The sequence below is a fragment of the Solanum dulcamara genome, chromosome 9 (genome assembly GCF_947179165.1).
Source record: "Solanum dulcamara chromosome 9, daSolDulc1.2, whole genome shotgun sequence".
In the NCBI taxonomy this organism is placed as follows: domain Eukaryota; kingdom Viridiplantae; phylum Streptophyta; class Magnoliopsida; order Solanales; family Solanaceae; genus Solanum; species Solanum dulcamara.
Window position 1 is genome coordinate 24,150,333 of NC_077245.1, and position 72,089 is coordinate 24,222,421.

The following is a 72,089-nucleotide window of genomic DNA, read 5'->3' on the forward strand; positions in this document are numbered from 1 at the left end:
CCTGATGTGTACTTTTTGGATGATTGTTCTACTACACTTGTTCGGGGCTAAATATAAATAAAAGTTCTTTGTATGTGCTTGGAGTATTTTCTCAGATGTCCTGAGATCCATTGCTAAGTGAACGACATTTCTCTCTAGGAACCATGCCATTCAAATATTTGGGAGTTCTAGTATCGTCTAAAAAGATGAACATCAATCGATCTATGTCATTGGTGGAAAAGATTGCAACAAGAGTGAGATGTTGAATTTTAAAACTTCTGTCCTACAATGGTAGAGTGAAACTTATCAAAGAGTGTGCTATTTGAAATGCAAATTTATTGACCTTGGTTTTTCTCTCTTGCCTAAGAAAATCACTAATATGATAACCAACATATGAAGGAATCTTTTATGGACTAACAAGTCCAGTAATGAAGAACTCTAGTGGCCTAGGAGAAATTGTTGCATCCTAAGTCCACATGAGGTTTAAACATCCTCTTCTTCTCTTATTTATCCAAGGTTGTTATCTACAAGGAATTGGATCCAATGAATTCAAAAATTTTACATCAAAAGTAAACCCTTTGAATTAGTAACATCCCTTAAAGAAGGCTAGTTGGTTGGTGAGAAAGATCTTTGATGCTAGAGATTGACTATTTATGACACCAAATGACACCCTCAATTAGGTATAAAGTTGTCGTTATTCAAATATAGTAACCTAACTAGGTTGAGATCAAATCTCAATTACAATTTGCTAAGATAATTCGATCAAATGATTACTATTTCAATTGGGGATTTAAGTGTGGATTTTATTAAATTAATTTATACTACTATTTTTGTATCAAGAATGAAAGACAAAGTAGAGCTATGATTACTAGATATAAAAATTCAAACAGATTGTTTACTATCAACTCATTCAGGTGTGTTCATTGAGCAAAATTGATGAATCGATATGTCCTCTGAATTAAAGCCTCTCGACCAAATTAGAAGAATTCCATCCTAAGTCCATCCGACACTTGGGTGTGGATTTAATTTGATCATCATCATAGGTCTCAAGTTAGCTATGAAGTCACTAGCTACCTCAATCTATTAGACGGGGGTTTGTAGCCCCAAATTCCTTTAATTGATTTTTTCTCCTACTCTTAACTTCTTTTGTCAAGCAAGTTAGAATATATGTGAGTTCTTAAGGTTTGCAACCATTAAAAAGATAATCTTTACGAAAGAACGTTAACGCACAATAATCACACCTTCATCCAAAGATTTTACCGTGAGCAATCCATTATCATTATCCCTACTTTAGATTTCATAACCCTAGTTATGAGATTTAACTACACATAACTAGTTGCAACAAATAAAAGTAATTAAAATAAGCAATAAACATTCCGATGGAAAAAATAAGATAAACCTTGAATTCATTACAGTGCTTCAAAAGAGAAGTACAAAAGAATAGTAAACGGAGTACACCGCAGAAAGATTGTAAATATGAGAAGTCCCCTTGAATTTGAGGAAAACGGAAACACAATTTTTTTGTTCATGCAGAAGTAATTGCTACGAAAACAGTAAACTAATGTTAACAATGTCTTCTCTAAAGAATAGTATCTTGGAGTAATTTGTAACAATGCACGACACCCCTTATTCTCTATTGGCAGTGTGTAATCCTAAAAAAGTCGTCCATTTGGTCTATTTATAGTGGTAGGAAATATCCACTAATTCCAATTGAACTCGGCCTTGACTTTGTTAACATAATCCCACAAAACTACTAGTGCGACACGGACCCATCGCAGTGCAAGAGGTCCGAGTCGTGAGGTCCATCACAGAGCTCTTCATGCTTTCCAGGTGCGGAGAAGATCCATCACACCATTTTTCATTCTCAGAATCGAGTTCACCAACAGGTGCGGGCAGGAGGGGCAATACGAGGTGCATGGCCCACGCTGTGGACCACCCTGTTTAGCATGTCTTGGCTTTGAGTTTTGTTCCTTTTTTTGGGTCAATTCTTGTTGCTTTTTAGCCTGAAATCAGTCTAATCACATATATTAGGTCATCATAGCAATTATACTCACAACACATAAATGTACGTGAGTTTGTGCTTGAAACTCGGCTAAAACATAAATAAAATGTAGTGTTTGAATGCGTAGATACACCATAGATCAGCTATCTATGGGAGCAAAGTGTTGCATTGAACTGAACAAATTAACAAATAGCTCTGCATTCAGCATAAATAAACCCTATAAATTCTTCCTTCCACAATTTCAGAATTACTACAGTAATGTATCTAATACTAAAACATCATTTCATCCTGTGGCTAGCACTTCAAAACAGGCTCGCCACAGTATATAGGTTGAATAAATCAAATGGGGTATCCAAGTAGACACAAAATGTGTTTGGGTAACACTACAGCAGAGGAACATTATCACATCTGGTTTCTTTTCTTTTTTTTTAATTGCGCTAACTCTGCACAGATCTGGCAGAAATTACTAAAGTTAATTGGGTGTGAGAAGATAGTTTTTCTATTCCTTTTATAGTTGAGAAGATAGGCGAGGAAGTAGAAGGAAGCGGTTACGTGGTTATTCAAGGTTGTACACAACAGAAGCCCAAAGAATACTATCCTAGGATTTCTTTTTGCGGCTACCATTAATCATATATGGATGGAATGAAATTGTCACAAATTCCAGCCCAAATGAGATGGCTTTGCAACTGCATATTGTAGGCCGAAAACAGTGTAAATGAAAGTATGTATTTGATACCATGAATTTGTTAACCATGATATTTATTAGTTATCTGATAGTGGTATGGAATGTTGTGTAGACCTTAGTGTTTCAGTGTTGGTTATTTTTATTTTGTCTACCTCTTGAGTCAAAAGGGCTATTATGTGTAATGCTTATTTGGTTAAATGGAAATGTTTCATTGATGCAAAATCAATCAATTTTGGTTTGATAGAAAAATGGGTAGAAACCGTCAGGGGTAGGTGCTTTGAAAGAATTTACAATAAGTCTAAATTATTTGCTAGAAAGTGTTGCTAATTGAAGCACATAAATTTGTATACGAGACATTCCTGTTAAGGTGTAGATTCATGTTAATCTAAACACTTAGAGAAGTTAGGGGTAGTTTGGTAGCCCGTAAAGAAGATGTATTAATTTGTGTATAAGTTAAACAATATTTGGTAGCTAGTAAGGAAATAGTTTTTTCATGTATAAAATTAAAACGATGTTTGAGAAAATAGTGAATTATCTTATGCAAGATAGAAGATGGAATAACTAATACCTGCATTATTGATACCTACATTACTAATACTCAATGATCACCTATCAAAATAACTCATAAGTGAAGAAGAAATTAATTTCCATTTCATTGGAGTGAAACTCCTGTTTTTGAGTACCGCTACTTGTACCCAATATGAGTTACAACAAGGAATGCTGGCCTTACGCCAGTTTTAGGTGCAAGTGAATAACAACATCTCTCAGGACTTTTCCCTCTTATAATACACTTCGATTTTTCCCAGCTTTGTCAGTCACAATACTCAACAAGTATATATACTATTCCCACAAAGCTAGCTAACACATTTCATGTTTTTTCCTTAAATCATCATCTAATAAAGTCAGAAACTTTCCCCACTCCCATTATCTCTCTGTTTATGCTCAAATTCGCCTCAATGCAAGGTAAGCAATTAATCGATATCCCACAAACATTATCAGGAGGATTCCAAGGCTTGTGGATGGATGAATTTGGCCTATGATATCTTGTTCAATGAATTTACAGTTAGCTCTGTCACTTCCCTGATGTGAGCAGCCTAGCAAGTCTGAAATTTCCTTGCCTTCGCCAAATTGGACATCAATAAGTAGTCGATAACTGTAAAATGTGGTCGAAATGTACTTAATCCAAGCTAGACAAGCTGGAACTTTGTGTACGTAGAACCCTCCCATTAGAACGAATGCTAGCATCGTGACAGTGATCACGGTTGAAGCCTGTTTAGCATCCATGATTATGGCACCAAGGGCTAGGCCGAGTCCTTGTGACACTATCACGTAGCTCAGCAGGACTAGTAGTGTCAAAAGGAATGCCAAGAGTTGTGGTTTTAGCCCGGCCATCCAATACGTTATGGTCAGAAACAATGTAGGCAAGATAAGGTCCATAGGTAGATCTCCAACAATTCGCGCCATGAAATAGGAGGAGAGTGTGTACATACCCGAAGCCCTTTCCTTCATGAATATGGCACGTTCTTGAGGGAACGCGAAAACAGCATTAAACGATGGGAAAACACCCCAAAAGATGGAAATGAAGAAGAGGAGGCCAAGCCTGTCCTGTATATCCCTATAGTCAGAATGCCACCACATTGAACCAGCTAAGAGGGAGGCTGCAATTACTTGAAAGACTCTCAAATAATTGAACGTCTCGTGCCTTCTTTCCTTTAGCCCTCTTTGAAGGAGAATGCTGAATTGATTGAACCAATTGGAGATGCAAGTTGTGCAACTTCTTTTGGAACTGGAACAAGTATAGCTTCCCTTGTTCATGATTTCTTTAGGAACTGTGTTGGTTGTTTCCAAACAAGCTGCTTTCACCTTAGGAGCTAACACATTGTTGTAAGTGGATATCAAAGTTTGTTTTACATTAGGTTTTTCTTTTTCACTTACTCCATCAAACTGGCAAACCCCTGCATTGTTACAAGTTAAGCTTGAGTCAGAATTCCATTGTAAAAAAGAACTTTAAGTGCTTGGTCGTAGAGTTTAACTTCTATACAATGACAAAGTTTTAACACTTTCAAGTCACTAAAAACATTATTACAAGTAATAGTACATAACAAATTAAGATCAGTAATATTGAAAGTGGGACAAGTTACTTGCTACAATAGATTAAAAGATACTGATAGGATAAAAATTTTCTACACTATTTGTGTATATAAGTTAAGTCATTTTTATTAAAAAATAAAAAGCATAGTTTTTTAAGTCTTAAATTTGCTTTTCCACCACAGTTGATCACTATTAAGAAGCCAAATTAGTTTACAATGGCTAGGTTCTAGACAATGTCAATGCTCTAAAAACATAAGAAATAATGTACATGCTTTAGCCACAATTCATTCTTAAGCAAGTCGAATGAGGCCCCTAGAGAATTTTTCTTTTAAAGAAAAACCAGGGGTAAAATCATAAACTATTTTTCTACTTGAGCTAACTTACAAGAACTTGTTTTAGAATTGTTAATGGCATCTTACTTATCTTCACAAAAAATAAGCTAAAAAAACTTAGTTATTCAAAGGAATATCACATCATAAAAATAAAGAAATTGCTATTTGCAAGATGGTCATAAAGCCATATAAAGGCAAGGTACATCAACAAAGAAAACTACTACTCTAGTACTAATTATTGTGGGGGCACCCTAATAAAGACATCATACTATTCAAACATTTGATAATAAATTTATCAAATCAAGTTGATCCTGTCAAACACAGTCATCTTTCCACAAGGTAAATTATCTTTCACCACTCAAATACTTCCCCAAATTATAAGCTAAAGTAGCTGGCTAAAATCTTAGTTTCTTTAATGTTACAAATGGAAAAGGTAGATATGTATCTTTAAAGTTAGGACTATTAAAAAGCAATAACGTCATGTTAGCACTCAAAATTAAAAAAAGAAAAAGGATTTGTATCACATAATACAAAGAGTATTTTTAAAAGTAAAAAAGAGACAATTAATTAATTAGTTGTACTAGCAAGTAATAATAAGTAGTATTGAGGAAGTAATTAAAGCTGTCCAATGTTGGTGGCAAAGGGTGGAAGTCCACTAAAATAACATAATGCTCTATTGCTACTGCTGATGAAAGGGGACTTGGGGCCACCATCATCTCCACTACTTATTTTCTTCTTTCACAAATCACTATTCTCAGAACACACAAAAAAGTTCAATTTGGTGGGATGAATCTGAATGCCTATTGATTTCCAAAGGACCCTAACACGTGTTGCTCTATGATGAACTTGTTAATATCAAAAGAGTGCCATAAATAAAAGTAGAACAAGAAAAGAATTGTTCTTTGTTGAATAAAGGAAAGGAGGTAGATAAAAGAAGAAAAAAAGACTTCTTTATAGATAAGATGCCTAACAATTATTTTTTTTTGGATTAAAAGTGAGGCCAGGTTCGAGTGTGACAAGTGTATTTCATCATTGTAGCTTAAAGTATATTTAGACACATTATAAATTAAAAAGTTGTCAATTCTTTTTTGCGTGTTTCGTGATATAATTGGTAAGTGATATTTATCGGCTTCATACTATTCATGGATTTCCAAGAAGCTATATTCATTGGATTATTCAAATATGTTGTTGTGTGAGTCAGATTATTCAAAAATTATTCTAATATCTTAAAAGAATCCAAATAACATAGGCAAGAAGAATCCTAATAAGAGGGATTAATTGGTTTGGGGTAATGATCTATAATTGAACTAACTTTAAACCATTTCAATTGCTTCACTTAAATCATAGTGGACTTCTCTATTACTACTATTGTATAACATCTATATTGAGAAAGAAGTCATCAACTAAGATGCTAACTTTGACCATGTACCACTGCACTTCCAAAGGTTAGTCAAATAATCATAAAACATTGAACATTGAGCTTATAAGTGAACATCATTAGCAAACTCTAGATACAATGAATTAAGTTAGCTAAGGTTTATAAAGCAAGAAGAATCAATTCACATTAGCCGCTTGATATTTTGGACCAAGAATAACATCAACTTTTAATTTTATTTTACGTAGTTGACAAAAATATTATACATTATGAATTAATGGTGCTAAAAGTAGAGAAGGATTGAAACTATCTCAGCCAATAAATATAAAAATCCTTGCAGATCTTGATGCTAACTTTATTTTCCTCAAATATTTTGATCCATCAGATAAAACATTAAATACACATCCAAGATTTCCAAGAATCTTACTATAAATGCATACTCCCCTTAGCCTATCTAGTAAACAAACAAGACAGCAAACCATGCGCCATTCTATTACTATCCCATGAGTATGACACCCAACAACACATGGGGGATCCAACAAATTACTCCATTTATTTCAATTTGAATGTCTTATTTTCGTTTTGTTCTATTTCAAAAATAGTGTCTCTTTTTATATTTAATAAGTTTTTCAATTCTGATATTCTGCAAGTTTAAGATCACAAGATTTAAAGAACTATACACATTTTAAATCTAAAACAAAGTCTTCCTTTGTTTCTTTAATTTCATGCTCAGTCAAACTAAAATACTTAAACTGGAATGAAGGGAGTAAAATTTATATGTTTTTTTTTTTCATTTCTCAAATATATCTATGTCTATATTTAAAAGATAGAAAGGGTGCTGGTGGAGTCATTAACAAAAAACATATGATTAAATTAAGGAAAGATCCATGTGGAGCCCTATCTAATCCTTTTTGGGGTGGGGTTAAGTGCTCGTGTGTAATGAATGGATGCTAATCTACGCAAGCAATGTTGTCACACTTCTATTTGATCCATGTTATCAACATGTTGTCCAATGAAAAATCAAAGAAAAGAAGCAAAGCTCATTTTATGTTTTGTTTAATATTCTAAATTAAAGTTGCATATGCGTTATGACCCCAAACTAATATGAACAGAAGAAATAAAAAACAGGTCAAAGTGGTGTCCAACAATAGTTTGTATGCTATATTACTTAGAACTATAACCTTTTAGCCCAGTGACATGTCCCCACACTAAACTATTCTTGAGAATATTATAGAAATCAAGAATCATGGAAACACCCTGCAGTGACAAAGCCTCAAAATCCATAACCAGATTTGCAAGTACTTTGAACACAGATTTTCTATCAAGAAATAGTGTATCAATAGTCTTAGTGGAGTATGACCCAAGGTTGATAGAACCCCTGACCCAATACCAGAAACAAAATTATTTGATATTGAGACAAATTGTGTTGCACTTTTTTTTTTAATGAGTGATGTCTGAGGTCAATTTTCTTATTTGCATCTTGATTATTTCAACCGGTGCTAGTTGTTATCTTCCATCAGTATACATATCAAGTAATTTTATTCACCAAAACTTAGACGGATGAAGAAATCACCTATAAACTAGTATTATTTAATTAGTCTCTGATCAATATTTAAACTCTAGTTTCTTGCACATATTCTCTATATGTGAAATCTCCTAGACTTCTTCGTATGTAACTTTTTATATTCTGAATTCTCATAATGAAAACTCTAACTCTGAGTATTTTTGAAGGTCATTCATAGCAAGAAATCTTTTGCCATCATGTTTCCCATAATCTTTCAATACTCCATGATGATAAAGTGATGGCAATCTAAGAATTTACTCATCATGAATATGAGAAAGGGGTGCCACAACAAAGAGCAGAAATAGAGTTAGAGATTGAAGAACTCTTATCAAGATGAACCATAACATGTCACTATCACCCTCTTTCAAATATAGATAGTCAACTCTGAAATAACAAAGCTATTTGTTTTCTGCAACCTTTTCTGTTAAAGTCCCAATTTAAATAAAGGACATACTGAAGCATCCCTATCATAGTAAAGTCAGTTAAGGTATTTGTTCTTCAGCAATTAATTCATAATCAAGAATGGCATAACAGAACAACTACAGGATCCACTTTTTTTTCTTTTTCTTTCAATTAAAGAATTAGAATCAAGATCATTTGCAAGTATATAAATTAATTAAAAGGGGGTCCCATCTTTCCATCAATGGTTCCCCACATTTGAAATTTAGCAATTAGTCTCATCTACTTTTGGGAATGATTTATCATATTAAGAGTCCGTTTAGATTGGCTTAAAAAAATTATAAATCAAAAATGACTTTTTTAAGTCAAAAAGAAAAAAGTAAGGGACCAATTTTTAACTTTTGATTTTTTTTTTGTAAATTTTAATTTATTTTAAATACTTTCAAAAGTTAAAAAATAATTTAAAAGCTGACTTGATTAACTCTCAAGCCAATCCAAATAGACTCTAAAATGATTCCTAGATGTGTTTGATTAATTATAATACATCTAATCCAACGATGCCGTCTTTTTTTTCTTTTTATGCCAATTATAGAATTATACAAAAAGATAAAAGTTAATTCTCCCGGTTAAGATACATTATTCTAAGCTCGATATGCCTGTTATTATATATACATATAAATATAGGATACATTTATGCATGAACGATCAAAACCACTAGATCATGTAAGTAACAACACCATAACTTTAAAATTTTAATTTATGCTATTAGGAAGAGATTAATTATTGGTTCATATATAGCCAACGACATTAATTGTAGTAAATTACTCATGATCTGAGAAAAAAATAAGTGGGATGTGGAATAAGCTTTTGAGTTGGGAGAAACAGAAAAGAATAATAAAAGAAATAGCCTAGTAGCATAGGAGAAGGGACACGTGGAAGGTTGATATTTATTTTAACTTTCTTACGATACAAATTTTACTACGTACCTATGAATGTTATCCACTAATACAAAAAGTTACCAGCTTTTCATTAAAAAGGATTATGGCGGAACCAAATTCTGAATAAGAGGATTTAAAATCTAAATAGTAAACACACAAATTAATTGAAGGAGATTCGATATTTACTTTATATACATAAAAAATTATTTTAATTATATATAAATAATATATTTTTTTTTTATTAAAGAGAATTCGAATGAAACCATCCAAGGTGTCTCCGCCACTGACGGCCAGAATCCACCACTTAAATACTAGTTAATTCCCATTAATTAGATCAAGAAGAAAAAGGGATATTTCAAAAGATGATGAAAAAAATAATATAGAGGTCAAAAGGAGTAACTGCCCCACATCTACTTTAGGATCTCTGCCCCACATCTACTTTAGGACCTTTGGTCAGTTTTGCTACCCTAATATGCATACACATAATAAATTGGAACATTTAATGGTTTACTTCTTGTTGTTTTTTTCGTCGTATCGAAATACGATCTGTGTTCATTTTTAGTTGTCTATTTTAATTTTGCATAATTTTTAAAAAATTATAAATAAAAGGATAATTTTATATTATTACTATTTAAATATAATAAATATAATATTTTAAAAAATGTAATAGAAAATAACTATTAATTAATGATAAAAATAAATTAAGAACTAAATTAAAATTATTTCTTAATTTCATAAATTAAAAAAATATTATTAAAATATATTTTTAATATAGTGGATAAATAAAAAGTAATTAGTGCCAAGTACAGCGGGTGACATTTTATACTAACTTTTTGTAAAGTAACTTTCAACTTTCAATGTTTTTAACATTATCACAATTATACAACCAGCTAATAACCCTCGGAAGTTGACAGTTTCTATTTGTCACACCAAAAGAAATTTCAACTTCCCTAGTCATGCAAATGGACGCAATAAACCCTAATTAACTTGTCTACATTCTAAAAGCTTGATCATTGACCATTAATCACCTTAAATATCCTAATCAAAGCCACTAGATACAGTAACCCTAATTTAATTATCCTAATCACCAAAATATTGTTCTTTAACAGCATTTTTTAAGGATTGAGAAATTGTTCTTGCTAGCTACCAGAGCAAGGTCGGAGGCATACTTCATGGACTTACCATTAATCAATCACTTGGGCTCTCATTTTCTTAAGAAATTAGCAATAAATACCACATCTTTTATGGAAATTATGAGTAGCAACCCTAAATGGAATTCAGACAACATGTACATGACACAACATCTAGTTAAATCGAATTCAAACTACAAGTGCGTGAATACAATAAAATACTATTCCCACTAATTTAATTTGTGTTTTTACTTTTTTTTAGATCATTTAAAAAATAATATATCTTCAATGTAATTACACAAAGTATGAAAACCTTAACCTCATACTAACGTAGAGGTAGAAAATAGTAAACTATTTTCGGTGAAACAAAAATAGTCCAAAGTAAAATAGGGAGAAAAACATGTCATGACCACATGACATTTATAAAAAACACAAGATTAAAGATATTGACACATTTTACGTATTTTTAATTTATCATTAAAGCAATTTAATTTTTTCCCCTTAAATTCTGTGTAAATATAAAACAACATGAAAATGAGGGCGACACATGTTTTGTCAAAGAAAAAAAAAGTAATTGAAAAACGTGCATCTACCATGTAGGAGTAGATATAGACAAAGGGAATACGTACCATTAGCGAGATCAAGGAGGAAATCAGCTGGATTCATGGGAAAAGATGGACTAAATCCAACCGACTCAACATAATTCATCGCTTCATTTCCTTTTCCAAAATACAAACACCTCCCTTCCGACAAAACCAGAACCGAGTTAAACATTTGATAAACCCGGCTCGACGGTTGGTGAACCGACGTAATTATCGTTTTCCCCTTCTGTGCTAGTGACCCCAGTGTTGAAACCAACCGGTAAGCCGCTGTAGCGTCTAGACCGGACGTCGGTTCATCAAGTATAAGTAAACTCGGGTTTATTAACATTTCATGAGCTATACTGACTCGTTTTCTTTCACCACCTGAGACCCCACGTATAAAGCTGTTTCCAATTATCGTATCACAACATTTATTGAGTCCTAACTCGGTGATTACCGAGTCAGTGACGGCTATTTTTTCCTTCCGGTTCAGCGAGTTAGGTATGCGGAGGAGGGCGCAGAAGATTAAAGTTTCTCGAACCGTTAAGTGTGGGTAAAGGACGTCGTCTTGTGTAACGAACCCGGTTCGTTTCAAGATTTGTTTGGTGAGTTTCCGGTTATTCGCGAGGATTGTTCCGGTGTAACTGTGTCCTTGGAGTCTTCCTGCAAGTGAATTTAGGAGCGTTGATTTCCCACTACCTGATGGTCCAAGAACGGCTAGGATTTCACCTGGTGAAACCATTCCTGTAATACCATTCAAGATTGTACGTTCTTGATGAATCACAGCCGTCTGATTCTCGATATCAGGCGATGATGATGATGTGGGGCCACTTGAAAACATATTTATTATGTTGTTGCTCCCCCCACTGTTTGATTTGTTGTCAAGTTTGATCCTATAACTTATGTCCATGAACTGCAAAAATTATTAAACACCATTATTAATAAGAGGTCAATTTTTCTTCATAGTCAAATCAAGTAACTATCCTTTCCACATCAGTCTCCTACAACTTGACTTTGACACTATATTTTTATCCTTTTCAACGTAATTTACCCTTTGATTCAATTTTTTTTTACTTGATACGGAGTTAAAAAAAACAAAAAAAAAACATATAAAACAATTTTGATTTATTTACCTTAAGGGTGATGGGATAAGTAGAGGAAGACATGACAAAAGGAAAGTATTTGTTTGTATCTTCTTCCATTAGTGTTGTTGCATTCATTGTTGTTGTTGTTGTTTCTTTGCTTGTAACAGACATTTCTTTAGGTTTCTTCTTTTCTACTTTGTTTTTAAGAGAAAAAAAAAAGGTGGTAAGGAATCTAGAAAGAAAATGGAGAGTAAATTAGAATGGATGAAGAGGAACTAAGAGCTTAAGGAAGAGCCCCTATTTATTTGCTTCTAAGCAGTGAATACTTGCCACGGCATACTAGGCAACCCCTAGGGGGGTATGCTACGTGGCACTTAACTCTTATAACCACCTGTACTTTCTTCTTTTTCTTTGTTTTATATTTACTTTTTTTAATGAAGATGTGGGGGGTGCGTGGGTGGAGGTATGCTTCTTCTGTCTCAGATGTCGTTTTAACTTCTTTTATATTTATTTTTAAAAATAACTAATATAAAGTATAATTTTTTAAGTTACTTTATTATTATTAATAGATATATTTGTTAATTGAGCAGTTTTTAAAAAATAATTTATTTAGTATTACAAATATAGCTGAAAATAGTTATATTAACTTTAATTTAAAATTTGAAAGTGATAATTATTTTGAAACAATAGTTTAAATTATAGTGATAGTATAAATGAAATGAAGGAGTATATATAAGTGGAAGTAAAAAAAAGGCCTTCTTTTAAGGGTTTCTGGAAAGTAATTGTCAAAATATTACTCTTCATTTCATTTTTGTTTGTATTTTACTCTCACCATTTAAAAATAATTATCTTGTTCTGCTTTTCGACAATAATTTGATTATTTTTAAAATCAATTAAATTTAAATATTTAAAATTTATAAGAAAAATATTATAAATTGTAATTTTTTTAATATTAATATAATGAAAATATATATTTTAAAAATATTAATAAAGTTCATATCATTTGATTCTAAAAAAATAATTTGACAAGTATTTTAAAATGGAAGGATATTTTCTTTTAGTATTAATTAATTTTAACTTTTCATAAAACCACAAAATTAAAAAGATATTTGATACACTTTACATATTTCTAAGTTATACAGTATTAATATCGCTAGACTCAAAATTTTTAAAATTCTGTATCAAATTCAAATCAAACGAATCAATTAAAATAGAGGTAATAACTCCGTGCCAAACTTCCAAAATCTCTCTTTTACTTTTGCTTTTTCTTTTTTACATCTTTCTCAAGTAAGAGAGAGAGGGAGAAAGATAAGTGCGTAATGGGTGATCTAAGGAAACACAATAAACAGGGGCTGTGGATGAGAAGATTTGAGTGTTAGTGGGGTAACTTAAAATAAACTAAAAGAGGAATTTTGAAAGAGAAACTAATTTATCAGTTTGGGGATTGGGGCAGGAGAAAAAAGAGAGGATAATTTACCAGTTTGAGGGAATGGGATAGTTCGATAAAGTGTATATGAATAGAATATGTTAGTAATGTTATATAAGTTATCTCACATGATTTATTATATATTGTTTGATTTGATATATTAAAAATAAAAAGTTTTACATAATTTTTATAAAAAATATTTGTTTATAGTTATTAATTAATCTAGTGCATGTATTGAAAGTTGAATCTTTTTGAATTACTAATACATAAAATTTATGATATTAATAATATATATTCTAATACATAATAAAGTGTATAACTAATACAAATATTATACATAAGCTAAGAACAAGATACTAATAATACACAAAATTAATGCAAGTATTGTTTTTTTAATACACTCTAATAAACGACCTCTAGTGTATTACTCCCTCTATCTTATATTAGTTGCTCAGTTTTTATTTTACGCGATACTTAAATAATCATAAATAAGATAGTCAATTTTACTAATTTATCCTTTATCTATATTGATGAATATCAAGATAATTTATTAAAAATAAGCTTAATAGCATAAGACATATGAATAGATATCATTATAATAAATATAGAGTAATTAATGAACTCTTGTAAAAAGAAATTTTGGAACTTCTAAATTTTTTTAGGCTTCCAAAGATTATTAATTATAGGAAAAAATATTTTTTTAAATTAATATTATCATGATTTAGTAAGTGGACAAGAAATTCGAGACATGTATTTTCAATAAGGTGACTAACTAATATGAAACGGAGGAAAAATTAATTAAATAAAATACATATTTTAGAGATAGGTTAAATTAATAAATTTCACTCTATTCATTCACTTTTACTTATCACATGTCCATTAAGAAAATAATGATTGACATAAATATTTTATTATATTATTTATATTAATTGATGTTGAGTGTTAGATTTTAAAATACGATTTAGAGAATAAGTAATTAATGTTAAAAATAATAAATAAGTAAAGTGAAGTGTAATATACTCCCTCCGTTTTTCTTTTTAATCTGTTTTAAAAAAACGATCCTTTTCCTTTTTGATAAAATTTTAATTTCAATGTTCTATGTGGCATGCTTAAGACCACAAAATTAAAAAATATTTTAATATATTTAACATAACTTTAATTTAGAACCACAAAATAAATTTTATTTTTATTTTCTTAAATTCCATATTAAATCAAGTTAAGTTATTCTTGAAATTGAGGGAGTATAATTTTTGATGATCAAATGAATTCTTAATTTGGATGAAGTTAAGGTAACAGAGGTAGCTAGCTGTTCAGCTACTGTGGGAATAGTGAGTGAAAACATCAATTACTGCCATTCAGAATAAGTGAATTCAATTGAAAATAAAGAGAATACTTTGTTGTTGGGATATTAATCACCCCTTTGACTAATTGGCATATAAAGTGGTCACTCATTACCTTCGGTTTGACTTTTACTTTATTTATTTACTAGTAAATTATCAAAAATATATTTTCTTTCTCCATATTAGATGAATATCTTATTAAAAATATTTATTTTATATTATTTGATCACCTATTAAATTAAAATAGAATTAATTAATTTTTTTCTATTTTATCCTACAATTAATATGTTTTAAAAGTTTAAACAAATTTTGAAGATCCAAAAATTTCTTTTTTTTCAATAGGCTAATTAATATGAATAAAGAGCGAAATAGTAAAGTTAAACAATATATTAATAATTTCTTAATTACCATGTAAAATATAAATTATCCATCTATATGGGACGGAGGAAGTATTTAAATTATTTCATTTTTTGAGTTTTATATTTAAATTATTAAATATCAATTTTTATCTAAACTATTACTCATTAATTTGAGAAACACATTTCAATAGTGTATGCAATACGCTTTCTTTTTTATTTAAAAAAGTCTTATCACATGACATTCCACATGAATAAAATATTTCATCTTGATAAAAAATAAATAAACTATTAATATTAGTTAAAAATTCAAGATTAAAGTATCACTATTTTAAAAAAAGAAATTAATTTATTAAAATAAAATTTAAAATATTTTTCTTACCCGCCTCCACCAACTTCTCCCCCGTACCCTCGACAACTCCCCCCCCCCCTATTCACACACTCATAACCGAATTATTTTCATTTTTGAAAAAAATTCTAACCCTTCACTCCCATTTTTTTCGTTTTGTGTAAAATATATACATATATTTTTAGAAAAATACTTTTTTTTTATTTGTGTATCGAATATAATAGAAATAAATTTTTTTGCAGCAAGAAGAATATACTTTCCTAAAAACACATATGTATATATCTAACACAAAATAGAAAATATGAAGAAAAAAAGGGAGCGAAGGATTAGGTGGGGTAGGGTAGGATTTTATGTTTTTTTTACAAAATATAATAATATCTAAAAAAAATTTGGGATGGGGAGGGTGGGTGGGTGGGAGGGGATGGAGTAAGTTTTTTTGTTTTAAAAAAAACTATTATAAAAGATATTTAATCAATTTTTTTTTGTGTGTAGGCTAGGGGTAATGGTGTGGGGGTGGGGGTGCGGAGGAGGGGGGTAAGTGTAGTTTACACGCTATTAAGAAAGTGAAATAAAAGAGAGACGACGTTTTCAAACTAATGAATGATCATTTATGTATGAAATTCACATTCCTAATAACTTATGTATAAAACTAAAAAAAGAGATAATTTAGATATGTTTTTGACATTTCACTCTTTATTGTTTGTGACTACTTTCATCCTGCCTTTCTAATTGACTCGTGTTGATTTTATATTTTCCCTAAAAAGTTGCTTTCGTCTATCTACACATTTTATTATGATTTTTAGCTTTCACAGTTAGATCAATATAATTTTTTTCATCGATAAAAGAATATCAATTATTTCTTTTCAAATATATTTTTATTTAAATAAATGAATGTTTACATAACCAAAAAAATAATACTAAATTGGTCTTATGTAATTAAGGGTAATTTAGTGAAAATACTTTTTGCTTTATAGGAGTGTGATCTTTTAAAGGATGTGTCCAAACTAAAAACACCAATAATATGAATTGAAGGGGGTATTTATCTTTGTTTAACTAAATTATCCTTTGAAAATCTAAGTTTGACTAATAGTACTTTATGTATGTAACACCTCGACACTTTGAGCTAAGGTACGACTAATTCGACGTCAACGAATCCATTCAAACTCGAGAGAATGAAGTAGAATCTAAGCCTAAAGACAGAGAATTCAAGTGTACCAAAGTTTAAGCAAAGGATAAGGAATTTAAAGTGTGATATCGATGTAACAAATAATATTTATTGTGCTAAAAGAGGCTACAGACTAGCATCATATCTTATGGTCATGCTAATGAGTATAAGAGGTGGATTGAGAGCAATTTAAGGGGAAAAAATTTCATTATGACTCAAGTTTGCGAATGAGCTTGCACAAGGTCCAATTTTAGATAAGTATATCTCCCAAAATAATGAATTAAGGATTGAATTATCCATCAAATTAAAGGTCTTTGAATTTGATTTTCAACACGACAAACCATTCGTCATTTCGAGCTGTGTATAAAATGTGGTGTACATTCACAATATTTTATTGAATTGCAGTTAAATGACTTGGTGTTACGCGGCTGGCTGACTCGTTAGGGTGAAAATTCCAGCATATTATGTCTGTCATTGTTTTAACTTATAAAGTTGAATTGAGAAATATTTAGAGTTGTTCAAAATCGTCCGCTACCGATAACCCAACCGCAAAATTGGCTTATTGGCTTATTGGCATTGAGTTATCGAATTAACGAATGGAGAATGGATTTAAATTTTATAATTAACGGCTTATCGGTGTGGGGGACGGATTACTCAATTTTGTTAATGGGTAAACCGTTAATCCGTTAAGAATTTATTATATTTTATTCCTAAACATATAAAATATGTATAATATTGATAATTTTTATTTGTAAACCTAAAATAAAATAAGGGCCAAACCCATTTAATTAAACAGGCCTAACCAATTTAATTAAATAGGCAGGCCCATAACCCATTTAAACTTAAACTGTAGAAGCCCTACTTACTAGTTACTAGTTACTACTTCAACTCTTCTACAAACTTCTTCCGCCTACTTTAGGTTTAGGAACTTCCGCCTAAACTTCTTCCGCCTAAATCTGCCTCAGAAATTCTAGTAGCATCCCAGAGTTGATTCTACATGCATGTCTGAAGTTGATTTTTGATGACCATATACAGATACTTTGAAGGTAGATGCTGCTTGTGGACTGCTGTTTTCTTATTATTGTTTCCTTAAGAAATATTTTTGTTAATGAGCAAATTTGATGAAGTGGGTACTAGCAGCTTTACTCCTTTTTTGGGGTGAAATAATGTTTTCTGGACCTGATCTCTTGCATTGTTCTATATTTGGGTTGTTTGACCTTTGATTTGGCAGCATCTAGTAGTCATAAAAATAAAGTCTTGAAATGGGTTGGTGAATAGAAATTAGTTTGCGGTTGTTTCCGACGGTTTGGGGGTGGGAGTGTTGTGTGGAAGGAAGGTGAAATTACTTTGCTGATTCACTTTGCATATGTTATAATGCTGTGATTTTAGTTTGTTTTTTTTGGGTACAATTTGTTCTCTGTTTATCTTAAGGTTTGTTGAGCAAATTGGCATATATGTATTTTAGAGGGATGATTCTTTTTGGATAAATTTTTTAGATGGATGATTACTGTTATAAGAACATATGCTTTTGAGCTCAAATTTAATGTGTTCATCACTTCAGCTAGTGAAAATAAGAAGGGAACTTTAGTTGAGTGTGCTCAGCAGGTAAGTCTATTAAGGTCACCACCAATACACCGCCCGATAACCATCCGATAAGTGCTAATCCAATACCAATCCAACCGATATCTTATAGGTTGGCTAGCGGATTAGTACTTTTAAAAGCCGATAACCGTTAAGTCAAACCGTTAAGAATAATAATCCGTCCAATCCGCCCGATAAGCACCCCTAGAAATATTCATTTAGGGATGTTCTTGATCTACTTGGGAATTGTTTTCTCTCAAATTCTTCTCTTCTCTCACCGTTAAATTTTAAGGTAAGAGATCTAATCCATGAAGGTCACTCAATCCACCTTTGAATTTTAGAAGTTCTTTTTGTGGTGAACTCACGTAGAAAAGTTGGAGTTCTTCATCAATTATGGTATGCTGAATGTGCTGTGATTTTACCATTTATTTAGGATCTTCTTATTTTAGTTTTATATCCTTTACTGCTATTATGAAAATATTATAAAATAATATTTCTCTTGTTTCAGGCATATTTAGTGTGGAAAAAGATTTGAGGTGGTAAGAAGTGAAATTGAGAGAAAAAAAAAGTAAAAAAGGCCGAAAGTGCCAGAAGAAACCAACCTCTACGACATTAGGCCTTGCAATTGCAAGGTTCTTTGAATAGCAAACAAGTCGATGTTCAGGAATGCGAACTAGGTGTCGCACCAGTGATTCTTGCATTTCAAAAATTTACAAATGTGAGTAACGCAGTCTAGATTCAAACATGATTAGTATTTTATGGATTTTCAACCCCACACCTGGCATGACCCAGACTAGGCCATAGACGTAACATGATAATTAGAATCCTGAAGGACTCCAACCAAACCTCTTAGCATAACATTCTTAAGATAAATTAGAAATACTAAAATGAAATCATTAATCGGAAAGTAAGTCTCAAAAGATAGAATCTTGATAGAAAGAGAATCAAAACATAATCTCTGAATAAACGGAAACTACATACTCATACTCTAGACATGCCTCTACTACTTTAGATGGGGTATAGGACAAGTTCCTAACTCACCAAAACATAAAAGAAAGAATATAGCTTGAACATGAAGAAAAATCATAACAGGCTCGCCCTTGAAATATGAGGACTCACCAAAAGCTAAGTGTGAATGGATCTCTGAGCTAGCCACGGGAAGGATGAGAGTTGGACCCTACATTATGAGAAAATATAGGCAAAAGTATGCGTTAGTACATGAAATGTACTAAGTATGCGAGAAATATGCATGAACCTGAATAAATGGACATAGTCAACGTGAACATGTGATGCATGACCAAGTATCTTGAAAAGCATGAATAAAACTTGAAAACCCCTTGAATATATTTAATAACGTCAATTCATCATAAAAACATCATTAAAGAGCTTATATGAATAACATAGTATTTTGTGGGATATTAATCTTAACCGACATTTAAGACCATGTGAGATATAACATGGAATCCGATGTAACTCCCACATCGAGAAGAGAGAGATACTTGCCACATTAGACTCCGTATTATAAATGTAACATGTGCTATATGTGAATCCACTAGCTACGCCAATTAAGGAAAACCTACGAAGGCACTTAGTTTGGGACTAGGGGTTGCTAAAAGATACTACCTTACCAAATCTCCAACACAAAGTTCTCTCAGTGCTTAGTTAATCCCAATGGAATAGATAAATCATTAACATTAGGAAAGACAAACATGTACCAAGCCACATTCATAAAATACATCATAAGAATAGCTCATTAAAAATCATGATAATAACGTACTCATATAGACACTCATCTTTCTAAGCATCTAAATCATAATTTCTTCATTTTGTGAGAAAACCTTTCACAATTCATTCATTCATACTTGAAAACATAGTTCATAGCTTTACATAAATCATTCATAGATCCTTGACCATAAATTCATAGTTCATAGTTGAAAATCATAAGATTATACATGGGTCCATGTAAAATCAATATAACATCATGCAGTAATGTAAAATCATGCATGATCAAGTGAAACAACACCAACTGAATCAATATTGAAAGGACCAATGAATAATTGACTCGAAATCCTTAGAATTGGGTGAAATCGAATTAGGAGAATTGAGTTCTTTTAGGACCCAATGAATGAATGGAATCCATTGGTGAATTCCCACATACCTAGAAAGAGAAGCTTTAACAACAATAAGGTTGAAGAAGTTGGATTCGGAAAACCTATATTGAACCTTGAAGAAGAACCTTTGAGATAATCCTTTTAGAGAGATGATTTGATTTGGGAGAGTATTTGAGATAATGAGAAATTAATGAGGGAATTTGGGTAGTTAATGGTTTAGGAATACCCTAAAATGTCCAAGTATAGGTATTAAATAAATGAAAAAAGACCTAAGTACCCTTAGCACAAAAATGATGGGTCAGCATCATGTGCCACTTATATGATCTGTATAAACTTCTATAGACCCTATAGGTATCCGTAGAAATGAAGGAGATCAAGGTCGAAGGGAGGAGACTTTAAAAGGACAAGTATGCGGGTTGTATACTTTTGACGAACCGTAAAGGTCCTCGTGAAGGGTCACTTAGTGACCAGTTTCCTTAGGTGTTCTACGGATGGGTTATACAGTTTGTATAACCTTGTACGGACCGTCTATCCTTCTGTAGAACCCTGGCCTAAGAAATTTTCCCAACTTTTGTTGGCTCTTTTACACAACACCTCTCTATGGCCCATGACCTTTTTCACGGGCCTTATACCTGCTTGTAAAACTCACTTTCTCAGACCCTATTCCCTGAACCCTTTCATGACCCCCCTTTGTACGGACCTTATAACTTTGTACGGTCCATATAGAGGCCAGTAGACTTGTTGCACTAGCAATTTTTCTGGAAATTTTTCTTTGTTTAACTTTTTGACTTTCAAGGTCTTACAATATCTCCTCTGAAAATATTTGTCCTCAAATGGGACTCCATCTAGAATGAATAGAGTAGGAAAATACATATAGAAATCCAATATGAATGCAACACTACATGATATAATTGAAAAGCAAAATAAGTCTGAAATAGGCTAATATACCATAATAAAGAATATGATCCAAAGACATAAGCGGAAATCTAAGCTGACTGTGTGAAAGCCTCTAACCATAATGAGTTGTTAGGATATGTCTCTAGCTAAGTCTAAAATCTGGAAACTAAAGTATAATACTGAAGAAAACATAAAAGGAATGTCCTCAAAGAATAACGACTCACCAACTTTATTACAGCAGACTGGAGACAGGTTTAACTGCGAGCCTGTGAGATTCGTCAGAACCTATGTTATGAAATAATATAGGCACAAAAGTATGCGGTCAGTACTTGAAATGTACTGAGTATGGAGAACATGCATAATCATAATATCTGAACATGAGAAGTCTATAAAAATATGCTAATGTAATGACCAAGTAAACATAACATGAGAATTGATGATCTGATCTGAAAACATAGTACAAGATAATACAATATCTGAAAATTATATCATATATGGGAGATACCATTAACCGACATAAACCATGTGAGCTACAATATGGAGTTCACTGTACTTCTTCCACACCTAAAAGAGAGTGTCCATACTTGCCAAGGTATGGACTATGATATCTGAGCTAAGGTGGATCCACTAGCTAATGTCTATCTGAGACAAATCCTATGGTAGCACGTAGTTCTCGGGATGAGGTATTTCTACTAAAGGTCCACGAACGCTAAATAGAAACTTTTATCCCAAAAGTCCACTCAGTGCTAAGTATACCCCCAACGAAAATATGCATAAATCTAGAAATAGTAATAATATGATAATATTGAATCATAGTCATAACTAATGAATATGGAGTAGCTCTTAAAATCATGATAAATGAATATAATCTAAAAAATACTTTATCTGAAAGCATCTAAATCATGTTAATCATAATTCTAAATGATACTTTATATGAAAACATCCTTAATTCATGAAATTTAGATAATCTAAGGCATGCATATGAAAATTAGGTTAGTCATGACCATGAAAATACTTTAATGTTATGGGTTCATGAAAATATCCTTGAAAACATGTAATTAATATCAATTCATGCATAATAAGATCATTCATGAAGAAGAAATCAAAATTTAATAAGAACCCATAAGAAATCATGGAACCCTAGAAATGAGAATTCATAGCTTGAAAAAATTAGGGCTTCTTTGGGACTTAATGGGTGAAGAGGGACTCCTTGATAAAGTTTTCCACATTCTTGGAGTAGACATCTTGGATTAATTCATTCAATGGAATCTTGAAGATTTGAGCCCTAGTTCTTGCATTTATAGAATAGTTAAGAGAGAATAAATTTATTTTGGGTGGATTTGAGAGAATGAGAGGCTTTGCTGATAGAAACCCCCTTAAACCCACTTAAAACAACCCAAACGCTATAGTGTAGGAATTAAAAGAGTGGAAGAAAATTAAAAGACCCTTGGTTAAAAATTTTTGGAGGCCATCTACGAACCGTGGAAGACTGTCCGTAGAAAATATGTTAAGATTCAGACTTTATGAAGTTCCGTGCTCGAGACCAATTTATGAATCATAGTCAAAGTACGATCCATCTTATTCATCCGTATAGTAAAAATACTGAAATTATTGAGATTTTGAAGTCTGAAATTATGAGATACAACTACGACTCATAATTTAGAATAAGACCCATACTTCCTACTCGTATAACCCAAGTACTAAAATGCCAAATCTTTAAAGTTTGATTTACGAGACCCATCCACGACCTGTGAACACATCTATGAAGTGAAAAACCCCTTTTGTACTTTTCCAGTCAAGTTTTCCAATTCTCTGAACTTCAATCTACAAACTCTTACCTACGACCCTTAGAATCTTTTATGAGCCGTAAACCTGGCTCGTAAACCTTAGTCTAGATTTCTATGTTTCTGAAGTTTGGGCTAAGGATGGTTTCCATATGTCGTGGTTCCATCTACAACCCTTAAACCTCATCCGTAAATTCAAAAAATTTGGAGACTTCAAATTTTTCTACCTGGTCCAAACATGATCTAGTCTAGGAACTTTTGAGGTATTACAATATCTCCTCCCCGAGAATATTCATACTCAAATGGAGTCGAAATAAGTTTAAAAGAATAGGGGATGAGATTTTGCAACCCAAAACTGAAAAACTGAGCATGAAAACTAATGGAGTGACTGACTTTGAGCTAAAACATGAAAACTAGGCTGATTTCATGAACATGCATACATACTAAAATATGAGAATAACTGAATGACATGAAAATAACTAAGGGGCATGAATCTGAAAGAGAATACCATGGAGGAACTATTACCTCATGATGGGACTGAACTAGAAGGAACGAGATTAGGTACTTGGCCATCATAGCTGCTTCGATTTCCTAAGTAGGTCCCTCAACTAGGTGATTCCTCCAAAGGAGTTTCACTGAAGCAACTTCTTCATTTCTCAACTTATGAACCTGACGGTCAAGAATCTCAACTGGTACCTTTTTGTAAGAGAGACTTTCCTTCACACTAACACTCTCTGAAGGCATAATTTCTATCAGATCACGAATGCACTTTTTTAACAAGGACACATAAAACACTGGATGCACTGATTCCAATTCTGAGGGCAAATCCAACTCATAAGCCACCTTATTAAAATGTCTCGAAATTTGATAAGGACCAACATATCAAGGACTGAGCTTCCATTTCTTATCTAAACTCACCACACCCTTCATAAATAAGATTTTTGAATAGTTCCAATCATCAACTTTAAATTAAAGTTCTTTTTTTCTCACATCGATATATGATTTAAGCCTACTTTGGACAGTTTTCAACCTGTCTCTAATAAGTCAAACTTTTTCCATAGCTTCATGAACTGACTCAGACCCTATTAAATCCACTTTACCAACCTCAAAGCAGCCTATAGGAGACCTATACCTCCTACCATAAATCATCTCAAATGGAGCCATCTAAATACTAGAATGGTAACTGTCATTATAGGCAAACTCAATCAAAGGCAAATAACTATCCCAACTACCTGTAAAGTCGATCACAAAAGCTCAACATATCCTCCAAAGTCTGAATAGTCTTTTCAGCCTAGTCATCAATCTGTCATTGCAAAGTTATACTGAGCTTTACTTGAGTACGAAGACCTTTTTGGAAAGATCAACAAAACTGAAAGGTAAACTATGTATTCCTTGTATGAGATAATGGCAATGGAACTCCATGTAATCTAACCAACTCCTGAATGTAAAGTTTATCATAATCCTCTACTAAATAGAAAGTCTTAACTGAGAGAAAATATATTGCCTTAGTCATCTGGTCTATAACCATCCCAATGGAATTATACTGTCGATGCATGTAAGGCAAACCTATAATGAAGTCCATATTCAAATCTTCTCACTTCCAAGTAAGAATACCAATATTCTGAGTCAAACCACCTGGTTTCAGATGCATAACCTTAACATGTCGGCAATTTAGACACAATTGGCTAGAAACTCTATAATATCCTTCTTCATGACATTTCACAAATCAAATTCCCATAAATCATAATATATCTTAGTGGCTCCCGGGTGAATAAAATATCGAGAACTATTAGATTTTGATAATATCTATAGTCTCAAGGCCTAGATTTGCAACGACAATCGGGATTACAAGGAATCTCAACCAAGCCATCTTAGCATACATCACATACATAAGGTAAAGAAACATAGCAAGGTAAGCGGAAGTAACAACTCAAAAGTTGAGTCTAAGAGATAGAAATACTCAATACGTGTCCAAAATGGACTACATCCAAGTAACGTATAAATATGCCTCTAAGTTTTATACTTGATGGGGCTTAGGACAATCTCCTACCTCACCAGAATCATGAAATAAAGTCAATGTAACAATACGAAAAGAAGGTCATATCCTCAATGGAATGAGGACTCACCAACTCTTTGACAACTAAAGCAACTCTATCCACGAAGAGGATGATCGACGCCCTCCTATACTAAATAAGACAATGTAATGTAGGCAAAATATGCATTAGTACATATAAGGTACTAAGTATGTGAGACATGAAAGAATAAGTAAAGGAACATGAGCAATATGACATAGGATGCATGACCAATATAATGAACATGAGCAAAGCTTCAACGCATTTGGAAACATATGGAAACTTATGGTCAATGCATCATAAAACTTTATAGTAAATCTCATAACTTAACATTCAACTTGTGTGGGATAGGACCTTTAACCAACATGTTAAGACCATGCCAACTATAACATAGAATCCAATGATACCTACACCGAGAAGGGAGAGGCTACCTTGCCAGGGTATACTCCGTCATGGTACTCAACTCAACTATGCTATATGTAGATCCACTAGTTAGGCCATAAATGTAATCCTACGTGTGCAATTTAGTTTGGGACTTTAGGTTACTACTAGGATCTCCTTAGGTAACTAACTGCATTACCGGATTGAACCCCATCTAAAAGTCCTCTCGGTTCTTAGTCAATATCCCAACGAAACTCATTAAAACATGATCATTAACATTATAGGGAAATATTGTAACTACCTATCAATACATATTTACAAAATATTTAGAAGTAGCTCATTAACTTTAGTGATTCATAAGAATCCATAACTTCGGTGAGAATTATCCTTATCACCATATTAAACATTATTGTGTGAGAAATGTACTTAGTACACCATAATAACTTTCTTAGATCATAATTGGTCATCATCATAACTTCATCGTTAAATCATAATCTCAACTTTATTCCTGATAACCTTCTTTAATCATCATTGAACTCATAATCAATTCATGAAAATCAGTTTGACTTCATAATCATAATTGAAAGTAGCTTTATGCATGACATTCATAATACAACTTAAAATCATGAAATTTATGTAGAAACATTCTTAGAATAATCATTGATAACAATTCAAAATAAAATTGAAACCGCCCAATGCAATTCATCAAAATTAGGGTTAGAAATTGATTAAAAATTTGAGGAAACTTTGAGAAACTTTTAGGACTCCATAGGTGAAAGGAACCCATAGATCAATCCCCACATACCTTGATTTAATTCACTTAGAATTGGAGAGGAAACCTTAATGAAAATTTAAAACCCTAGCTTTAAACTTGAAGAGAAACGTTGGGAGGATTGAGTTCTTATATTAGAGAATTTTAGATGAATGATTTTAGAATGAGGGAAATTTCAAAGGATTAGGTAGATATAGGCTTGAACTTAGCCATAATTGTGTCTAGGTTCATTGAATTGAACTTGAGAAATAACGAAATTACCCTTTATTAAATTTAAAATTTGACCCTACAAATTGGTTCCTACAAATCATAGTCGAAATGACGAGTCGTCCAGGTTTGAGAAAAGGTCCTGAATTTGAGTCTCTGAAGTTTCACCTACGAGTCATGATTACGACTCATCATCACGATCATGAGTCATCTACTTGACTCATCTTGTAAGCCTAAAAACTTGCAAGTTTAAGGTTCTCTGAAGTTTGGTTACAAGTCCATGTTATGACTCGTCGAATGGGCTACGAGTCATAATGTTAAGTTGTAGGACCTCTCTTTGAGTTTGGTCATAATCAACCACTAGAGTGAACTCTATGACTCATCCCTACGAGTAGTAGGAATGACTACGAGTCGTAAAGTGACTTGTAGAACTGAAGTCAGTCAAACATTTTGAAGATTTCCTTTGGGTTCCAACTTTTTGACTTCCAGGGTCTTACAATATCTCCCCCTTGGGAACATTCCTCCTCAAATGAGATGAAATTATCATAGGAAATACAAGGAAGGAGGACTAGCAACCAACATAAACATGATGCCACCTTAAAATGCATACAGCATGAAAATTTCAAACTTTAACATAAAACAAGACTTAAAATCAACTTTCATGAACATGTATGCATATGAATGACATAGGAGGAACTGAATACGTAAGAGTTCAATTAACTTAAATAAGAAAAACCTACTACGTTAGGCTTGAGTAGAGGGATAGAGGTACGAGTATCGTTTCATCATATCTTCCTCCGCTTCCCAAGTAGCACTCTCTACTTGTTAATTCCTCCACAATACGTTGACGAACACAACCTCTTTGTTCCTTAGCTTTATCATTTGACGGTTTAAGATTTCCACCAGAACCTCCTCATACATCAAATTCTCTTCCATACTCACATCTTCCAATGGTACAATGGAATACGAATCACCCATGAACTTTCTCAACATTGATACATGAAATTACGGATAAACCATAGCTAATTCAAATGGCAAATCTAAATTATAAGCCACCTTGCCAACACATCTCAATATTTTATAAGGTCCAATGTACCTTGGACTCAATTTCGCTTTCTTACTAAAACGCATTACGCCCTTCATGGGTGAAACCTTCAAATAGATCCAGTCATCTAACTCAAATTCAAGATCTCTTTTCCTAACATCCGAATAGGACTTTTAACGATTTTGAGCCGCTTTAACCTCTCCCTTATGGGTCTTATCTTTTCCATAGCATCTATTACCAAATCTGGACCAATCAAGTCCATCTCTCCCACTTCAAGTCATCCCACTGGGGACCTACATCTTCTTCTATACAATGTTTCAAAAGGAGCCATTAAGATGCTAGAGTAATAACTATTATTGTAGGCAAACTCAATCAATGAAAAATGCTCATCCCAACTTTCTTTAAAATCAAAAACACATGCCCTCAACATTTCCACTAAAGTTTGAATATTCTTTTAGCTTGTCTACCTAATCCTTTGAAATTTCCCTCATTCTAAAAATATTCATCTAAATTTCTCTAACGTAAGAACTCAATCCTCCCAACGTTTCTCTTCAAGTTTAAAGCTAGGGTTTTAAATTTTCATTAAGGTTTCCTCTCCAATTCTAAGTGAATTCAATCAAGGTATGTGGGGATTGATCTATGGGTTCCTTTCACCCATGGAGTCCTAAAAGTTTCTCAAAGTTTCCTCAAATTTTTAATCAATTTCTAACCCTAATTTTGATGAATTGCATTAGGCGGTTTCAATTTTATTTTGAATTGTTATCAATGATTATTCTAAGAATGTTTCTACATAAATTGCATGATTTTAAGTTGTATTATGAATGTCATGCATAAAGCTACTTTCAATTATGATTATGAAGTCAAACTGATTTTCATGAATTGATTATGAGTTCAATGATGATTAAAGAAGGTTATCAGGAATAAAGTTGAGATTATGATTTAACAATGAAGTTATATGATGATCAATTATGATCTAAGAAAGTTATTATGGTGTACTAAGTACATTTCTCACATAATAATATTTAATATGGTGATAAGGACAATTCTCACCGAAGTTATGGATTCCTATGAATCACTAAAGTTAATGAGCTACTTCTAAATATTTTGTAAAGATGTATTGATAGGTAATTACTATATTTCCCTATAATATTAATGATCATGTTTTAATGAGTTTCGTTGGGATATTGACTAAGAACCGAGAGGACTTCTAGATGGGGTTCGATCCGATAACGCAGTTAGTTACCTAAGGGGATCCTAGTTGTAATCTAAAGTCCCAAACTAAATTTCACACGTAGGATTATATTCATGGCCTAACTAGTGGATCCACATATAGCACAGTTGAGTTGAGTACCATGACAGAGTATACCCTGGCAAGAAGCCTCTCTCTTTACGGTGTAGGTATCACCAAATTCTATGGTATAGTTGGTATGGTCCTAACATGTCGGTTAAAGGTCCTATACCATACAAGTTGAATGTTAAGTTATGAGATTTGCTATAAAGTTTTATGATGCATTAACCATAAGTTTCCATATGTTCCCTATTGCTTTTAAGCTTTGCTCATGTTCATTATATTGATCATGCACCCTATGTCATATTGCTCATGTTCCTTTACTTGTTCTTGCATGTCTCACATACTTAGTACCTTATATGTACTAACACATATTTTGCCTATATTGTCTTATAATATAGGGGAGGGCATTGATCATCCTTTTCATGGCTAGAGTTGCTTTAGTTGTCAAAAGTTGGTGAGTCCTCATTCCATCGAGGACATGACTTTCTTTTCATATGGTTACATTGACTCTCTTTCATGATTCGGGTGAGCTAGGATCTTATCCTAAGCCCCCATAAAGTATAAGACTTAGAGGCATGTTTCGATGTTACTTGGATGTAGTCTATTTTGGACACGTATTGAGTATTTCTATTTCTTAGACTTTGCTATTTAGTTGTTACTTCTGCTTATCTTGCTATATTTCTTTACCTTATGTATGTGTAATGCACATATGAAGCGAACCATCCTTTTTTCTAACAAATAAAATGGGAGCACCTCATGGAGATATATTTGGTCTAATGAAACCTTTGTCTAACAAGTCTTTCAATTGATTCTTTAAGTCTTTTAGTTCCGTCGGAGCCATTCAATAAGGAGGGATAGAAATGGGCTGAGTACCCGGAAGAAGGTTTATACCAAAGTCAATTTTTCTTTTGGGAATAACACCGGGTAGATCATCAGGAAACACATCCAAAAACTCTTTAACAATGGGGACCAACTTTTGAGTAAGGGATTCAGAATTTGTATCCCTAACCCTCACAAGATGGTAGATACAACCCTTGAGAATCATTTTCCAAGCTTTAAGTCACAAAATGAATTGACTTTTGAACATGGAATTACTACCCTTCCATTCTAGGAATGACTCATTAGGAAATTAAAACTTAACCACTCGAGTTCTACAATCAATAGAAGCATAATATGCATATAGAAAATCCACACCAAGGATATCATCAAAAGGTCGTCTCAAGTTCAAGTAGATCACATAGAGTAACTTTATGGAAAATCAAAATTGGACAACTTTTATAGACTCTTTTAGCCATAACTGACTCACCTACGAGAGTATAAATAGAAGACGGCTCTAACAATATTTTGGGGATCACATTAAATCTCATGATCACATAAGAAGTAACAAAAGACAAATTTTTACCTAGATCAAGTAAGGAATAAACATCATAGTGAAAGACCCATAATAATATCGGAAGTCTTCTCCACCTCTTGCCTGTCATGAAGACCATAAAATCAATAGTTTTGTTGACCACCTTTTGGTTTCACATGAGAACCTTGAGAAACTTGGCCTTGAGGATGACCATCTTTGAATTTACACTCCTTAGTATGATAACTCGGCTTACCACATCGATAGCACACATTCAAGCCCGCTAAACACTTACCCTTGTAGTTTTTGCCACACTTCTTTCATGCGAAAGTAACTTGGCCAATAGGAGCACCTCCTTGAGATTTAGGTTTTGGCACCCTATCTTTGTCAAACCTAGGAGTAGTGTCATTTGAAGATCCTTGACCGGGTACCTTTGGCGAAAATGAGAACGCCCACCACTTCCAAACATAGTATGAGAAAAATCACCACCATCAGTCCTTTCCTTCTTGGACTCCCTAGTCTTCTCGTTTAGCTTTCCATTCTCTATTTGCTCTTCATAAGTCATAAGTCTAGAGATCTCCATTTCCCAAATCAAAATAGCCCTCTTACACTCCTTAGAATCCACATCGATACACCTGATACAAACTTGCTAATATTGAGCCCTTGGGTTGGTAACCATGAATGGAACATATTTTGATAATTGAGTGAACTTGAGGGCATACTCTCTCACACTCATACCACATTGCTTAAGATTGATGAACTTTTGTACCTTGTCCTCCCTTAACTCCAATGGGAAAAAGCAATCAAGAAACACTCTTTTGAACTCCTCCCAAGTCACGGGATCCGCCTCTCTAGGCCTCTCACTTTTCCATTGATCAAACCAAACTTGAACAACACCATTCAATTGATACATGGCCAACTCTGCCCTCTCAACCGGGCTAACCCCCATTATATCCATAATTTTATGAATGTTATCAATGAACTCTTGTAGATCCTCTTACACCTTGGATCCCCAAAACTTTGGAGGATTCATCCTTATAAAATCATGAACTTTTATTGCCACTGTACTCATATTTGTGTTCACGGGAGCAACTACCTCACGATTAACTTGAGCTGTAATGGCTTGAGCAATTACTTGAAAGGCTGCTCGAAACTTGGCATTAGAGACTTGGTCATTCAAGGGATCATTTGGAGCTTAATGCTCCTCTTCAATTACATTCCTTCTAGCGGGATATCTTTATGGAGGAATATTCTGAAAATTGTAAAAAATAAGCATTAAAAAGAAACACTTAGACACCACTTTACCGCACGACATAAATTATGAAAGAAGTGAGATTTTTCTAAGACATTTCGTAGCCTCCTATTCATGGATGTGATGCGCTTCACAACAATGAACAAGACACTACTTAATGAGGCATGTTAGACTCCCGAGGATACACTTAAACCTTTTGTTATGATATCAAGTTTGTCACAACCCGAGCATAGGCCTTGACATGACACGACGATCAGGATTATGAGGGATCCCAACCAAGCCATCTTATCATACAAATGGTGATTTTGACTCAATTCTTACTCAAATTTATGGGGTTTTCAGCATGAGCTCCATTTTACATATTGAACCTGATTCTAAATTCAATTTACAATTTTATCCATTTTTGAAATTAATTAATTTTTAGATTATTTTATCTCCGATTCCAAATTCTTACAATATGGGTGTCATTAGACTTTTTATGTTCTGTATGTTTCATTCTTGATAGTAGGTTGCCATTTCAGATGTTGAATTCGAGGGTTATTTGCCCGGTAAGAGCGTTCGGGAGCAGTTTCGGCAATCGATATAGATTTGACTATCCTTCTTAAGACTAAAATGGGATAATTAGTCAGTCTTATGTTATAGACTATGGGATGGGGTTGTATTGTAGATTACAATATGGGTGTCATTAGACTCTTTATGTTCTGTATGTTTCATTCTTGATAGTAGGTTGCCATTTCAGATGTTGAATTCGAGGGTTATTTGCCCGGTAAGAGCGTTCGGGAGCAGTTTCGGCAATCGATATAGATTTGACTATCCTTCTTAAGACTAAAATGGGATAATTAGTCAGTCTTATGTTATAGACTATGGGATGGGGTTGTATTGTAGATTGCAATTGTTAAATTATTTATGATGCCCGTGTGGGGGCCTTATTTTTCTATCTTATCTGCTTGGAGAATGTGTAATTCATGATTTATATGTGATAGAGGAGTGAGAAGACTACTTGATTTGAAATGCCCTCCTAAGGGTTTGAATTAGGGTTTCAAGCGTAATAGAGTATTGAACTGAATCCAAAAGAGGGGGAAACATTTGTTTTAGTAAAATTCCTTTCCATTGCTCCCTTTTGAGGGTGAATATCATGTTTAGATTGAGTTTAGAGAACTGAAACCTTGTATTTACATGTTGAGTAGAATATTGCCTCCATCCTATATTTACTGTGATGCATTCATCCGCATTCACTACAACATTGATCTTGGGAAGTTGAGAACTGTGAAGTGAGAAAGAGAATGTGTCACAGTTTTTATCCTAGACCACAAGCTAGGTGGAGAGTTGATGAGATTTCAAGATTGTGATTTAGTATATGGACTAAGAGTCCCCCATGGGTCCTTGTCTAGAACCTTAGCTCAACATGTGTATATGATAGGTTGTGCAATAGCCTTGATCCCACCGTACCACCATATGATTGCATTCATTATATTACACTGCATTGCATTGATATCTGTGAACACTTGGCTTATCTGGTTAATTGTGATAATGAACTGTACTTATGTGTTTACTTTATTCGCGTCATTTATTATAAATTGGCAGCATCGATGCCAGACTGAGACTTTTCCATATGCAAGTGGAAGCAATCCTTAGTTTATTTCATAGGTTTTATTAGTTTCTTATACTCAGTTGGTTAAATCTACTGAGTACACGTGGATTATACTCACCCCTACTTTTGTATCCTTTTTTTATGGAGATTCTAGTTAAGGCGTTGCGCACAACAGTTGATCTTGTAGCAAAATTTATATCTCCAAATTAGTGGTGAGATCTAGGGATCCAGATCATCAATAGTCTATTTTTATTTCTTAATCTTTAGTATTATTTGGTGACTTATGTTGTAATTTCAGATTCAGGCTTTGTATTAGATGTTCTTTATACTTATGGCACTAGGTTTTAGGATAATTTTTTTGTTGTCTTTCTTTTCATTTAAATTGTGGCCTAACTTCTACTTGGAAGTCTCATATGAGTTTTAATTTTTCTAGGCTTACAATTGATTCGGGATGTGTTTCATCATGTCCACGATTTTTGGATCGTGACACTTGGATGGTCAAATATGATATTGCACATGTCATGATCTTTACCAAGGATGAAATCCATCATTTTATTCTTCCACCAGCCATAATATTGATCTTTGAAGAGAAGAGGTCGAGTTTGTGAAGTGCCTTCTTGCGATGTTGGTGGAGCTGTCATGGATTCTTTTCAGGGAGTTATCCTTTGTTTGAAAAGACCCTCTCTGATACCAAATGAAAAACCTACTAAGAAGTTGGTTCTTAGTATATAGTAAATAGTAAGAAGATGAACACATAAAAAATCATTTATCATGGAAAACTCCTTGCTCAACGGAGTAAAAAACCATACCCTACACCTTGTAGGCTTTTGACTCCAAACTTTGCTAAACTTATCAAGAGCAATGTTTCAAATTACAACTTAGCAATCAAGGGACTAACTCTAGTACCTCACATCGATAGTTCACTCAAACTATTGTATCTACGTTCAAAGAAGTTAAACTTACATCTTGTTACAAACCTCACACAAATCAATAATCTCTTAATCACAACCTAGAATCTATTACAACTCAGTAACAATTCTATCTTAAGAATTTCTCTTAATCCTAACAATCATAGTGCAATAACCTTAGTGCGTGCACACAAGCATGTGTGTATAATAGGGTTAAATTATTATTTTGATCAAATTTTATATGAATTAGGATTATGGTCTTTATAAGAAAATGACCTAAAATATTGTTGTATATAATCACAAATGTTATGAAACTATAAAATAAGAAGAAGGAGAAAGTAAGAGGGAGAAAAGAGAATACTTCTTAATTCTCTTGAGAGATATTTAAGAGTGAATTACAATGAATGAAAACCTCTTTATTTATAGGAGAAAGTTGACTTGGTCCCTAAGTAGTAAGTAGAATTCCTAACTTTTCTCCAGGATTCCGCATAATAGACATTCCTATAATACAAATATATTTTTAATACTCTTCCTTGAATGTCTATTTATTTGATTATGTGTCTCGTTAAAACTTTACTAGATAAAATTCAGTGGGAAAAAAATTCTAGTGAAGGAAAAAAAGTACACATATATAATAATACGCATTTTGAATGCCTCATTAAAAATCTTACGAGAAAAACTCATTGGGTTAAAACCTTGTGAGGGAAAAAGAGTACATCGCGTATGAACTCACCCTAATGTGAACATCAATCCAAAGACTTGAATCTTCTATCTCAATCTTGTGCACCATCTTCTTGAAAGTTCTAGTTGGTAGAGACTTGGTGAAGAAATCAGTCATACTCTTACTTAGACAAATCAATTGCACGTTGACATAACCATTCTTGGAAGCTCATTTCTGTAGAAAAGCTTTGGCAAAATATGTGTTTCGTTCTATCTTCTTTTATGAAGCCCCCTTTAGTTGTGCTATGCATACAGCATTATCAAGGCAAATGAACTTAATCTAATTATCAGATAAGTGCGCTTGTAATCGTATTATTTTTTCTAGCAATTTTGCAAACCCCAAATTGCGCGATGATAATAGGTACATAGGATACCATCTAGATGAAGCATCAATTAGGACCATAAAGTATCTAAATGAACCACTTGGTGGGTGAATAGGTCCACAAAAACTCCCATGTATACGTTCCATGAAGTAGAGGACTCAAGCTCAACTTTCGTTGATGATAGTCTCACGATTAACAAGCCTTTTTAACAAAGAGTACAATTTTTTTTACCATTTAATAGAATCTTTAGGTTCTTTAATGGATGTCCACTAGAATTTTCTATAATTCGTCTCATCATTATAGACCAGGATGTCCTAAATGATCATGTCAAAGTACAAAAGTATTGAAATTAGCAAATATCTGATTTACTATAGAGTGTGCCTCAATTGTACTAATTCTTGTCCAATACAAGCCAGAAATAAAACATGAAACTATTCTATAACACATGTCTGCCCAGCAACATTCTTGGTGATACCAAGATTTTCAAGATTCTGAACATAACAAAATTGTAGTCATGAATAGACTTCAAGTCTGGTAGCATCAGATGCATGCAATCATATCGTGCTTTTGGATGTATGACCATTTTCAAGTGGTCATATATTTCTTTCAGGCTTTTCCACAAAACAAGTGGATCCTTAATTGTGACATATTCAATTTTTAGAATTTTATCGAGATAATGATGCAGGAATATCATAATTTTAGCACAATATTATTTTGATGTTTTATTTCATCCTTAATGGTGTCTCCAATACCAGTAGCATCCAAATGGATATCAGCATCAAATACCCATGAAGGGTAATTCTTGCCCAAACTATGAATGGCAACGAACTCAAGTTTTGTAAGATTAATCATATTAAAAAGAGGAAAATAAATAAAACCTTAGTCTTCAAACTTAACCTTCATTTTTTAAAACGTTAGAGTCTCGTGCTGATAACGTATTATGAAACTATAAAATAAGAAAAAGGAGAAAGTAGGACGGAGAAAAGAGAAGACTTCTTATTTCTCTTGAGAGATATTTAAGAGTGAATTACTATGAATGAAAACTCATTTATTTATTGGGGAAAACTGACTTAATTCTTAAGTAGGATTCCTAACTTTTCTCCAAAGAATTTCACACAATAAACTTTCACCATAATACAAATATGTTTATAATATCAAATATTTTATATAATGAATTTTTTAAATTCTATCAAAGTGACTGTTATTTGATAACATTTTAAATCGTATTATTTCATCATTTGATTTGAAGGAATATTTAGTTCTTTTTTGCTTCCTGAATATTCAATATTCAATAGAAGAAAGTGGGGAGATAGTTTGGACTGACTTGTTTCTGTACATTGCTCCTAAAAAGGGAAGAGGCAGGCTGAGAAAAGCAGCTATGGGAATTGAGATTCGATGTCAATTAATTAATTTCTTCTGCATTAATAATGAAAAAGTGAGAAGTTCCATGAAACACCAAAGCTTTGATGACACAACACAATATTTTCTGTTTTAGACTTTAGATAGAGGATGAGGTTGGAAAAGTGTGACACAAAATAAAAGATGCAACACCTACCAGAAAATATGCCCTTTTTTTTCCTTCCAAAGGGTGGCATACCCCAGAGTCAATACGTCATTCTTCATATTATTTGCTTTTCCAACAATTTTTACCTCTTTATTTATTAGTATTATTAAAGGATGGCAAGTATTAAAGGATTGTAAGTTTTTCCAATGAAAATATTTTCTTGCAAAATAAATAATTCTTTAATTTATTATTTAGTGTTGATAAATAAATTTAAAATATTTCTTAAAAATATTTTTACATAATCTTACAAAATTAATATTATGAAGGTTTGGTGGTAGTGGCACGAGTAGGATAGAGGGTGGGGAGGTCAAGGGATGGGGTTGGGAGTTGCTGGTAAGTGGGGAAAAAATAAAAACTTGAAAATGCACTTATATAAAAAAAAATCCTAAATTTAAAAGTAAAGTTATTTTTAATTATGGTACTTATTTCTTTAGATAAAATATTTTCAACATATAGTGATCAATGAATTGTGGAAAAATTGAAAAATAAAAATAACAACAACAATATATGTAGTGTAGTCCTACACAGTAGGATCTGATAGAATAGTGTTTATGCAAATCTTTTTTCTACCTCAAAAGTGATAAAGAAAAATGGTTTTCGATAGATTATCGACTCAACACAAAGACAATGTAGGTAAAGACATAACGAAAATGTTATATTAGTTGTAATATAAAGTGAAAAGAGGAAGTTCCCACATCGGTGGGACAAGCTTCCTTTTAGACTCTTTTAAGGCCTAGCCCATTTAGTCTATTGAATTGAGTAAGTCCTCTCACATATATTTAATTACATATATATCTTAATGACATGGACTTGGGTGCAGGCTGAGTTGGATTTTTAATTAAATTAAATTTAGATCTTAATTTTTTAATTTAAAATTTGAATTAATATTTAAATTTTAATTAAATAGAAAATTGTGTTTGTTTAGAAAAGGAGTAACTGTTCAGAAAGGTCTCCTTAACAAACTCTATAAATACGATAATACTCTGATGTAGCTTTTTAATTGCAAATATAATTTTGGCTTTGTTGTATTCTGATAGAGAATTATTCGTAATCCCTTTAAAAATATACAGACAATAACTCTTGAAAGATAGTGATCTTTCACGCCTCAAATCTTTAGTTTTTCTCCATTGTTATATTTTCTATCCGAAAGTAGAGTAGACAATAGATAAGAACCAAAAATAACATATAGTAACATGACAGTACTATAATATCATAATACTGTAAACAAATTAAAAATAATAGATAATCACATAAATAAATTGAAGAACAAAAAATTAAACAAGTAGTCCTTAATTATACATTTTTCTACTTATACAAGTTACTTTTCTTTTTCCGGTGAAATAGAATTATTATATTAAAACCTAGATAAAGTCATTAGTGTTTCAGAGAATAAATAAATTGTCAAGCGAGTCATCATATTACCTGCAAGGCGAAGGCTGCAACAGACGAGAGTTTCCTAATAAATATAATTAACTCACTGTTGAAAAAAAGTAGATAAAGTGGATGTTTATGGAATTTATTTTTTCTCTAGTAAATAGTATCTTCACCGCGAATCACGCATTTTTTTTTTTGGTTTTGTCTATAAAATGCACTCATTTTCTGCAATGAAAAATATACACTCAATTCTCTCAACTCTCTTTCTTTCTCTTACCAACTCTCCTTCTTATTAATTTATTAAGTTAGTTTATTTTATAACATGTTATCAGCACGAAACTCCAATTTTCTCTAGACAAATGAACTTTTATATCAGGTATATCTACTAAAGAAATTTAATTTTAGTTGTCTTTGTTATTTTTAAATTAATTTCTATCTCAGTTTTTATCATGTCAAATTTATCAAAACTTGAGTTTGTGGCACTTGACATTACCGAAAAAAATTATTTCTCATGGATCATTGATGCTGAAATTCACCTTAACGCTAAAGGTCTTGGTGATACTATTAAACAAGAAAATAAAACATCTAGCCAAGATAAAGCAAATGTCATAATTTTTTTCCGTCATCATATTCATGAAGAATTAAAAACTAAATATTTAACTGTGAAAATCCTCTTGAATTATGGACTAATTTGAAGGATCGATAGCACTACCTAAAACTTACGGTGTTACCAAAAGCTCGATATGACTGGATATACCTTTGATTTCAAGATTTTAAAACTGTGACAGAGTATAATTCTGTTATTCACAAGGTAAGTTCTATGTTAAAATTATGTGGAGATACTATCACTGATGATGACTTACTTGAGAAAACTCTTTCCACTTTTCACGCTTCAAATGTGTTGCTACAACAACAATTTCGTGAAAAGAAATTTAAGAAATATTCTGAATTAATTATATGCCTACTTGTGGCCGAGCAAAATAATACTCTCCTAATGAAAAATCATAAAGTCCGTCCCACTGGGTCTGCTCCATTTCCTTAAGAGAATGTTGTAGCAGCACATAATTAGTCTGAATCAATACAAAATAATTATCGCGGCCGTGACCGTGGCCGTGGTCGTGGACATGGTAGAGGATGAAACAATTATCGTCATCATGATGGAAATAAACATGAGAATAATAATGTTCCTTAAAATAATTCTTTCATAGGTAAATTCAATATTTGCCACCGGTATGGTATGAAGGGTCATTGGACACATGAATGTCGCACATCCGATCATTTTGTGAAACTTTATCAAACTTCTCTCAAAAGAAGAGATAATAGTGAAGAGGCGCCCCTGAATTTTCGAAATGATGAAATGAAGTAACTTTCTCAAATAAATATGAAGATATTGAGGCAAATCTTGCTTATAAAGATGATGATTTTGAAGGTCTATCAAATATTACTCATTTGAAAGCTAAAGACTTTATGAATATTAACTGAAGAATTGATCATCTAACTGAAGATAAATATTATAAAAATAGTTATTGTTTTTCTTATTATGTTTGATATTATGTTGTCCTTCGTAAAAATATTTCTTAAGGCAGTGCAATTTCTTAAAGTTTTATATGTTGTTAGTTTTTCACGTTCTTATAATGTATCTTTTTGTTTATGAAGAATATAAAAATTTCTCAGTCAGCAATTGGATTCAAAATTAATTATGATGATATGTGTCTTATTGATAGTGCCACAACACACACTATTTTAAGAGATAAGAAATATTTCTCTTGTTTGATTATGAAAGAAGCTAATGTTAATACAATATCTGATAGCACAAGATTAATTGAAGGATCCGAAAAAGCTAAAGTTATACTTGTCGGAGGAACAAATTTAACAATTAATGAAACATTATATTGTAGTAAGTGTCAAAGAAACTTATTAAGTGTCAAAGACATTCGTCAAAATGGTTATCATATTGGGACGACAAATGATGAAAATAATGAATATCTTTACATAACTATAATGATATCGGGCAAAAGGTTTATACTTGAAAAGTTACCCGCTTTTTCATCCGACTTATACTTCACAAGTATTAAGATGGTTGAAACACATGCCATAGTAAGCCAAATGTTTAATAACTCAAATGATTTTATTATTTGGCATGACCGGTTGAGCAATTCCGATTCTAATATGATGTGCAAAATAATTGAGAGTTCATATGGACACTCTTTGAAGAACCAAAAGATTCTTCAATTTAAAGAATTCCCTTGTGCTGCATGTTCTCAAGGTTAATTGATTATTAAACCATCAGTAATCAAAGTAGGAATTGAATCCCTAGCATTTCTAGAGTGTATACATGGTGATATATGTGGGCTCATTCACCCATTATTTGGACCATTTAAATATTATATGGTTTTAATAGATGCATCTATAAGATGATCATATGTGTGCTTATTATCAACTCGTAATATGACATTTGCGAGATTAATTGCTCAAATAATTAAGTTAAGAGCATAATTTTTAGATTATGCAATAAAGATAATTCGTCTTGATAATGCTGGTGAGTACAAATCTTAGATATTTAATGATTATTGTTTGTCCACTGGGATAACAATTGATCATCCGATTGCTCATATTCATACTTAAAATGGTCTAGCGGAATAATTGATTAAACGTCTCCAATTAATTGCTAAATCAATGTTTATGAGGAAAAAACTTATCATTTCATTATGGGGTCATGCTATTTTGCATGCAGCAAGTCTTGTGCGGATCAGACCCACAAGTTACCATAAAGTCTCTCCATTACAATTGACTTTTGGTCAGTTTTCGAACATTTCTCATCTTAGAATATTTTGATGTACAGTATATGTTCCAATTGTTCCACCACTGCGCACAAATATGGGACATCAAAGATGATTAGGCATATATATTGGGTATGAATCTTCTTCTATCATAAAATATTTGGAACCTATGACTGGAGATTTATTTACTGCAAGATTTATTGATTATCATTTTGATGAATCAGTATACCCAACATCAGGGGGAGAAAATAAACAGTTGAAAAAATAAATAAATTGGAATGCATTATCACTATCTCATTTAGATCCTCGTATAAATACACGTGAACTGAAAGTTCAAAAGATAGTTCAATTGCAAAATATTGCAAATCAACTGCTAGATGCATTCACTGACCTATCAAGAGTTACTAAATCTCATATTCCAACTACTAATGCTCCAATTCAAGTTGATGTCCCAGTAAGACAATTAATTAATGCAAATGAGTCTAAACCATATTTAAAATGTGGTAGACCGATCGGTTTTAAAGATAAAAATCCTCAAAAAAAAGGAGCAAACAATCAAGATGGTCATGATATGAAAGAACCTGCTCAAGAAGAGCGAGGAGACATAACAATTGATAAGACCTTGGAAGAGGTTAAGGAGCCTGAAAATGATAAAGAAATTTCAATAAATTTTGTCTCATCAGAAAAAATATGGAATCGAAATAATGTAATTGTCGACAATAGTTTTGCTTATAATGTTGCTATTGAAATAATGCAACAAAATGGAAATTTTGAACGAAAATCTTTCGATGAATGTAGACAGAGGAATGATTGGCCAAAATGGAAGGATACAATTCAAGTTAAATTAGCTTCGCTTAAAAAATGTGAAGTTTTCGGATCGATAGTTAGAACACCTGAAGGTATAAAATCAGTATGGTACAAATGGGTCTTTGTGCGAAAATAAAATGAAAAAAATAAAGTCGTAAGATATAAAGCACGACTTGTGGCATAAGGATTTTCGCAAAGACCTGACATTGATTATATGAAAACATATTCTGCTGTGGTGGATGCAATCACTTTCACGTATCTTATAAATTTGGCAGTTCATGAAAAACTTGGCATGCATCTGATGGATGTCGTTACAACCTATTTATATGGTTCTCTGGAAAATGATATTTTTATGAAAATTTCTGAAGAATTTAAAATGCCTGAAATATATAAAGATCCCGAGAAACTTGTTTAATAAAACTTCCAAAAATTTTATACGGGCTGAAACAATTAGGGCGAATGTGGTACAATCGTCTTAGCGAATATTTGCTAAAAGAAGGATATAACAATGATCCAATTTGCTCTTGTGTCCAATTTGCCCTTATGTCTTCATAATAGCCGTATACGTTGATGATTTAAATATTATCGGAACTCCTAAAGAACTTTCAAAGACAGTAAAATGTCTAAAAAGAAAATTTGAAATGAAAGACCTCGAAAAGATAAAATTTTATCTTGGTCTACAAATTGAACATCTTACAAATGAGATATTTGTCCATCAATCAACATATACAGAAAATATTTTAAGGAGATTTTACATGGATAAAGCACACTCACTGAGTACAAGACGGATATTCCTTGCTCATTATCAGACAATCACTTATTCATAAACTTCGTGTGCCCCCAATGATTATGAGATCTCTTGATATTAATAAAAATTCATTTTGACCTCATAAAAATGACGAAAAGCTTGTTGGTGCTAAAATACCATACCTTAGTGCAATTGGTGCATTAATGTATCTTGTCAACAATTCTACACCAGATATAGTTTTCTTAGTAAAATTGTTAGCAAGATTTAGTTCTTCCCCAATGCGAAGTCACTGGAATGAAATTAAACATATATTCAGATACCTCCGAGGGACCACAGATATGAGATTGTTTTACTCAAATGAATCCACGTCAGAATTAATTAGTTATGCAGATGCAGCATATTTGGCTGATCCCCATAAAGGTTGATCGTAGACAGGCTACTTATTTACATATGGTGGTACAGCTATATCATGATGTTCAACAAAGAAAACTATGGTTGCCACTTCTACAAATCATGCAGAGATAATAGTCATTCATGAAGCAAGTCGAGAATGTGTTTGGTTAAGATCAATAACTCAACACATTCAAGAAACATGTGGTCTTTCTTTGACAAGAGACGCTCCAACAATATTGTATGAAGACAATGCTGCATGTATAGCTCAATTAAAGGGGGGATATATCAAAGGAAATAAAACAAAATATATTTCACCAAAATTCTTCTTTACCCATGATCTTCAAAAGAAAGGTGAAATAGATGTTCAACAAGTTCGTTCAAGTGATAATTTAGTAGATATGTTCACCAAGGCATTGCCAACTTCAACCTTTGAGAAATTGAGATAGAAGATTGGAATGCGTCATCTTCGAGATATTAAATGATGTCTTCATCAGGGAGAGTGTAATACGCGCTGCACTCTTTTTTCCTTATCTAGATTTTGTCCCACTGGATTTTTCTAGCAAGGTTCTTAATGAGGCAACACTCAAAGCGTATTATCAGATATGTGTACTCTTTTTGCTTCATTAGGCTTTTTCCCACTGGATTTTTCCTAATAAGGTTTTAACGAGGCACAACATTTATGGGTGTTAGGGATATTTGTTCTTTCACTAAAATTTTTCTTTTGTACATGAACATCCACGGAGGAGTGTTGAAAAAAGTATATAAAGTGGATGCCTATGGGACCCATTTTTACTGTAATGAATAGTAAAATCACTGTAGAATCATGCGTTTTTTTTCTTCAGCTTTGCCTATAAAAGACACTCGTTTTCTTCAATGAAAAATATACACTCAATTCTCTCAACTCTCTTTCTTTCTCTTACCATCTCTCTTTTTTATTAATTATTTAAGTTAATTTATTTCATAACACTAACCGATCTGTGTCTAAGAGAGGTTAAATAGGTAAGGGGGAATAGAAGAGCAGGATATTTTTTTTAAAAAATAAATCATATTAAAAAAACCAAAAGTACTTGCAGAGAGGACCAGAACAAAGGCTCTATGATATAGAGTTTGAGAGAAAGAGGACAATACATCTTTCATTCTTTTTCTCTCTTTTTTTTAAAAAAATAAATGAAAATAGCGGTACAATATATATATAGTGAAGTCAAGAGTTTAGAAATATCACTCTAAGAAAATATGGAATTAGATGTAATCTCCACTTAATTCATTAGCATAAGACTTCTATTATTTAGCTACAGAATTTTGTTCATCGCTAATTTTGTATTTTATAGTGTTGAATCTGACTTAGAATAATTGTTTTATAATTTTTATTCTAATGAACATCCAACAAAGGACTCAAGTTGATTTGATTGCTGATATTCCAAAGTTTTCATTATCATCCGCGTGAATATGTCCTCTTTTTATTATTGTACTCCAAAAACAGCTATTTTGATCAATGTCCTCTATTTATAGCTAATTATTGTACTCCAAAAACAGCTATTTTGATCAATGTCCTCTATTTATAGCTAATTAATGTGTTTTGAGGACAATGGTGGACCTACTTTTTGAGCAACAGGTTCATTCCAATGTAGTATTTGTTTTTTTTTTAAAACATAAACAGAGATATTTATGAGTTTAATTTATATCTATCCAGTCAATATAGATGTAATTTTTATATTAGTATATCATCTTTCAATATTCTAGCAAGGAACTTGTCATATTTTCAGAAGGAAAAATTACTAGAAAAAATACTTTTTAATAAATAATTATTGATTTTAGTGATATTTTTATTTATTATTATTTATATCAATATATAACAATATTATGATATATCTATTATGTATTAAAAGCGAATTATGCATGCAATATAAATGTATTATAAGTGTTTTAAAATATATTATACTTGTTTGGTAAGAAATTGACACAATGTATTATAAGTGTATTAAAGTATGTGATAAATATATTATCCATGAATAAAACTTGTATTATATGAGTTTTATAAATTATTCTCGCTAATATGTATTAAAATTGTATTATAAGTGTTCAGTGAAAAAAAAAATTATTATTATAAATGATAAATATTATCTTAATGTAGTACATTTATGTAAATTTCCTTTTTCAGAATTACGAATCTTACTTTTAAATTTGTGGAGGCTTATTTGTTAATATCATTGGAATAATTTGATGGGGGTAAAAATTATATATCTTTACACTACCATTTATATAACTTAAAATTACATATAGAGTCTGTGCCAACACGGGCCAATTTATGTTACTTTTTCTGTTTTGATTTATATAACACAGATGAAATTTGGAGTCAATTAATTTTTTAATATGTTTTAAAAATATTTTAAGTTATCAATTATTATAGTTAATGGCATTTTTTCTCGTAATTTTCACATAATATATGTTACTTATTTTGTCTCTATTTATGTGGCACAAATAGAATTTCAAAAGTCAATCAATTTTTTCATATGTTTTATAGATATTTTAGGTAGCTAATTATTTTGATATATAGTATTGTTTCGTAATTTTACATAATATATGTTACTCTCTTTTTCCCATATTTATGTGGTATAGTGAAATTTCGAATGTCAATCAAATATTTCATAATTTTTAGATATTTTAAATTATTAATTATTGTGATTTATAATACTTTTTATGTTGTTTTCAAATATATAATAGACTAAAAAAAGAGAAATAAATAAAATACCAAAAATACCCAATTGAGATTCGGATATACACAACACCGCTTGAAGAAAGAGGAGACGCTATACACATCACCGCTTGAAGAAAGACGAGATGCGAAAACACAAATTTACCCTTTGGAGAAGCACACATGAAGACGAAGACCAGCTTGCTGTAGACTCTTATACATATGTCATGACATGAGCCCAGGGCTTAGACATGACACGACGATCGGGATTTCGAGGAATTCCAACCAAGCCATCTTAGGATACATTGCATACATAAGGTGAAGGCAAACATAATATATAAGAGAAAGAATCAACTTAACATAAACGACAAGGAAGGTAACTTCAACCATAGGTCCATAAAATGGAATTCCATCAACTTGAAACATCTAAACATGCCTCTATTCTAGACTTGGTGGGGTCTTAGGAAAATCTCCTAGCTCACCCGAATTATAAGAGAAATTCAAAGTAGCAATATGAAAGAAATTTTATGTCCTTGATGAATGAGGACTCACCAACTTTTGAATACTAAACAACTCTAGGCACGAATAGGATGGTCGTCGTCCGCTCCTACATTATGAGACAATGTAGGCAAAATATGCGTTAGTACATAGATGGTACTAAGTGTGTGAGATATGCATGAACAACTATAACACAAGATGCATGACCAACATAATGAACATGAATTAAACTTTAAGCATTTGAAATATCACATAAACTACAGTCAAAGCATCACAACTTCTTAGTAAACCTTTCATCTTTGCATATAACTTGATTGTGGGATAAGAACTTTAACCGACATCTTAAGATCATGCGAGTTATAACATGAAATCCGATGTAACTCACACATCGAGAAGAGAGAGGTTACTTGCCAAGGTAGATTTTGTGAGAAATAACTTTAACCTCAACAGATATATATGGATCCACTGGGTAGGCCATAAAGGCAACCTACGTGGGCAACGTAGTTTGGGACTTTAGGTTTCTACTAGGATTTTCTTGGGTAACTAACTACGTTACTGAATCGAACCCCACATAATAGTCCTCTAGGTGTGTAATGACCCTAAAGGTCATTTTTAGAATTTTATAAAATGACTATTTTACCCCTCCCTATAGTTGTCTCGAGTCATTTCTGATTGGTACCGGGTGTTGATTTTTAGAAAATCACATGAAAAGTAAGTCTTTGGAATTTTTTAGTTTTCATAAGCTTTAAGTGTTCAAAAGTGATATTTGGGGCCAACTGAAGCTACGTGTCTCGGAATGGAATTCTGTCGATTCGAGTAGCTTTGGAATGTCAAAATTGGCCTAGGAGAATTTACAAAATCAGTTTTGGAGTTGTAACCAAGATTTAAGGAATTTTAGGCTAAGGTTTGACTTTGGTCAATTTTTAGAGTTTCGATGCTCGGAATGGAATTCCGATGACTCTGTTGGAGTCGAGGGATGGTTTTTGGTCTAGATGAAGTGTTCATTGAATTTTTAGAGGTCCCGAGCCTGTTTTGGTATTTTGAAGGCCTAAGTAGGTTTAGTTGCGACTTTTCGAGTTTCGAGTCAAGGAGACCTCGAATTCAAATTCTGATGGTTCCATCAGCTTTGAAATAACCAAATTATTCTTGAAGCATGGTCGGAATAAGTATCGAGGTAATTGATATGAGTTTGAGGCATTTTGGCTCTTTTAACTTTGAAAGTTAGCTTATGATTGACTTTGGTCAATATTTTTGGAAAACACGCTCGGATAAAAATTCTGACAGCACGGTTAGTTTTGGAGTATCGAGTTTGGTCTAGAATGATCCTCCATTCGCTTTTTAAGGCTTCTGGTCTAATTTCGAGGCCGTTGTGGAATGTGGCTTAAAATGATACTTGGTTATGAGATCCACTTTTTATTAAAATGAGATCATATGAGAATTTTGAATGCTCTATTGAGTCCGAAATGTCAAATTTAGCCGGGTAGCATATATTGTTTATTTTTATCATATTTCAAACGAATCCCCGAGCACCCCGCCGGAGATTTTGGAATTTTCCAAAATAAGATTTTGCAGCAATTTGGTGCAGACCCGTTTTTGGATTTTCTCTCAATTTTAAAGCCCCATATCTTGGGCTATAGAGCTCCAAATTGGGTGTTTCAAAAGGAAAACTTGTGAGATTTTTTGAGGAGAAAGCATTGGGAGCTCAAAAATTGATTTGGAGCATTACATTGAGGTAAAATCTGGATTCTAGTTGTTGCAATGTACATTTTTGGAATTAATATTTGACGAATTTTGAGAATTTATTTTTTGATCTATATAAACCCGATTTTGATGATTCAAGGGTCTAAGTTCAAGATAATTTCATGGGGAATCCGCTGGTAAGCTCAGAATCTTTTGGGGAGGCTTCGTATGAGGTAAATTTACGAATCTAGCTATTGTTTTGGCCATTTTCGGATTGAAGTTGTGTGGAATTTTGGAACATTGTATCTTGATCATTTGAACTCCCTTTTTAGTAATTTTTGAGGCTAGATTGTGGGGGTTTTCGCAAAGAATGTCATTGTGTAATTTTTTTTGGATTGGGAGGGTCTAGTTTTTTTAGAATGCGTTGATCAAGAAGCTGCCATTTTCATCTTTTAGTTTGAATTTTGTGAATTTTCGTTGCATGCTTGTTTTACGTACTTTCCCAATTTCGTATCAGTTACCAAACTTATTTGAGAGCTTGGAGAGATGTTTAGAACCTATTTTTTGGGGTCAAATCCAAAATTCTAGATGCTGGTCCCACATTTTCCATTTTAGACCCCAGAATTAATCCATCTCCGAAAATCATGAAATTAGTGTCTAAACGATTGTAACAAGGTTGTGATTCTGTTTTTGAAAGTGTGGCAACACTCCAAGGCCATTCGGAAGGGAAAAGCTCTAGCACAATGATTTGAAGCTCGCGTGTTTAGCCTACAAGTAGGCTACGACTTTTCTTTCTTTAGATTGAGCCGAAATGTGTGAAATCATGTTGAAATTGATGGAATTTGAGTTGGGTAGTTTATCTGTATATTTTAGGTGTTAAAAATCATGTTTAGGCTTTTATCGGTTTTCGGGTATCTGAAAGCATGTGTATCTTGCCATTATTAGTCGATATTGTTAGAGAATAGAATGGGCATGTTGTTGATATTGTAGAGTATGTTGGACTTACTATAGGTTGTAAGCCTTCTTTAATTTCTCCGGGGTTGCTCCGACAGACTTAGATCCTTGTAGAATGATGTAGCAGGCTAGTGCCTGGTAGTTGGCCTTAGCTAGGCAATACCCTTGCTCTTAATAACACTTTCATACTTAACTCAGCGTAATCATGACTTCGAAATGCGTCGGCCATACTATATTTCGTGACTAGTTGGCTTTGGCTCCAATTCAAGTTTTGGCGGCATATCAATTGGAGCATTGGGGAGGAGATTCTCGATACTATTGTTGTCTAGTTAGAAATGAGAATATTCGACACCATGTGATAAATTATCTACGAGCATCTGGGTACCTAGTCCCGGCCTCCATTCTAAATTATCGGGGAGCATCCGGGTACCCAGCCCAGGCTTTTACCAGCTTGCTAGTATGACGAGCATCCAGGTATCCAGTCCTGGCCTCGATCATATCGATGTGTTACAACGAACATCCAGATACTCAGTCCCGACCTCGACCGCATCGATGTATTATAGAGAGCATCCGGGTATCTAGTCTCAGCCTTGGCCACGTTAGATATTCAGGCGAGCATCTAGGTACGAGTCTTATCCTCGACCCCTAAGGTTTCCCTAGTTCGTTGGCTCTTGGAGATTCTAGGTTTGGAAATGATGCAGTTCTTCGATTCCTGACATCGCAGATTCTTGATTCCCAGCTTTGGTACTTGTAGCTATTTTGTATACTCGGCTGGCTTATGGGGGTTCATCCGAATTTTTATTTAACTTGGGCACGAGTGTCCCTGCTGAGCTTATGGGGGCCTTGATGGGTATAGTTAACTGTAGTTTTTGAAGATAGTACTCTTTTCACTTTAGATGCTTATGTTGATTCTATTTAGGCTTATTTCTCTTTTTCATATTGTTTTCACCTTTTCTGCTCAGTCGGCCTATGATGCCTACTGGGTACCTATTCTCTTGGTACTCATACTGCACTCTACATCTATTTTCGTGATGCAGGACCGAGAACTAGCTATTATCGTGGATAGATCGAGCTTGTTGCAGTCAGCTTCGGAGACTAGGGTGATCACTTGGCGTTTTAGATCACTTCTATCTCCTTTAGTATGAATGGCCTGTCTTTTGCCCTTTTGAGACTAGCCAGTTGTTGTAAATATTTTTGATCCACTTTCGGAACTTATACTCATTTTTTACTTTGTAGCAGCTTTATACTTGTGACTTCCATGTTCTGGGAGGGATCTTTAGTTGTTTATATAATGTTTTGATTTACTTCCGCTTATTCTTTCTACTTATCTTTATAAGTCGCCACTCTTGTTTAGTTTCTTCCCTCAAACTCATTACTTGAAGTTCCAGGTTAATGGGTTGGCTTACCTACCGGTGGGTTATAGTAGGTGCCATCATAACCTTAAAAATTGGGTCGTGACACGGTGCTTAGTCAATATCCCAATAAAATTCATTAAAACATAATCATAAACATTATAGGAAGATATATACCTATCAATCCATCTTTACAAAACATAATAAGAGTAGCTCATTAACTTTGGTGATTCATAAATATCCATAACCTTCGATGAGAATGGTCCTTATCATCATCTTAAACATGATTGTGTGAGAATTGTACTTATCACACCATAATAACTTCCTTGGATCATAATTGATCATCATCATAACTTTCATCATTAAATCATGAATTTTAACTTCACTCGTAAAACCTTTTCTTTGAAAATCATTGAACTCATATTCAACTCATATAAAATCATCTTTGAACTTCATAATCATGATTGAAAATATCTTTATGCATGGGCATTCATAATTCAACTTGAAATCATGCAATTCATATAAAAACATGCTTATATAGATCATTGATAGCATTTAAAAACAAAATTGAAATTGCCCAATGCAATTCATCAAAACTAGGGTTAATAGACAATAGAAATTCATGAGATTTTAGAGTAAAACATTGGGACTCCATGGGTGAAAGGAATCCATGGATCAATCCCCACATACCTTGGTGAAATCAATTCAAAATTGAAAAAGAATTTTATTGCTTTTGAAACACTATCTTGAAGATTGGTGAGGAACCTTGAGAGAATTCTTTTGGTCTTGCCTTAGGAGAATTTTGAAGAATAATTTAGAATAGAGAGAATTTCAAAGGTTTGGGTAGTTTTAGGCTTGAACTAAGCCATAATTGTGTCTAGATACATTGAACCAAACTTTGGAAAAAGACAAAATTACCCTCATTAAAACTCGAATTTAGGCCTACGAGTCAACTTCTACGGCTCGTCCTTAAGTCTACGACTCGTAGATTTGAGTCGTAGTGCAAGTACTGAGTTTCTGGGATTTTGGGAATCTTTAAAATTGAGTTTACAAATTGTGGTTATGACTCTGTCAAGATTACGAGTCGTTAACTAGACTCGTCCTGCTGATCTGAGAAACCAGCAATTTAAGAGCCTCTGAAGTTTTGAAACAAATCGTCCTTATGACTCGTCAACAAGACGATGACTCGTTCTGTTAAGTCGTAGGAACTCACATGAGAATAGTCCTGAACAATGCTCAAGAGGTCATTCTACGACGAGTCGTAGAAGTGACTTTGAATAGTCTAGAGAGTCGTAAACACAAAGATAACCAAACTTCGATAAAATTTTTTTTTGTTCCGACTTTCAGGGTCTTACAACATATTAGTAATACATATATATATATATATATATATTAGAATATTACTATCTCTTTCTTTCTATATATACTCCGTCCATTTTATTTTGTGATCTGTCTTTATGCATTCTTTTATTTGTCTATTTTAATAAATCAAGAAAAGAAAAGATTTATCATTTTCTTTTAATCTTATCTTTATTACTACATAATGCACTAGCAATCAAAGTTAAATTTTCAAATTAACAAGGATTAAGTAATATGAAATGAAGAAAGAATACTTGATATTTATACAAAAAATAGTTTTTCTTTATTACTCTGTTCATTTTAGCAAATCAATAGAAATTGATTATTTAGTTTCAATGCAACCCATACCATTAAATAACTACATAAGTATTAATAGTCAAATTTAAATTTTAAAGGCATAATTAATAAGACTAGTTTAGTAAAATAAAAAAAGGGCAGTCCGGTGCACTAAAACTCTCGCTATGCGCAAGATCCGGAGAAGGGCCTAGTTTAGTAAAATAAGCCTCTAATAAATGCTCCCTCTGTGCACTATATACTTTTTCATTATTCATTATACAAAAAATAAATGTTCACTTTTACTTGTACAATATGCAAATCAAAAATAATTTATCACTTAATTCCTGATTTACCCTTATTATTAGTTATAGTAATTTTTCAAAATATTGGTTTTTTTATTTTCAAAGGGTGATACTGTAGATTTATTATTTTATTAATTACTTTGAAATGTGCCAAATTAAACATGAACAAATATAAATAGACGGAAGAAATATTTTTTTTAAGGGAGTACTATCAAGTAAACATGGGTCAAGTAAATAAAACGAGCTAGTATTTGTGTGTGAAAATCACAACTTTCAACAACTATTAAATTTGATCCCATTATTTCGAAGGTACCATGTATTTCTTGCTAAGAACTATAAAAATGTAAGTCAAATTTGTCTTTCTTCCTCTGTCTCATATTAATTGTCACATTTTTCTCCTATATCTCTTATAAAAAATCATGAGTACAAAGTGTTTTTGGTACTATTTTACCCATAGCTCTCTATAATAAATTACACTTTATTTAAGAACAAGACTAAATTATAGGGATGCTTATGATTTGGGTAAGAATAGATTCAAATTGAAAAATCAAATCAAATTGATATTTATTTAGTTTTTTTATATATTTTTAAAAATCGATAATATGTGATCTGATTTTGATTGTGTTCAAAAAATCGAAGAAATAACCATATACAAAGTTTTTATAATTATATATGCATAATATATTATTTTTTATGAAGATTTTTTTATGTGAAAAGTATAGCACTCTGATGAAAAAGAGTAAGGTATGATGAGTCTTTTTTTTGTGCAGCGATATCATTAGCTTATGCGTTATTCAGTAAGTTCATTGTTATTAAGTACATTGGATTAACTAACAATATCAACAAAAAGTAATTAGAGTTATGTTATAAGAATTATAATATCTAAAATGACACAAAGACAATTCATTTTCTTCTAAATAAACAGTTTATTTTTTCTCTTTTGAATGAATCATTTCTTTTATTTTCGTGTATGATTAATAACCGAACAATCGAATCAAATCAAACCAAAACCGATAATAACCAAATCAATAAATATAAATTATATTTGATTTGGTTTGATTTTAATTATTTAAAATTGATTAAATTGGTTTGATTTTAATTTTGATCAATAATCGATCAAAACCGACCCTTGAACAACCCTAATAAAGGAAAAATGATATAAAAATAATAAATTTCATCTTGTCGTGTCTCAGGTTGAGGTTGGATTTCAGATCTCAGATCAGAGTCGAATAACGAGATTGTAAGATAGTTTTAAAAAATATTTTCCTTACTTTATGTGGGAAAGTCATTTTATTTAAATTTGAGAAAAATATGTATATTTGTAAAAAGATTAAAATTAACCGGAAAATATTTTTATTCATACCAAACACACACTTTAAGACGGTCCATTCTTAAGAAAATGCTCATTTGGTAATAAAGTTTTAATCAAGTTCTTTCTTTTAGTTGGTTCTCAATCATTAACTTTTTGAACGAATTCATGAACTTGTTAAAGTGTTCAACGACCACTCTACAGGCACAACCTTTGTTTGACTGAAGCAAGGGGCCAATTAACCATTTGTAGATTTTGTATTTTAATGAGGAAAAGGCAAACACAACTTTTCTATGTCTATAAAATCGTAATACTACCTATTTGTCTTTCCAAGAAAAAGCAAAAAAAAGGCTATCCAGCTTTGTGTTAGATTTGTTCTTAGAATAATGATATATACGAAAAAAACGAAACAAAAAAAAGATGATCCATTAAAGATTAATAATGTTGTTGATAACACAATGACTAATTAATCACGAAACATTGACTAATCTAATCTTTAGTTCTTCATGACTACTCTCCAAATCTTCTCCAATATCATTCAAAAGAGAGAAAAGAAAAAGAAACCAATAGAGAACAACAAAACGAAGAAGATGATAAGATAAGCACTCAATTTCATGTATTGCAAAAACCATAATGATATTTTGTTTGTAAGTCACTCCCTCTTACTCCTTTCATCTTTAAATAAGTGTCGACTAAGTTCATTTCATGTCCGTTAAAAAATATAGTTTACTCCCTCTGTCCCATATTAGTTGATCATCTTATTAAAAATACATGTCCTAAATTACTTGTTCACTTACTAATTATTTTTTTTTCATTTTACTCTTACAATTAATATTCTTTGGAAGGTTAAACAAGTTTGGAAGTTAGTATTTTTTTCCCTCAAGAGTTAATTAATTACTTTGTATCTATTCTAATGATATCTATTCATATGCTCTATGTTATTAAGCATATTTATCATAAATTATCTTGATCTATTAATATGGATAAAGGGTAATTAGGAAAATTATAACGACCCATCTTGTCATTACAACAGTTGTTAGAATTGAAGTATCTGGGTAGAGTTTACCTAGGACAAGACTTGATAAAATTTTTATGCTAGGCCAATTTATGAAAAAAATCAGGCGTCGTGGGGTTTTGGGATAGCCTGCGATCCTTGATGTAGTGTTTGAGCATTTTGAGTTTAGATTTTGTTAGTTGAGGAGAATAGTGATTCATAAAAACTTTCGAAATGGGAAACAAATTAGTAGAGCTTTGATTATGGTGATTTATGCATTGTCCAAATATCCTGAGTTTGTTGTGAAATGCGGAGCATTTCCAAGCTCTCTGAATTACTGACAGTCTTTATTGTAGCGGGATCCGCTGCCGTAGCGATAATGCTATAGTAGAAGGTGTCTGTCATAAAGGCCACAGCCAAGCCAAAGATTGCTATAGCGACTGCTTTTCAGCCATAGCGGATCCGCTGTAGCGGGCCAGGGGCGCCGTAGTGGCCTACCGCAGTCTTTTATGTCCAGATCATGTTCTTAGACCTTATTTTCTTTTTAATATCTATATATTCGCATCTAAGCTTGAGAGTGATCATTTTTCACCTGCTAGGGCTTTTCATATCACCAAGGTAAGTTCATTAACACTTTCTAACGAAGATTAGTTCGTTAAATTCTTGCAATCCATAGATTGAGAAATTCTTGGCTTAGACCCTAGGTTCTTGAATGATGGGATATTCTTATGGGTATTCGTAAATGGATGTAATGATGATCCTAGGTTGTTAGATGTTACTTTCTAGCATAATATTGTTTTCCCTCTAATGTAAAATATGGGGAATTGGGGGAAGTTGATGCGTGAAAATTCCTAACTTGAGGATTTAAGATATGAACAAGGTAAAGTCAGTGGGGTTTAGTCCCTAAGGCCTAAAATTACTGAATAAATGATTGAATATATTATCTTTTTAAATTTTAAGCCATGAGTGAATCGAAGCTTTGAGAAAGGGTAAAACTTCTGTGTAATAGCTTGCAATTAGGCTCTTCGGTTGTGATATGTTATTATTAATTGAAGTTAAATTTGACTTAGACTCACATATACTCTTAAGCTAAACACTTGTTTATTGGTCTTCAGACATATTTGAACTTGATGATATGAATTGGGATGCTTGAGTGCATGTGTTGATCGGATACCACACCGGTAGATATATTATATATACTCCCTCCGTTTAAAAAAGAATGACATCCTTTTCTTTTTAGTGTATTTAAAAAAGAATCATCTCTTTCCTTTTTTGGTAACACTTTAATTTCATCTTTCCACATTGCTTGTTTCAGACCACGAGATTAAAGGATATTTTTGTACATTTGACATAACTTTAATTTAGGACCACAAGATTGAAAAGTCTTCTTTATTTTCTTAAACTTCATGCCAAGTCAAACCAGGTCATAATTTTTGAAATGGAGGGAGTATTATTTTTGTAATATATTGGGTATCGTGCCAGTATATATATTATACATATTATTTTATAATGAATCTTGTACCACATTGGTATATATATTAGGTACCATGTCGGTACATATACTATATATTTTTATTATGAAAAGTGGATATCATGCCGGTACTTATTTTATTTATTATTATTATTATTATTATTATTATTATTATGGAGTGCGTACCATATAGGTACATATATTTTATCTATTAGGTACAATTTTAAATATATACAATAAACTAATTAGTTTACAATAAATATAACCATATTTTATTTACATAAGAAATAGCCAAAATCATAGGAAATATATAGTGACTATACAATATAGCTTACAATTCTTAAAAAGTATACACTAACTATACAATATAGATTACTTATAAATGATTTATACACAAAATATATATAATGATACACTCTATACATCTGCGTATACATGAATATACACTGAATGACCATTTTTTAGTAATTAAAATGACCGAACGGACATCTACTGTAATTATCCCTATACATTTTTCACGATCCAACCCATCGGACTATGTGGGCACCTATTCTAACACCTAGATAGGAGAACCGTTTTAGAAATAACATGTAGAAGTTTAACAACTTCCAAATACCAACCTAAAAAGTCAGGAATACACCATAATTAAAAATTTTAAAACTCTATATTTTAAAACATACTAACACTTCCAAAGATTCTAGTCTAAATAGGTACAAGAGCTTCTAAAGATACAAGTAAAAATAAAATAATGACACAGCTCCCACCATAAGGAAGGAAGAGTAGAAGCTATTGGAGAATCATCTTTTTCTTCACCTAAGAAATATCACTGACCCTGCAATCAGACTATGCCAAGTGGCATAGCAAGAGTAGTATCATTACAAACAACACGTACTGGTAGGCATCATCGGTCAACCTGATACCCACTGCATAATATAAAGAAATCAACGAGAAGAAAATATGCTCTTAAGAAATACACCGCCAAACCTTTATGCTCAGCTCTTACTATGCTCCATAACCTCATTAAATTCGTTCAAGCCTAACTCTCATCCCTTCTAATTGGTCCGCTACCAACTCTAATACAAATCAAGGCCTAACCCTTCTACCACATAGAGAAGTTTTCAAACTACGGGCCACTACTAACTCTGTCTAACAAGTCTATTACCTTTAGCTTTCACACCAACACCTGCTCTAGAATGATTAACATCTTACTTAAAAGAGGCAAACATTTAAGTGAAATAAGACTTACCTCATAACCATACTGACCCACTGTGGCGAGACCTATCCTGCTCTGGCGGCCTTGCCATAGCCGAATTCCTCCCGCCAGAGCGGCCTGGCCGGAGGCAGTAACTCTGACTTCTCCCCCAATTCCTTTTTTTCACATGTACTAACAGGACACTATCAATATCTAACTGTAATTCACTAATCTTATTAAACCATATATCAACTATTCTCTATTTGTTTACCACAGCCTCACACCTACGATACAGATGCATTTATTAAGAATAACATAATCTGAACATGTATATATATATAATTATAGAAGCATATTACCAATTTACCATTTTAAGATAAATAAACAGTTTTACCATGTAAATCTCAATTACAACTGTTAACATGGTAATACTTTGACCTTTGGTCTTTTCATATCAATTATTACACAGAGTGGACATGCTTAATTATTATTAAGTCAGTTTTCCTATCATCACACATATAGTTAAGATCAATTAACAGATGATAGCCATACAATAGTTCTCTCATGGAACCCATACACAAATTATTAGTGTGTCTGTGTAACACTCGATCTAATATTTAGTATGTGTCAGAACGTGACACCCGATCCAATATATGTGTCGGAATGCGATATTCGATCCAATATATGTGTCGAAACATGACACTCGATTCAATATATATGTCGAAATATGACATCTGATCCAATATTACAATCACAATACATAATCATAATCCACAAATAAATAGTTCACATACTTGCACAATCAAGTAATTAGACTCATTGCATGTAATTGTTCATAAATAGTCATTTCATCTTATTACATGAATGTGCATTACTTAACTCTTTCACATGGAACTGTCACTACGAACACATACACACACACACACACACACATATATATATATATATATATATATATATATATATATATATCATATATTTATATGGATCAATATTCCCATACTGAACCCCTCTTGATTATCACAAGTCTCAGGATCTCACTCTAACCCAATAATTTCCTTACACATTAAATTTACAAGGACCATCAACCATATAAACAAGAAGTATTAAGGTTAACAATCACGAACTAGACTATAATACTAGTCACAGCATAATCATAACCCACATAGCACATTCCTACTATAAACAATAATAGCAACACATTTAGCCATCCAAACACTATGCTCGAAAGCCTAAACATGAGATCTCCCATCAATCTACGATACATTATGAAATGAGAATAAATTTATAACTACTCAATTGAGAAACCTAGCCTACTTGAGCGCCAAGCAATTGCTGCAGAAGTCTGATCATGAACTTTGGCTCTTTTAGTGAAACTTTAGCTTATTCTTGGTCTAAAATAAAAGTATAATAAAAAATTAATTATAAATGGCCTAAATATCTCCAGATTAAATGCAAATCCCAAATCCTAGGCCAAACTCATAATGTTTCCACCCAAACTAGGGTTTTCTGCCATTAGTTTTAAGCCAAAACCCTTCCTCAATGATCATCCACCAACAATTGTGGGTTCTAGAAATCAAATTACAAGTTTAGGGAGTAAATTACTTACCTTTAGCACAAATTGGAGTGAAAAATCGTAGAAAATCGCCTTAGGTTGCTTCTAGTGTTTTAAGAACGAAGTGGAAATAAAATAAACCATTCTGGGGTTTTTCTTGACTTTAATTTCCTTCTGTCCCACCACTGTCGGGCCATCCCGCTCTGGCGGTCCCGCCACAACGGCTTCAGCACAGATAATGCTTAGTAAAAATGGCATAACCTTTTACTCTGAACTCCAAATGAGGCAAATTCGGTGGCATTGGAAATAAGACTCATAGACCTTTAATTTGATAGGTTATGACCCACTAATTCATTATAGGCTGAGAGATATGGTCATAGGAGCATAGAAAAACCTTAGTTCACAACCAATGCACTCACATATCAAGGTATTATACTAACCTTATGAAGAATGAGATTTGTATACCTTTACCGTAGATATTTTTAGTAACGATGGGCTAGGTCATTATAATAGATACCAATTTACCCCTTGTTCAACCCCAAACGATAACACGGAGGAGAGGGCACGAGCCCATCTAAGAGTTTTTCTAAACCAATGATGAGACACCATTACAACTTAGGAAAAATCACATCCAGACTAACCCATTTTACGTTAATGCTATATCTAGAGTTCTACTAACCCGAATTACATTCTAGAAGTTCCTATGGGATACTATGTCCGTCACATATTATGATACCACCTTAATTTTCCTCAAACACTATATATTGAGACACCAAATATTTTCAAACCCCACAATTCATAAAGTTTATTAAAATCTATTCTAACAGAAATCTTGTCAACTATCATACTAGGGGGAACTTTATCCGAGCACTTACACCCTAGCCAATGCTATAATCGAGCATCATTTACATTCGCCGGCAGTGACCTCAGCATCACACTTTTGCTGGAAATAACCTCGGTAGCACACTTTCTATCTCATCATAGTGTCTAGGGACAAAATGTAATTTGACATGGTAACACAATAATGAGGAAACGACAAGCTCAAGAAATTCCCAATCACAATAGGACTATCAAGGCATATCTTAAGATTCACATCAATGCCAATATCAAGCAATTTCACATAAGAATCCTCTTATGGGGCCTACAAACACTTAGTATGTCTCGAAAAGTGACATCCGATCCAAGATTTATGTCGGAATATGACACCCGATCCAAATATGTATCGAAATGTGACACCTAAATCAAGCACACAATTCAGCCAAAATCACAATAAATATCACATTTATATATACAAAGAACCAGTTTATCTTAGGTCATGGCCAGCAAGTAGTCATTTCCTATAGATCATTTCATTCATCCCCGTTTATTTATTAAGATCAACTCATATGAATACCTAACACATCACCTTAACCGGACAACATTACCCATGTAAAATCAATATCCTTTATGTCCATTATCAAATAGTTTCTAGAAATACTAGACAACCATGACCAGTCACACATTTAACCATTCACAAGACCCTTAGTCATCTGTCTAACTTGACAACCACCAGTTCTCTCTTACTATGCACTGGTCTGAAACCGAGAATTAACCATTACCTATTTTGAAATAGAGAGGTGGAATAGGGAAAAATAGGGGAGACATGGCCGAGATTCTGTCTCGCCCTATCGTGCCATGATGGGAGAATTCCCGCTATAGCGGGTCTACTATGAAGGAAGAATTCACATTATTGCGGGCCCGCTATGGCGGGATTATCCAGCTGTGGCGGCCCTTAGGGGATCAGTATTTAGGAAAAAATTTCCTAAAGGTTTTTATCCCTTCTTCTTTGCTTCTTAAGATCAATTTGACTTTCGGGGTGACAATTAAGCCAGGGATTAACTCTCTCTTAGACAGGTTCGGCAAAATTCACCCAAGATCGAACCCAACATTATACACATAAGAATTGCTCCCCATTACCTTAGCATAAACAAATATGCACACCACAAATATCTATTCATCATCCACATTAAACCAAAAACCTCATGACAACTAGACACCGTTTTAAAAATGACTAAAACATTGAGTTCCCATAAACTCAACCACATAGTCAAAATAATTATGACAGATAGAGATACAATTTAGCAACAACTAAAACATTGAGTCCCCATAAACTCAATTCAATATTTAAAATAATCATGATCACAAGTACAATATAACTCGAACTTTCAATCTTAAGTCTTGACATAATAAGCACCTGACGCCGCATTAAGACCTTTAACATAATTTTAAGATAAATCCAAATAATGCATAGACAAAAATTCAGCATCGCATTGTTTAAAACTACTTATGAAATATGTTAAGAAAATCTTTTATAACAATATATTTTGCTATTATGCAATAATAGCCATTTTTGTCACATGGTTCCCAATCAATCATGACTATCCTGAAATAAGAATTTCTCTATAGTCATAAATCATTCTTTTCCCTTACTATCTTTTCCAATGATAAGTCCATGCACAATTAAAAGTTGTATTCCCTCACATGAGTATATCATTTAACACATCACAAATTCGTTCATTAATCACCTTGTGGTTTATCATTAGACCATTGCACAAAACCAAGTTATGATTCTCTTTCTAACCACATGTTTACAAATCCTAAGCAATCATATCTCACATAATTTCAACTATTCAGTCAAGTATACTTCACACACTAGTAGGTATTTTAGGCAATACTATGCACATAATCACATCATATTATTCATGTAATTACACTTCACACTCTGATAGTTATACATGCAATGCTATACATATAATCAAAATTTCAAGTTACATCACATAAGCATGTCAAAGTTATTAACTTAATTCACTTCATTGATAACCATTAGTTGATCATCCATACATTTACTTAGCCTCTAATGCCAGATACCAATTGGAACCTTCTTGGTTTCAATTTCTCTTGCTTGTGTCCCTTTAGCCACGATAACAACATCAAGTCTACTTTATTGAGATATCAATTAGAATCTACAGATACTCAACCCATATAACAAGCGACAAACCACACGAATAAGAGAGAAGAAATGGAACTACTTCCTAAAATGCTACATAGTTTCCTAAAGATTAGATGTGGACGTCAACACACCAATCCGCAGGAGTCTATTCCACTCTTGCTCTTGTATTAGGAGAATAGTAACCTAGCCTCTGATACTAACTTATCAAGACCTAACCCACTAGGCCATGCGGGTACCTACTCTAATACCTAGATAGGAGAACCCTTACATAAATAACACGTGGAAGTTTAACAATTGCCAAATAACAATCTAAAAATTTAGGAATACACCATAATTGAATATTTTAAAACTCTAAGTTTTATTACTATAAACATACTAACAATTTTCATCTAAGAAACATCACTGACCCTAAAATTAGACTATGCCAAGTGGCATAGCAAGAGTAGTATCAGTACAAACAACACATATTGGTAGGCATCATCAATCAACCTGATACCCACTATATAATATAAACAAATCAACGAGAAGAAAACATGCTCTTAAAAAATACACACCATCAAACCTTTATGCTTAGCTCTTACTATTCTCCATAACCTCATTAAATTCGTTCAAGCCTAACTTTCATCCCTTCCAGTTGGTCCGCTGCCAACTCTAATACAAATCAAGGCCTAACCCTTTTATCACGTAGAGGAGTTTCTAAACTACGGGCCACTACTAACTGTGTCTAACAAGTCTTTTACCTATAACTTTCAGACCAACACCTGGCCTTTAGAATGATTAAAATCTCACTTCGAAGAGGTAAACATTTAAGTGAACTAAGACTTACCTTATAACCATGCAACCCACTGTGATGGGACCTATTCTACTCTAGAGGAATCACCACAACAGGATTCCTCCCGCTAGAGTGGCCTGGCCAGAGACAGTAACTCTGAATTCTCCCCCAGCTCCTCCTTTTCATATATACTAATAAAACACCATTAGTATCTGACTTTAAGTCACTAATCTTAGTAAACCACACATCAACTGCTCTCTGCTTGTTTACCACAGCCTCATATCTATGATACAGATGCATCTAGCAACCATAACATATTCTGAACATGCACATATATAGAAACACATTAACAATTTATCATTTTAAGAGCAATATACAGTTTCACCATGTAAATCTCAATTATAACTATTAACATGGTAACACTTAGACCTTTAGTCCTTTCATATCAATTATTACACAGAATGGGCATGCTCAATTTTCATTAAGTAAGTTTCTCTATCATCACACATATAGTCAAAATCAATTTACAGATGATAGCCATATAATAGTTCTCTCATGGAACTCATATCCAAACTATTAGTGTTGGCATGACACCCGATCCAATATTTAGTATATGTCAAAATATGACACTCGATCCAATATATGTATTGAAATGCAATACCCAATTTAATATATATATCAAAAACGTGATAGCCGATCCAATATATGTATTAGAATGTGACACCTGATGCAATATCAAAGTCACAATGCAAAATCATAGTCTGCAACGAATAGTTCACATACTTGCACAATCAAGTAATTAAACTCATTTCATATAATTATTCACAAATAGTTATTTCATTAGTTTTATTTTATCTTATTGCATGAACGCGCATTACTCAACCATTTCACATGGATTAATAGTCCTATATTAGATCCCTCTTGATTATCACAAGTCTCAGAATCTCACTCTAACCCAATAATTTCCTTACATATTAACCTTACAAGGACCATCAACCATATCAACAATAAGTATTAAGGTTAACAATCAAGAACTAAACTATCATAACTAGTCACAACATAATCATAACCTACATAGCACATTCCTATCATAAACTACAATATCAACACATTCAGCCATCTAGACCCCATGCTCGAAGGCCTAAACATGAAATCTTCTATCAATCTATGATACATTATGCAATGGGAATAGATTTATAATTACTCAATTGAGAAACCTAGCCTATCTGGGCACCAAGCAACTGCTGCAGAAGTCTGATCGCGAACTTTGACTCCTTTAGTGAAAGTTTAGCTTGTTCTTGGTCTAAAATAATAGTATAATACAAAATCAATCATAAATGGCCTAAATATTTCTAAATTATATGAAAATCCCAAATTGATGCCAAACTCATGATTTTTCCACCGAAACTAGGGTTTTTCTATCATTAGTTTCAAGACAAAACCTTCCCTCAATGATCACCCACCAATAATTATGGGTTTTAGGAATTGAATTATAAGTTTAGGGAGTAAATTACTTACCATTAGTACAAATTAGAGTGGAAACCAGTAGAAAATTACCTTAGGTCACTTTTGGTCTTTTAAGAATGAAGTGAGAATAAAATAAACTATTCTAAGGTTTTTCCCGACTTTAAATTCCATCTTTCCCACCATAGTGGGACCATCCCACTTTATCGGTCCCGCCACAAGGCCTAATTCTAGCCACAACATTTTCAACACAGAAAGTGCTTAGTAAAAAGGCATAACTTTTTACTCCACACTCCAAATGAGACAAAATTGGTTGCGTTGGAAAGAAGACTCATAGAACGTTAATTTGATAGGTCATGTCCTTCCTAATTCATTATAGATTTATAGATATGGTCATTTAAATTAGATCTTAGTTTGAACTCAAGTCCAAAACTAAATTGGAAAGACACTTTCAGCTCAACTTTGAGATAAGAGCATAGCACAACCTTAATTCACAATGAATACATTCACATATCAAGGTATTGATCCTAACCTTATGACGAATGATATTCGTACACTTTTACCATAGATATTTTTAGTAACGATGACCTAGGTCATCATAATATTATTATTAGTGTGAAGTAAACACCACACCAGTATGGTACATGGATGAAGTTGGTCCCCTACAGGTCATGGCTAACTATCACCACAGGTCATGGTTATTAGGATAAATAAGAAACTTAGCTTATGTGTACTATTATTATGTAAGTTTATAATGCATCGAGTTTTGAATAACTCTTCAATTTGCTATGGATATGGTTGATATTGTGGTGACTATACTAGTCTACTGTGAGTTGTTACTTTGTGAAGTATGGTGTAATTGATGTTTGGCTCATATGTTGCTTTTTCCTAATTTGAGTCGGTGTGTGATATCTAACAGTAAATAGTGGCTTGTATTGATGCTACTATGTAGTCTTCTTTTATGGAGTGCAGATCGTATTTCAGAGGTTTCTCTGAGACCCTAATTCTAGCGTAGTAATAGATTTTGATCTAATGGTGAGTGCTCCATTTTTAGGCTACTAGGGATCATCTTACCAGTCCTTATACATCGTTTAGGAATTAAGACATCATATATTACTTTATTTATTTATTTATTTATTTATTTATTTATTTATGTGTGTGTCTTCATCCTCGCTTAATCAATATTTCTATTTTAGTTTCAGATCTTTTTTTCCCTTCTTTATTTTTTTCCATCTGTTTTGCAGGAAGTCGCCGATGGAACTGTCGAGAATCTCTAGGCTGAGAAGCACTACCACAGGACTTCAGAACTTGGATTTTTGAACAAAAAGCTATTGGATTTTGCTTGATTTCTATTTTGTACCGTTGAAGAAGTTGCCGAGGAAGCCGTTGAGAATCTCTGAGCCGAGAAGCACTACCACAGGACTTCAGCTACATTTATAGAGAATAAATATAACTCAGCCAATTTTAGGAGCAAGATAAAACTTCGGATCCCAAAAAAAGCTTGTGATTATCTCAGCTATTGTGGGTGTAAGATTAGTAGTTTCCAACAGATCTTATTTCTTGATGTGCACCCCATCTGTTCGACAGCAACCAGGTTATTTCAATTGGAGTTGGTACCTTTGATTTCCATATCTTTTAATATCTATTCTTTGCTCATATAGTTGTAGTTATATTTTGCTAACTTTAGAAATTTGAGTAATGTTTTTTGTTCATACGCATTTTTGTGGCTTTTGATAGTGATGGTAGACTAGAGTCATGTTCTTGCTTAGGGATAGAGATAGGGATATGGGTAAGGAGGGGTAAGTGGGGTAAAAGAGCGTCTAGACTGAGAGTAGGTTCTTGGAACATTGGAACATTAACGGAAAAATCCATAGAACTAGTTAAGATTCTAATGAAGCGAAATATTAATATAGCTTGTGTCCAAGAGACCAAATATGTAGGTTCTAAAGCTAAGGAGGTAGACGGGTATAAGCTTTGGTTCTCTGGTAGATCGAAGTATAAGAATGGGGTAGGCATTTTAGTAGATAGTGGTTTAAGGGATCAAGTGGTAGAGGTTAGGAGAGTCATTGATAGGATGACGTCGATTAAGGTGGTCATTGAAGGGATCACATTGAATATTATTAGTGCTTATGCGCCATAAACGGGCTTATGCGAGGAGGATAAAAGGCATTTTTGGGAGGATTTAGACGAGTTAGAGGGAGGCATATTGCCTACTGAGAAGCTTTTCATGGGAGGGGATTTCTATGAGAACATTGAGTCTATTTCAGGAGGGTATGATGATGTGCATGAATGATTTGGTTTAGGGATAGAAATAGAGGAGGAGTTTCACTTTTGCACTTCGCAAGAGCTTTTGGGTTGGTGATATCCAGTTTGACTTTCCCAAAGAAGGAGGATCACTTGGTAACCTTCCGTATTTTGGTGGATAAGACCCAGATAGATTATTTACTCCTTAGGAAGGATGATAAAGGTCTATGAAAATATTATAAGGTCATTTCGATCGATAACTTTATGACCCGACATAAGCTCTTGGTGATGGATTTAGGGATCAAGATGATGAGAAAGAAGAGGGTCGGGGATGACTGGCCTAGGATCAGATGGGGGAGTTCTACCACGGCTAGCGCCCTAGAGATGGGAGACAAATTGAAGAATATGGGGGCTTGGGATAGTAATGGGGATGCGAACAATATATGGGATAGGACAGCTATTTGTATTAGGGTTGTATCAAGGGAAGTGTTGGGAGTCTCGACAGGTAGTCATAGTCGACATCGAGGGGATTGGTGGTGGAATAGAAAAGTGCAAAATAAGGTGGAAGCAAAGAATATGGCATATGTGAAGTTGGTAGAAAATAAGGATGAGGTGGAGAAGTGGATGAATATGGAACTTTATAAGATAGCGAGGAAGGAGGTGAAGTCGGTGGTCTCGATGATGAAAATAATAGCTGTTGAATGCCTTTATGCTGAACTAGGAGAGAAAGGCGGGGATAGGAAATTGTTCACGCTAGCCAGGACAGGGGAGAGAAGGTCACGCGATGTGGATCAAGTGAAGTACATTAAGGATGAGCATGAAAAATTATTGGTAGAGGAAACCCTTATTAAACAGAGATGCCAGTTATACTTTCATACACTCTTGAATAAAGAAGAGGACAAAGAGATTGTGTTGGGAGATTTGGAATATAGAGGGAGGCGTCATGATTTTGGGTGTTGCAGGAGTATTATGGTCGAAGAGGTTAAGGGTTCTGTGCATAGGATGCACTGGGGAAAAGCAACCAGAGCTGATGAGATCCTTGGGGAATTTTGGAAGAGCATAAGCTCGGTAGGTTTGGAGTGGCTGACTAGGTTATTTAATGTCATCTTTAAAACGATAATGATGCCCAAAGAATGGAGGTCGAGCATAATGATCCCTCTATACAAAAACAAGGGGGATATCTAGAGCTACAATAACTATAGAGGTATCAAGCTTCTAAGCCATACTATGAAAGTATGGAAAAGAGTGGTGGAGATGAGAGTGAGGAGAGGCATGTCTATTTCAAAGAACCAGTTCAGATTTATGCCGGAACTCTCAACTACAGAAGCTATCCATCTTATGAGGAAATTGGTGGAGCAGTATAGGGAGAGGAAAAGAGACTTGCATATGGTATTCATCGACCTAGAAAAGGCTTACGATAAAGTTCCACGAGAAATACTATGGAGATGTTTGGAGGCTAAAGGTGTACCTGTGGCGTACATTAGGGTGATCAAGGATATGTATGAGGGTGCCAAAACTAGGGTAAGGACAGTAGGAGGGGACTTAGAGCACTTCCCAGTTGTGATGGGGTTTTATCAAGGATCAACTCTTAGTCCGTTTCTATTTACCTTGGTGATGGATGGATTGATGCGACAAATTCAAGTTGAGGTGCCATGGTGTATGCTTTTCATGGACGACATAGTCCTAATTGATGAGACTTGTAGCAGAGTTAATGCTAAGCTGGAGGATTGGAGATATACCTTTGAGTCTAAAGGGTTTAAACTGAGTAGGACCAAGACAGAATACTTAGAGTGCAAGTTCAGTGAGACACCTCAGGAGGTTGGCACGGAAGTTAGGATTGGTGACCAGACCATCCAAAAGAAAAGTAGTTTCAAGTAGCTTGGGTCTATTATGCAAGGCTGCAGGGAGATTGAAGATGATGTCACACATCGTATTGGGGCAGACTGGTTAAAATAGAGGCTCACTTCCATTGTGCTATGTGATAAGAAGGTACTGCCACAACTTAAGGGCAAGTTCTACAAAGTAATGGTTAGACTAGCTATATTATATGGGGTGAAGTATTATCCTGTTAAAGTCTCTCACATCTAAAAGATTAAAGTTGCCGAGATGAGAATCTTGAGATGGATGTGTGGGCATACCAGGAGCGATAGGATTAGAAATAAGGCTATCCGAGACAAGGTAGAAGTGGCTTCAGTGGAAGATAGGATGCGGGAAGTGCAACTAAGATAGTTTAGGCATGTTAATAGGAGAGACAGAAATGCCCCAGTATGGAGGTGTGAGAGGTTGGCCATGGATGGTTTCAAAAGAGGTAGAGGTAGGCCGAAAAAATATTGGAGAGAGGTGATTAGACAGGACATGACGTAGTTACAGCTTACCGAGGACATGATCTTAGATAGAAGGGTGTGGAGGACCCATATTAGGGTAGAAGGCTAGTATAAAGTCTTATTATTCTGCCTTATTAGTAGGCGCATTAGCGCACTATAATTTCTTGTGCTATGATTTCCGTTATTACCTATTATTCCCGGTACTTTCATTATTTTATTTTATCTGTGTCACTTATGTTATTTTCTTTTCTCATATCGCTTTGAACTTCTTAACCATATCTGAACTCTTTTTATGCTTCTATTGAGATGAGGATCTCCCGGAAATAGCCGTCCTACTTTGGTAGAAGTCAGGTCTGCATATACTTTACCCTCTCCAGACCCTACGGTGTGGGATTCCACTGGGTTATTATTTTTGTATATTATTTTAGTTGTTGAACCTTTCTATTAGACTTGTTTAGTTAGAATTTATTATATGATAACTTTCAACTCTTGGACAATTGTTTAGATGTTGAATTAATTCTATATCTTTGGCTTTTATTTATAATAACTTAGTTGACTTTAATTATTGTTCTAGACTTGAATGGTCTTAAATTGGCTAAGTCTTAGATTTGATGGTTGTACCACCAAAGGGTTAATGTGAATGCAACTCACAACCATTTGAATCGTGATAAAATTAGTATCATAGCCTTAGATTCGTTGATCTCATCATACATGAACTTTTCTAGTAGATAGTTGTTGGACGATATGGAGATGTTTGTACTTTTCTTCAAGAGGGGCAATAGGAAACTTCCATATCTTCTTTATTTCATGGTACTACTTGATTCCAATTGATGTATGGTAATCCAAATTTGTATTTTACCATTCATTCATTTCTTAAAGATGGCGAGAACATACACATAAGAAGCAAAACATAAAGTGCCAAGAGTTCAAATACCCGCACCAGCCGCCAGGGCTGTGTTTCACTAGTGAGGGAGGGGAAGGGGCAGAGCCAGAGGTAAAAATGCAAGGTGTTACTCTCTCTAATGGCCAAGCTCAGGCTGCTTTCGCACCATCTAGGGAAAGTTCAAAGTCTCCTACCCTATATAAGGTTTCTCCTAAGGTAGCATAGGAGGAAGTGGTACTGGTATACGAAGAGACAACTCCAGTTCAGAGAGATATCCCTCTCATTGAGAAGTGTCTCAAGTTGCTTTAATAACTATTGGCTTTCCTAGCTGAGTTGGAAAGTATCAGGATACCCCAATAGCTCCCATAATTCAACAACCATGAGTGAAGCATGTTGTTGTCATGGTTCCCAGGATTGATGGGGTAACAAAGATGGGTGTATTTTCAAAACTTGTTATGAATCCAATAATGACTAGGGATGAGCATAACTTAGTCTGTTAGTTCGTTAAGATGAAATCTCCCACCTTTCAAGGACTTGAATTTTAGAATGCTTATGAGTTTATCATTGTCTGTTAAGAGAGAATTCACAAAATTAGAGAAGTGGAGAAATACATGATTAAATTCATGACTTTCTTCTTTAGGGAGATGTAAAGATGTGGTGTAGGGATTATGTAGAGTATAGAGTTGTTGGGTCTCCTCCACTATATGAAATCAGTATTATGTAGAGTTTTTGGAGAAGTACCTCCAATACACTTTGAGGGATAGAAAAAGAGATAAGTTTACCAGTAATATAACTCATATGTGGCTGACTATAAGGTTAAATTTCATTGACGTCTTGGTATTCTTTGTAGCTGCTTCATTCAGAGTAAAAGAGTATCCGCTGCTTCATCAATGATTTGAATACTGAACTACAAATCCTAGCCTTGTAGAAGGTATCCTCTAGTAGGTCTTTCTGGGAGGTATTAATTTTATAAAAAGCTTTGAGGCAGTTAGGCTAGAAGGTTATGCTAAGATAGCATAGAAGAAGATTTATAAAGCGGTCAACTTTAGTGGATCTTATTCTAGGAGTTAGCATTTGTAGGGATATTCTGCTCTCCCTTTTCAGTCTATGGTATATGTTTCCTTTAAGGGTTCTTCAGGTACTAGTCAACCTCTTTCTAGTTTTGGTGGTTATTAGATTCTATTCGCACCAGCTTACGAACCCACTTTGAACCATAATTTATTACAAGTGTGATCAATTGGGGCATATTTGCAGGTATTGTCCAAGGTTCAGACAATTGGGTCAATAAAATATTCCTCGAGCACGTACTCATGTTTGTAGAGAGAACATCATGAAGACCTACAGGGCCAATATCTGCATGGAATTACAAAATTCCAGATTAGTAACATCAACCCGAGGTGCCTTTATGATGGGTGAATTTGGACCTCTGGGTCCTACAAGAACTTGTGGATCTGGAGGATTCTCACCCTACCTAGAGGGACATTCTCAGTTTCTAGTTTGCATCAGACAATCGACAAATCTTCTTGGAGGCATGATCTAAAATATGCATGAGCATGAATAAGAGGAGATAAATGGAGTTAAAATCAATTGCATGAATAAGATTAAGAAGAAGGAAACTATTTCCTAAACATCCTATAGCCTCTTCCTTATAAAAGTGGTGCGCTTCACACCCATAAAAAAAGAGTCTACTAGATGCGATTTTTCAGACATCCTTTGACACTTGAACCTAGTGCTTGATACCAAGTTTGTTACGACTCGAGTCTATACCCGAGCTGAGATACGGTACTTGAAACCAAAAGTGATCCAGGCTTACCCTTGACGACACATCCAATCATATCATAAAGTTAACAAAAGTAAAAGCTAAAAGCATAATAAAAAGTCCATGCATTGAAAATACTAATATCCAAATTATAGCATCTATGGTGTTTGAATAAATCAAATGCGTTTTTAGGACATGACCCCCATCTACCTTCAAAAGTATAAAGACATCACAAAGTAAATCAAGCAACTAAGTTCATAAAGTCTCTAAATGAGGAGGACTCGCCATCCGCTGATCGGAAATACTGCAACCTCACTAATGAGTGTTGAAATATACTTCATAAAAGAATGCAGCACAGAGAAAGTATGCGTCAGTACATGGAATATAATGAGTAACATATTCATATATAACATACCATAAAGGGAGAAATAGTAAACTATTTAGGATTCTAACTATTAAAGAAACATGAAAAGAATACAGTTGAGTCTATGTATAAGTATTAATTAAAAATTCTCTTTGTAAAAGCATCTATAAAAAGGATAAGTCTATTTCAGAAATCTTGGACAAACTGATGCATAAGATAGCATAATTAAAATGACCCTAATAAGTTAAGAGCAAATCGTAAATAGTGCATAAAATTGGGGAGTTTCTTATAACTAACATGCACCATGTGAGCTCGTGATACCCAACTTATAATCCCAGTTAGATAGGCTTCCCTATACCTTGCAGAGTATAGGACTATATCTTATCTATGTGGATCCATTAGTATTGTTCCTCTCAAGGCCATATAGAGTTGTACGTCAAAACGGTATACTCGATTCCCATGGTGGCACATAGTTATGGAATTTTGATTTTATAACCTCGTATCCTCTTGGTGCTAAATAGTCCTCCCAAAATATCATACATACATATTATTTATCATAAACATAAAGAATATGCATTTATTTGAATCATATATGTGATTAAACTCAAATTCATATCTAACATAATCTAACTTGGGATTGAAATCAATATCATGCAATTTTTTATACTTTAAAGCCAAAAAAAGAATTTTAAATGACCATATTTATCATGTTAAGAAAATACAATAGGGTTTTATAACTAAAGTGAAACAATGACAACATGAACTAACGAAAAGGATCATATTTTCATAAAAAAAGCCCTAGCTCTGCTTCTAGAAATCTTATAAAATTCTTGAGGAATTGAAATATTTTCGGCATGAGTGTGAAGGAATACTCTCATTGAAACATTACATACCTGAAAAAATGTAGCTT

General features: G+C 33.2%; 1 protein-coding gene across 1 annotated transcript; it reads right to left on the reverse strand.

Annotated features, from left to right (window-relative positions):
* Window positions 1-3,295: 3,295 nt before the first annotated feature.
* Window positions 3,296-12,440, reverse strand: LOC129902645 (ABC transporter G family member 25). Its single transcript, XM_055977983.1, has 3 exons — window positions 12,210-12,440; window positions 11,125-11,989; window positions 3,296-4,621 (listed from the first exon to the last, which is right to left on the reverse strand). The coding sequence occupies exons 1-3, from the start codon at window positions 12,330-12,332 to the stop codon at window positions 3,609-3,611; spliced, it is 2,001 nt and encodes a 666-aa protein (XP_055833958.1). The 5' UTR covers window positions 12,333-12,440; the 3' UTR covers window positions 3,296-3,608.
* Between the last annotated feature and the right edge of the window lie 59,649 nt (window positions 12,441-72,089).

Bases quoted from the DNA above. Each gene is read 5' to 3' on its own strand.
- LOC129902645 (XM_055977983.1), bottom strand. From the start codon at position 12,332: ATGTCTGTTACAAGCAAAGAAACAACAACAACAACAATGAATGCAACA. The intron at 11,990-12,209 runs GTAAATAAATCA...TAATTTTTGCAG, and splicing joins CTTATCCCATCACCCTTAAG to TTCATGGACATAAGTTATAG. The intron at 4,622-11,124 runs GTACGTATTCCC...GTAACAATGCAG, and splicing joins CCTCCTTGATCTCGCTAATG to GGGTTTGCCAGTTTGATGGA.